General features: G+C 41.9%; 2 protein-coding genes and 1 long non-coding RNA gene across 3 annotated transcripts; all 3 read left to right on the top strand.

Annotated features, from left to right (window-relative positions):
- Window positions 1-8,383: 8,383 nt before the first annotated feature.
- Window positions 8,384-14,133, top strand: LOC103703043 (probable trehalose-phosphate phosphatase F). Its single transcript, XM_039129144.1, is given in 10 exon segments — window positions 8,384-8,480; window positions 9,453-9,679; window positions 10,445-10,585; window positions 11,740-11,811; window positions 11,928-11,960; window positions 11,962-12,054; window positions 12,194-12,251; window positions 12,351-12,453; window positions 13,239-13,316; window positions 13,992-14,133. Coding segments are annotated over 6 exon segments (585 nt in total). The 5' UTR covers window positions 8,384-8,480; window positions 9,453-9,487; the 3' UTR covers window positions 12,248-12,251; window positions 12,351-12,453; window positions 13,239-13,316; window positions 13,992-14,133.
- Window positions 14,134-19,543: 5,410 nt separating this feature from the next.
- Window positions 19,544-28,076, top strand: LOC120111610. Its single transcript, XR_005512941.1, has 2 exons — window positions 19,544-19,721; window positions 27,752-28,076. It is a non-coding gene; the product is annotated as an uncharacterized LOC120111610 (long non-coding RNA).
- A 12,439-nt stretch (window positions 28,077-40,515) lies between these two features.
- On the top strand, window positions 40,516-43,852 carry LOC103702957 (abscisic acid receptor PYL8). Its single transcript, XM_008785615.4, has 3 exons — window positions 40,516-41,020; window positions 41,566-41,781; window positions 43,051-43,852. Exons 1-3 carry the CDS (start codon window positions 40,805-40,807, stop codon window positions 43,264-43,266), a joined length of 648 nt encoding a protein of 215 aa, XP_008783837.1. The 5' UTR covers window positions 40,516-40,804; the 3' UTR covers window positions 43,267-43,852.
- The last annotated feature ends 10,641 nt before the right edge of the window (window positions 43,853-54,493 follow it).

The raw sequence follows: 54,493 nt of genomic DNA, 5'->3' as shown, positions 1-54,493 counted from the left end.
AATGCCAATAATTCGCAAATGATGCCACTTGCTTTGGAACAAGCCCAGTTCCACTGAGCAATTTAATAATTACCCACATAAGTCTCGCGGGAGAGTGATGCACTTAAAAAAACGTGGCATTTTAACATGTCTTAGCTGAACATAAAGTAGATTCAAGTTCGCGAGAAAAAAAAACCAGCCGGATGATATTTTGTTTTTAGTTTCGTATAAGTACTCAAAAAAATTTTGACAAATAATCAATATGAGACTAATACACGTCTGAATCCTCACGTACCTTTCATTTAAGCCTTGATGTTCTTATCAGACTGGAGGTCCAAATCCATTCAAATCTAAAACAACTCGGAATATTATCAAAAAAAGCTACGGATCCAAACCTATTCAAGTCTAATCACAGGCACCATGATCGATCCATAATCAGTTTTAATGAGTATGTGCTACAATGTCTTCTAGTCCAAATGGACTATGGGTTAGATCCGCTCTAATATCATTTGTAATAACTTAAGACCTCACCCAAAAAAACTAGTTGGAATGTATTTTTTGAGTTTTTTAATCTTATATAAATACTTAAAAATTTTTCAGCGAATAACTAATATAGGACTAAACATATGTTCGCACGGATTCTCATAGTTTTCCAACACGGTTTTCTCATAAAAATTTATAGAGACATGAGTTTTTTCGCGCCGGGATGATGAAAACAAGCATATGCTGTAAGCATGGGGCGGTGAGACGACCGAGGCTTGCAAACATGGAGAATAGGAGATGATACTTGAGCTTCACGGTTTTGATTGAAGTGTTGCTAAGCTCTTCAACCTTTGGCAACGTCATTCATAGAATTGTAGCTCTAGTTAGTAAGTGAATTATATGTAGTTCAGCAGGAAAATAATGAGAAATTTACGCCCCAAAAGGAAGGATTAAATTAGGATAGGAAAAGAAGGCAGTTCGATTGGCTAACCTCCTGATATGAATCATGTTCTCACTGTTCCTACATGAAGCTACCAAGAACACTGAAATCCCCCATCGAAAGAACCAAACCACATGGTGGAGTCACCAATGGAACCATCTTAAAGACCATCTGTCCCCCCCCCCCCCCCCCCCCAATATACTTTTAAGTTCCCCCTGAAGAACAATAATCAAAACATTTAAACTCACGCTGTTCATCTTGATTTACCTGTTCGGATTCTGATATTATCATCTTAGAAAAGAAAAGAAGGGGAAGAAAAAAAATAAGAGACTACAATTTGTGTCTTTTCTATATTAGCATTCAATTCTAATCTTTTGATGATGGATGCAAAAGAGATTTTGAGCCATAATAGAGTAACTTTACCGTTGCCATCAAAAACTCATCCTTTTAGTGCTAGTTAAATTAAAAAATAATAAAAATAAAAATGGACTCATCCTTCTGGTGGAACCATGTGATCTATGTCCAACTTTTATCCGGAGGCCACCTTGTACCTGCACACCTTTTGGTTATCTGCATGTATCTAGGTTTCCATCAATACAGTAACGGCCAAGTACATTCGCACAAAATGGAACCATGTAAAATTAGCCAATTTATGCAGATGGAGCAAGAAAGGGACGGGAAATATAGCTTGATAATTAAAATTGACATAGCTCACTGTAAAATAATCTGTACCATCTAATCTGTCATGCCCTGAATCCAACATTTGGGTCAGCTATGTGACACGGCTGCATCTTTCCAGGGCAAAGTTCTAAAAAATATGCAAAGACTAAAAATTTATTACAACGTCCATATCATTGAACAATAATGATTTTAATTCATAACAAATAACAAAATTGGTATAATTATAAAATTTAATCATATAACCACTGAAGAGTGATAAATCATACGGTATCTTATAAATCTTCAACAATGTTATCATGCAGCTTTTCATTCCATTCCTGTTTAACTCGATCTGGATCCAAGATTAATTATCTTTTCAACTTTGGACTAAATCTTGGTCACGTTTTTTCGCCCGTGATGGGGCAATCAATAGGTGTCACGTTTTCCGCCAGTGACGGAGTAATTGATAGTGCCACATTTTCAACCTGTAACGAGACAATCGATGATAACGAGATCAACGCAGAGTTCTTGTTCATTCAATTAAGTTCACATCCACAAATCAATTCTTTTTATCTCCAACATTGGACTAACCACGGTCATGTTTTCCATCCATGGTGGGGTAATCGATAGGTGTCATAATTCTAGCGTGCGACGGGGCAATTCATAAGTGTCATATTTTTCGCCCGTGACAAAAAAATTAATATAACATAATTAGTCTAGAGTACCATATCTATTAGTCAATTATGCAATTGTAAGTTATTCTCATATATGCATCCATCACGTGCATACATGATCAAAACATGGTTTAATATAGAAACCATCGTAAATAATTCTTGTATCTTACTTATCTTGATCATTAGCATATTTTATATATATATATATATATATATATGTATGTATGTATGTATGTATGTTGTATGTATGTATGTACAAAATATCTATAATTTGTAGGCGGGCGTATAAGGATTCTTATTTCTACATCGACAACTCATACAAAGTAGTCGCTTGTCCATACTGCAATCTACGAATCAGGGTATGCAGAACCCTACTCGACATCGATTGCCCTCCTATATAACTAAATTAATATAAAGAAATCATCCGAGATAATCGACAATCCATAACCTTTTATTGGTCCACTAAAGAGTTCACCATCACGTAGTAACCCAGGACTACCCACCAATCCCTTCCACCCAAACTTTTCAGAATCAACTAGAGAGAGAATACCAAAATAGAGAGAGAAAAGAAGAAGAAGAAAGAGAGAGAAATAAAGAAAGAGAAACTAGAGAGATAAAGAGAGAAAGCAAGAGAAAGAGAATATATGATTCTCTTCTCAAACGAGAAGAAGGAAACGAGGTTCTAGGCCCAGCCACCCCCCATGATGGCGACTCCCGGCAACAACAGCAGCGATGACCCTGGCGACAACATCAACAATGACCCTCGGTGGCGGTGGCCAATCGAACAAGAATAAGAAAAAAAAAGAAAAAAAACAAGGGAAAACCCCTTCTTGAAATTCAGCATTTAGTTAGCTTCAATCGGCCGATTATGGTAGCTAGGGACCAAAAGAGAGAGGAGAAGAAGCTCTAGAGTTTGTTACCTTAGCACCAGTGAGGTATCGATGATAGCTTGATGAAAATCCCCAATGAAAAACCAAGAGTAATCTTAACAAAAATAGACTCAAATTGGCGGCAAACTTGGATGATCAACAATGAAGCTCGAAGGAAGGGTGAGGTTTGCTTAAATAAACTTGGAGGCTAGGGTTTCCTAGCCTTCGACGGAGTCAAAGAGGAACCAGAGTCAGTCCCCTCTTTTGACTCAAACAGAGAAACTTCGTTCCTTCTTTTGTGGCCCGATCTCACATTAAAATTCATGCTGAGCATGGGCTGGTTGATGGACCAGGCCACATAATCTATAGTTGTTTAACTCAAAGTGACAAGATTTAGCAGATGAATAAAAGAGATGCAAAATCCAATCTTGGAATATTGTCCTGGATCTTCCACATAATTGAAAAACCAGTAATGATTCATCAATATATGACAAATAGTAGCAAGAAAATTAGCATATACCATTTTATTTGTCATGTCTCGAGATAATGACTACATGTTCGCATGAAGAGAGCATGGGGGTGCTAAGGAAGCTCGTCTTATCTAGGAAGTAGATAGGGAATAACCCAATGAACACAGCAGGTCCAAGATTTCAATCCGGGCAAACAATAGCACGCTCATGCCTTTTATCCTGCCTTTTATCTTGTGACTTAGCTTTAACATGTTTGTATAGGTCCTGTTTATCATTAAATCCAATATTGCGACATGACTGATATAGCTCGGATTCACTATTTCTAAAATCTCGCTTGATAGCTCAACCTGCCCACGAGATGATGATACATGTCCAGTAAAATCAACGGCCAATCAAATCTCTGAATTATCAGCATGATTGGTTACAACTCGATGTGATCTCAATGAACTTGAAAAAGAATATCGTGACCAAAAGTAGATAAGAAAAATGGCAAATCACAGCGCATCTAAAAAGGAATATCCTAACTACCATGATCAGCGAATATGAAAAGAGCTCAACTGTTCAACCGCGAATCACGCGATCTTAATCATGCAGATTCCTACACTCTTCTTTATAAATATCAAGCATAGGACCATATCTTACTTGCAGCTTTATTTGAGAGATAATCCTATTTTCAGAACATTTGGCATAATTACTGTAAATGCTGTAAATAAGAAAAGCTTATAATTAATGGACACTGAAGTCACATTCCACAAGGCATTACTCAAGCTGCTCGATCCATCAGGTTTAAGAAGCCTGCTTCAAGGATTGCAAGACATATGAAGTCCCTAGGCTTGCACTATATGAAGTCATACAATTGTTCATGAAAGTTTGTCGCATGGTCTCTTTCCATCAAGCCTTAAGCATTCTAGCGTTTCCTTCAGGGTATGATCGTAGAAGGATAGAACTGGGCCCATCGTATCAGCTCCATGGCCCATAAGTTAGAATAAACAAATCGGTGCTTTTTTGAAGAATATGATCGCTCTTAAATATGTGGCCAGATATCCTATACTACATGCTCAGAATCGTTATGATAGGATCAAGATAGAGAGCTTAGAAAAAGCAATTAGGAGAAGCAACGAAATACCCAAGTTCCCTATTAAATAAAACAGGATTACATTAAGACTGAGTTTGGAACACCACATATATTCTTGCCCATTTTCAAAATGACTGATATAAGGGTTTATATAGATACAGTATGACTCTTTTTATATCCTTACATAAATTTTTCATTACAATTCAAAAGGCATTAACTATTAAATGAATACATAGAACACTAAGAGACATCAGTTACAGTTATAAATACTAAAAGGGATACACTCATGCCATCAATATTGATAATTAATACTTCGTTAGCTTTGATTTCCTTTTGTACAGATTTCGAGTTGGTCAAAATAGATCCTTAATGGTTTTGAAACAGAAATCATTTATTCCCGACCCACCTCTTTTCTTTTCATTTTTACTGGAACACTGTCCCACGGGACGGATGCTTGAGAAGCCAAAGCCCGTTCTGCCTATGCCTCTACTGAGCAACGATGCTATTTGGAATGAACTCAGAGCGGGAGTCTGAATTTGGCGGCTGTTATGATAGCTATTTTTTTTTCTTCTGATAAATCTAAATTTGAATAAATTTAAAATTTAAATTTAAATAAATTTGAAATTCAAATTTACAGTTATTATGGAAGCTATGAATTTCTGGAATTGGGCATCCTTCTTTACTTGTACAGAAGATTCGAACTTTTCTGGTGAGTTTGTTCCAATAAGGACTTACCACGCCCGATTTGAGTTGGGCGTAGGCCCATTGCCCGTGACGCAAAGCACGGCCGTGCTTATAATGGGCATTAGTTTTATAGATCCAGCGGCCAAGACTTTATGACCCATGTCCATATGTTAGTCAAATAACATGCATGAGAATGCATGCATGCCTCCTGGTGTGGACGATCAGATCCACAGACGCTTGTGAGCTCCATCCGAGCCGTTGCAATCGGTCCATAGTGAATACGGTGCCCACCATTTGGTGTTGCCCTTGTGATTAGGGATCACGAGTCTAGAATGATTACAGCGGGAGGGTGGCGCACTTTTGAGTCATCAATTCTAGAGACGGAACTCAGGGACGCTTGGGAGGGTGTCTCCCATGCGAGACGAAATCTGGAGGCCCGGAACATCATCCTCAAAGGAGACTCAGCGGAGGTGATTGAGTAGATTCTATAAGAAGGGCTAGGGCGTTCGACCACCCCTTTCTAAAGGATATCCGGCGGCTATTGCGAGAATGTGATATCTTTCAAGTTGTGCATGTTTTTCGGAAGGCGAACAAAGCTATTGATTGGGTCATCTTCTTTATTGCTCATCATTCTGAAGAGATGGACTAGTGTGAGCCGCCAATGTATCAAAAAAAAAAAAAAAAAAAAACACGGTGCCCACTGCCCACCACTTGGTGCGTCGGGGGGCACTCGAACTAGACCTGGTGCACTCTCAAGTCGCGAGTGTGGTTCAAGAAGCCTTGATTTGTCTTGGGCTTCAATTTCTCTTGCCCTACTCGGGACCCCAAGCCCGTTATTATCTACCAGTGCGTTCAAATGGTGTCTTGCCATGTCGATCAAAGATTTTGTTAATAGATAATACGCATTGTCAGCTGTAAAATGACTTCATCACTGGATTTAAATAAAATCCAGACCTAGGTTGGATTCGGGTCAGCTACGATCTGTTCCAACCACCTCTACGCAAATTTACTAACGCTTACAGTAGCCTATACTGACTAGATCGAGTATGAGCTAGCATATTTCCTTGTACATCTAGTGGGATTTTTTTTCTTCTTCTTCTTCCTCTTTTTGAAAGAGAGATATAACTAGTGGAGTTATTGATCCCATGTTAAAGTTGAAGTCAGCTGTAATTTGAGTCAGGCATAGTGCAGGTATGGGTACATGGTTTCCAATTGCGGAGTGGGAGTGGAAAGCGGGCGATCCAACTTGTTGCCATTCTCGAGCATGTGGGTCAAAAACTTTATAATAATGGACTGATTGTACTTAATGGTACCTTGCAAGGGAAAATAAAAGATTATGAGACGGGGCCAATTAGCTTACACATATATGAAGAGGCTAAGAGCCTATATTACTTCGACACCAGTTTTAGTTACAACTCCTTTCTGTTTATAGTAGTAGTTTTTTAAGTCTTGCGAGTCTGAAACTTCATAACAATGGACTCATTGAACTTAATAAGACCTTCTAATGGAAAGTAATATAAAGGATTACGAGACGGGGTCCGATTTACTTGAACAAGCTAAGAGACACAATTTTAGTTACTACGGCATTTGTCTAATAATCTAACCAGTGCTCTTTTAGGGTTTGAGAGCTCTAAAAAAAGCCGATGTCATATCCAATCATTCAATTCATTTCTACCAGTCACGGGTGGAAGTTTCTTACCACTTTGTAAGATGAACGATCCTTGTGATCGTGATATATTTTTTTCATTGAGCATGTGAGTCAGCATAAATATACGTATATCAGTCCTTATCCCATTGATCTCAAGCTGACTTCTTTTTTTTTATTTATTTTTTGGTGATAGATCTCAAGTTGGCTTTACAGATCCCTGGTTCATAATTGCTTCTCACTTCTTCTTTTAGTTTGCGAGTATCCTCCTCATGGTTCTCTGCCACCTGCTTAGGAACATATGATTACCCATCAAGTCATCTGACAATCCGTGTATTTTGGTATTTTGTGCTGCTTCTTGGATCATATGTACCACCATGCATATAATAAGCCTAGATTCATATTATGTACTCAACCCAAGCACTGACAATCCACATTAGTAAAGGGAGCTGATCTTGGACAGAAGGCTTGAACAAAAAAACAAAAAAATCCTTTCCCTCAGGCGCAGTTGATTTAATAATACCCGAGTGAATTCGTGAGGCTAATGCACAATACTATGGATTGAAAAAGTTATACATATTAAGGGCCGCTCTGTCACCTTCTCTTCCTTAGACTATACTCATGCTAGAGTAATATGAGCGGCCTTTGTATCAAAAAAAATAAAAAAATAAAGCAATGCCGACTGAATCCAGATTCTTTCCTCTCCTCCCAAATAAGTGGTTCAAGGGGAGACAGTATTTGCATGGCAGAAAAAATCTGCATGCAAATGAGCATAGATTTTCTAGCTTGCATTACATCCACGTTGCATACCAAGGTAATTATGTTGCTAACTGTGAAAACCTCTACTGAATGAAAATTATATAACTGATAAGGACATCCTAAGCTTGTGATGCTTGCTAACGGTCACAATTACTATCAGGATATCCCTGTTCATGAAAGGACTAAGGATATCCATCCTAAGCTTGTGATGCTCAGTTGATGCTGGTAGTACAAGCCACAACAAAGAAATTGGCATTTTGCACAGTTTTAAAATCAACATTAATTAATCATGAAACGAATACGATATACAAGAAAACAGCGGGTATAATTTTTCTCAATCGACCAGCATATAATTTTTCTTCTTATCTACCGTTATCTTCATGGTAAGCTAGATAGTGTATGAAAATAGTAAAAAGTTTTCTTTTTTGAAAAAAAAAAGAAGCAAAAACCGACGCAGAAAAAGTAAGGGAAAGAGGAGTAATTTTGGTAAGAATTAAAGGCTTTCCTTAAGACTAGTTCAGCCTAGAAAATCTTGTGTTATAATAGGCAGGTTTCCCGTGAGAAGAGAGAGATTGCAGGTCCCTAAACCTTCCTTTCTTTTCTATAAATACCTCTCCGAATACGTCACCCTCCTCTTCTTTTCCTCAACCTCTCTTCCCCCACCCCCTCCTTACCTTCTCCCTTTGTCTTGGTATCCCTGAGAAGAAAAGAAGCAACGCTCTTCTTCCCCAGAACCCCCCAAGGTAAGTTCCCTTTAACTTCTCCTCTTAACGTAGGTTTTCTTATTTATGGTGCTTACGATTAAATTGCTTTGTTTATTTAATTAATTATTTTATCATGCACGCATGAGTTCATCTTGGAGATTTTTCTGGAGAAACCCAACTTTGATTTCCTTTTTCTTTTTTTCTTGGGTTTTTCTTCCCTCTCCATATATATATATATATATATATATATATATATATATATATATAAGTTTCGATTTTAATAAAATTAAAAAGGTCGACTCGTTACGAGAGGGAGGAGTGTCGGTCCGAGCACGGAAGTTCGGTCGCCATCGTTCCAACGGAAAAACTGACCTTTCCCTTCCGTTGGATTTGCCTAAGAATACATCTGGGTCCGTTGATTCCTTGAGTTGTAGACCGGGGCCCGCTTCTACCAGACTAAACCAATCGGAAGACTTTAATACGACTGACTCCGTGGGCCTTCTTAAGGATGGTGGGCCCACGATGATCTATGGGCGTGAGGTTATCATATGGCAAGGATTGCTCGATCAAACTATCTTTTCAAGTCCATGGTTCTCATCCTTCTTTTACTTTTACTTTTTTTTTTTTGTTCCCCCTCACCTGGTTAGCCTCCCAAGCTTACAAATTTGTTTTTGTTGTATTTTATATTTTCAGGAAAATCTTCTCAAACATTAGAATCAAGGATTACTGGATTTTAGAGGACTTTAGTTATGTATTTTTTTTGTCTTTGATCATTATCTCAATAAAAATTAGGTACAATTGTTTTGCCTAACTATTAATTTTACATCTTTTAGAATGAAATGATAAAATTTGGTCATGACTTGCTTAATTTTCTTGTAATTTATATTCTTTCTCACTATATATGTTAATATATTGACTTCTAATGCTGGAATCATGCTTAATTATGGATTAGTATTAAGATCCTCAGCATTTTTCTGTGGCTTACGGTTAACCATATTGAGTTTCATGCAGGAAGAGCTATTAAGTTGTTCAATTTCCACTTGGAGATGGGTCTTGAGCGCTTGCAAGTAGAGCACCAAGATATGGAGGCCATCTCTGAAGAAATAAATGATCATGAGAATGAAGCGCAGGGAGTATCAGGGAGCTTGCAAGATCCTTCTCATATCGAGCGAACACGAGGGCATGAGTCTAGAGACAGCAAAGAAAATAGCATTGAGGCTGCATATGCCGCATGGATGGCAAGCTTCAATACTTGCCTTAGTTTGTGCCTAGATCTAGTTAAAATTAAAAATAACAAAACTTTCAAATCAAAATGGATTTCAACAAAAATAAATGAAACTTTACTCAGCTTAGATGATAATTTTCTCTTCTCGAACGCTTTGGACAATTAAATCATGGCTACTCCTTCCCAGCAGGGCTTCTGTTATTTCTTTTTTGCGTAGCCTTATTGCTAGTGATGTAGCTGGTTGTGTTCATGCGAGATTAATGTGAGCAGCCGATGTACCAAAAAAAAAAAAAAATCAGGGTTGCTCATCTTGTTTTATATATATATATATATATATATATATATATATATATATATATATATATATTATATATATATATATATATATATATATTGAAGGGAATATTGCTAATAAATTATTGCTAGACTTAGATTATCACAGAGCATGAGACTGAGGTCTATATAGTATTCCCTCTATAGCTATAGTTTTGATACTGTTGTCCTAATTTATTCATCTAGTGACTCCGTTTATAAATAAATAAGGAGGAAACTCTTATATAGAGAGGGATGGAAACAAGTAGAGCTCCTTGTAAATAGCTCAGGTTCAACTCAGCAAAAATGATCTAAGCTCTAGAATTTTGAGGGGATATAATTAGAATTGAGACATTTAACTTTTCTTTTTCGACATGACCCTATGTAGTTTCAGTTGCTTGTTACTTTTTCTCTTCATATTTTATTTTTATATTTCAATTACTTTGTCTTTTTTACGGACATGCAGATGAAGCATCCTTCAGCTCTCAATAGATTTGACCAAATAATGAGCACAGTAACAAAGAAAAAAACTGTAGTTTTTCTCGATTATGACGGGACTCTGTCACCAATAGTCGATGATCCCAATCGTGCCTTCATGTCTGATTCAGTAAGTATAATATCGCATTTTATTTTTGAACTTAATTGAGTAGCGATATTATAAGCATAGTGTAACATTCCAATAAGATTTCAGAAATATTCGTTCTTTATATTTCAATTATCCCTCTTAACTTAGTTGGAGAGCATTATTTTGGTAACTGACCAACCCATGACTCCACCATATTTGATTGCATTTCTGATTCCTTCAACTACTTTGTACTAGATTGTACCAATCTAAGTATTTTTTTTAGCAACACGATCTAAGTGAAATTGAACCTGAAAACAGAATTGGTGATGACACAAGTTTAGGATTACACAATTAAATAGTGAAAGGTTACAGCATATTCCATACCAAAAAAGAAAAAAATATATTAGAGATATGTTTGCACCAATAGTTTCGAAATAAAAGTTTATACAATTGTCTCAATAGCTTCATCCAAGACACGATAGGAATCTTGAGTGAGGGGCGAAGCCTTTGGTTTCAAACACAAGTGGTTTTTTTTTAATGTTCTTGGAACTATTATATGGTTTAAGTCATGATGCACCTTGGGTCATGTTTGTAGAAGGCCAAATTACATCTTTTCACTTTCAAATTTGTCTCACCTAAGAATGGCATGATCCATCTTTAAATTTTGATAATAAAAAATATCTTAGACTTGTCCTATTAACAAACACATGGTCATTTACTTAATGTGGTTAGAATTGAGTCTTTTAGTCCCACATCAAGTTGCATTATAGATCCCACTAACAACTACACAAGAAACAAAACAAGTGCAGCATGATCTCTAACTCAGTTTTATAAGAGCAAAGTAAATTTAATTATTTATTAAGTCATATTATTAGTTAGTAATGCAACTAAAACTTTGGTCTAAAGAGTTTAACCGTTACCAAATATTTAGACCAAGTATATGTTTTCTTTCAAAAAATAGTTCATTAAAAAGTGATTGCATAAGTGAAAATGCTTAACACCACATGACTATTGTTTGTTTAACTAGATATATATTTGTTTATCTAGAGGGGCTGCTATGTGTAGTGCATAAGTGAAAATGTTTAGGACCACATGATTAATTGAATTCGTTCGCTTTTCTCCTTTTTGTTCCCAAAGAACAGAGGTTTTTATATTTTATTATACAAAAATAAGTTGTATATATGTTTGATAACCAGATGCGCTCTATACTAAATGAAGTTGCACAATATTTTCCAACTTGCATCATCAGCGGACGACGTAGAGATAAGGTATTACAAATCTAAATAATTAAATCATCATATATATATATCACTAATTTAATTATGTGATATTTATATTGTCTTAACAAAAGTTTTATCTTATAATTTGCCTTTTCATTTTATAGGTTTATCAATTTGTACGCTTGAGTAATGTCTACCTATGTGGGGAGTCATGGAATGGATATAATGGCACCAAACAAATCCTTGAATGATGTGAATATTACTTTTCATGAGAAAGCTATCGATGAAAAGGTAAAACAAATGCCATTGTTTTTAGTATACACCATAATGACTCTTTGCCAAATTACACAAAAAATTGTTAATCTCGTATATTGCTACATGAGTTATAAGATCGTACAATTTTTAACTTGAATTCACTTTTTTGTTGCAGGGAAATGAAGTAATTCTCTACCAACCAGCTCAAAAGTATTTGCCCCAAAATTGAAAAGGTGAGATAGTTAATAAAAACTTATCTTCAATTAAATTTAGTTCTTTCCTATCTATTTTACTGGTATTTTTAATATATTCAATTATTTGTATGATTACAGATATTTAAAGAGTTGGAGGAGAAAACAAAGAAAATACAGGGGTGCCATGATAGAGAATAATAAATTTTGTATCAGCGTACACTTTCGACGAGTTAATAAAGAGGTGTGTATAATTATTCTTTTATATAATTAGATTCAACATCTTTTTGTTATTATATATATGTGTTTGTGTGTACGTATGTGTCTATGGATGTATTGTCACAACTCATGACTTCACCCAAAATAGCTAGTCGAAAGGTATTATTTGGGTTCTTTGATCTTATATAACTACCCAAGATCTATCCAGCAAATAACCGATGTGGGACTAACACACGTCCGCACGTGTTCCTCACATACTCCCTCTGTTCAAGCCCTAACGTCCTCGTCAGGCTAAGGGTTAAAATCTATTCAAATCTATTCAAAACATCGCGATCAACCCGTGGTTAGCCCCAATAGATTCATGCTGCAGTGTCTCCTAGTTCACATAGGTTTTGGGCCACGTCCGCTCTTATACCATTTGTAGCAATCCAGGATCTCATCCAAAATGACTAGCCGGAAGGTATTATTTGGGTTCCTTGATCATGTATAAGTACCCAATATCTACCCAGCAAATAATCGATGTAGGACTAAATACACGCCCGCACAGGTCCTCACATGTATGTATATGTGTGTATGTTTAATGTTTAGTTTGTCTTTCACATATCCTAAGATTTTTATTAATTTGTGGTAATAAAATTTGGTTTTTAGATTTTCTATTTTTTAAGTGACTTTTAGTTTTTATTAATTATGAAAGGAGTTGTCAATGATCTGTTTTATCTACCAAACATATGACATATCTAATATTATTAATCCAACAAGATCTGTATTATAATTTTCTAGTCAAATAACAAGATTTATACAATGGTGCAGAATTGGAGTGTGCTTGAGGAGCAAGTCAAGGCAATAACCAAGAAATATCCAGACTTTCACATTACAAGAGGTAGAAAGGTGAGCAAAACTAGTCTTTGAAATCAAAATATAGATAAAGTAATTTGTTACTTTGTCTATATTTAGTATTTTCTAGTATACTTATGTCTTAAGTCATCCACTATTATAAAAATTGAAAATCTAAATTCTACTCTCCATAATTAGTGTTATATGTATTGTAGAAAGTATACAGAGCCATATAACTTTTATGATATAAAAAATTTAAAGCATTGCAGAAATCTAAGAAAAAATCTAAAAAAAAAACTTAAATACTAAACCAAACATCTCAAAGAATCATAAGTTGGTGGAAGTTAAACCTACACTTCCAACCTCCATCAAGTTATCTAGAGAATTGAATTATTGCATATGTTCAAAGTTATTGTATATTGTTGGTAAGTACTCATACAATGCAAATTCTTGGAACTTGTTAAAAGTTAGCTTATCAAAAATATGAAATATTAAATTATAAGTAAGGTAGTTGAGTAAATTCTTTTTGAATCGCTTATTTTGAGTTGGCTACATAAGCAATTTCCTGGTCAGAAGGATAGTCATAGAAAGAATTAGTCTAGGTCCATTGTATGAGGTCACTGGGGCTATTTAACAACCAAATTTTAGCAAAAACTACTTAATGAAATTAATGTGGTTCTTATCTTATAAACATGAATGATTTTCTCTAATTTATATTAATATGCTTAGGTTGTTGAGATACGCCGTGTATAGAATGGGATAAAGGCAAAGCTCTCGAATATTTAACTTGATAATCTAGGATTTGGATGTAATGGCACCGCTTTTCCATTGTATTTGGGAGATGATCCAAACCGATGAAGATGCTTTTAAAGGTATTGAAGTAAACAAACTATTTTACTAATTTATATTTTAAATTTTAAACTAAATTTATTTTTACCAAATCTTTATAATAGAAATTTTTACTTTTGATTGCTTTTTGTATGGCTAATTTTCTTTTCTTTATTTTTTTTCTTACATGATTGCAGGTATTACAAAGTAGGGGTCAAGGGTATTCCATTATAGTATCTTCCATTCCTAAAGATACCAAAAGCATCCTACTCCTTACGTGATCCATCTGATGTAATGTCCTTTCTATTAGTCTTTCGAAGATGGAAAGAACAACTCTTAGATAGGTTGGTTTCATAGATCAATGAGATTTTTTTTTTTTTTTTTAAATTTTTCCTCTTTAGTGATATCTTATTTTGATTCATATAGAAGGATTGGAACGTGCAAGATGGTGAAAATTAGATTTTTTTTTTTTAATTTCTAATGCATTTTAAGATATCCACTTGTGGTTTCCCAACATATGGAACAATTTGGAGCTTTTTTTTGCCGGATTGTAATGTTAATTTGATAAAGTCACATACCTAGTACTTGTGGCATGGCAGACTAATGCAAACTTGCCTATAAAAATTGCTTTAAAATCATGCAATTATTCCAAGCAAATCGGTCAAAAATAACAAAGAAAATGGGGCCTCTCCCTTAGCATCTCCCATTTGTCAAAAAAGATATGTAAGAATAGGCTATTGAACCCTATGTGAATCAAACATGCAACCTTGTGGTGTGGAGTTGGAAGTTCTACCGTTCCATGGTGGAACCGTGGAAGATATGCTTCATATTTTTCCTAAGGCTAAAATGGGTCGGTTTGACCTGTGGCCCAACTCAACCCGACCTGCTTAGACTCGACCCAACCCATTTTGGAGGACTCGTGGGGCTAGGTCGGGTCCTAATTTTTTTCATAAAGTCAATATGGTTTCGAAGATAATGAAGAGGCTAGCTCAGCTCAAAAGTGTCCCCAAGGCATTCCTAGATTCTTTTATGTCCGTGCATGTATCACAACAATGATTTTCCTCTAATGCAAGCACATGTTGCTATATGACTTGGACAAGGGAATAGAAATGCAATGAATTCTCCACGCAAAACTTTTTGGCAATTCAGATCCCTCCATGCAACAAACCCAATGCTGAAAGAACCCTTGCTCAAAAGCTGTCAGGCATCAAATATTTCTATTATTGGATATCTTGAATATGGTTAAATTATGAAGACCTCGCATAGAATCTGCTATGATACCAAATTACGGTCGAAGTTACTCATTTAGGTTCAACTTCGTTAGGCCCCACATAAAGAAATTGAGTAGGTTCCATGCCAAATGGTTGTCGATTTTTTAAAGAAGCAATTCGAGATAATTCCGGCCGCCATTAACATGTAAGGGTGGAGATGAACCAGGTAGGGCAAGATTCATTGACTCAATTCAGGCTTGATGCGTAGATAAAGTTTAAATCCATCACCAAATCTCTATTCAAACCAGCGAATCAAGAATTGAAAGTTTATTATTCATAAAACAAGATCTAAGATATCAACAAGGATGGGTTGCATCTGCTTTTGATTTCAAACTTAGAATCTATTTTAGTGTGACCATGATCAAACTAGTTTCATCCAATCCAAAAACTGGATTTGTATGAACAAAAAAATTTTACAACATATTTTATATAAATTTAAAATAAAAAAAATGAAGCTATAATTTTAGGCCCATGGACCACTGCACCCGTTTTTTTAATCCTTTCCTTGTTTCAACACCGTCCATTCACTAATGGAACACGATGCGATCACTTGGATGAACCTCCTTTTTTTTTTTTTTGCTAAAGCGGGGTTTTCATACAAGACGTGTACGAATACACCCAATAAAGTTAAAAATACTAACTCACGGAGAGCCAGAGGCAGCTCCCCCCCTCCCCACCCACAGGATGTATCCTGAGTGATGAGCGGAAGGCAGCCACCCAGTCGGCTTGTCCCATTGGGCTTCTCGAGAATACATGCTGGCCTGAATGGCCACCCCAACCCCACACATCATCCCCTATGTCCCCGAAGCCAAGGGGTGTTGAGCCCTCACCCCCTCAGCCCCTTCTGAATCAACTGATGACTGTGGGCTGAGTCGCCCTCCAACACAATCGAGCAGCTTGCAAAGCCTGCCTCGCATGATCGAAGACCGGCCCAGGCAGCTCGTAACTCTGCCCCGGGGGACCGACATGCTCCGAAAGCTGACAGCCCCCTGCTGCCACGACTCTGGAATCGGGTCCCGTATCACAAAGCCCGCACCCACCTCGCGCGCCTCCATCCAAAACCGATCCATCGGAATTGACCTTGAGGAAACTCGGGGGTGGGGGTTCCAGGGTGAAGAACACCATCTGAGAACGTTGCCGAAGCAGAAAGAGAACCCCAGTGTCCCGAGCTATCAGAGGTCCATCTGAGAGGATCTGATCTCCAGTGCCTGTACGCGCGCGAGCTCCACCACGAACCTCGGTGACACCCTGCGCTCACCGAGGTACCGAGCGTGTCCTTGCCAGCCAGATCTGATGTGCTGTGCAAGTCGCTCGAATAGCCTCCTGACATGTCCGAGGGCGGACCAACCACTGCTGCCATCGTCTGTAAAAACTGAGGCCTCCCATGCCAGACCTCCTGCGGGAACCCTGCCCACTTGCCATGCCGACCTCGCCCACATACACTGGAAAGCACGTGGTCGACCGACTCCTCCACACTGCATGTCCCGCACTCCGCAGAGATCTCACATCCTCGCCTACTCAGCGCTGCTCTCGTCGGGAGACGGTCTCACGCCACCTTCCATAGGAAGAGTGCAGCCCTCGGGTGGAGCCCTGACCTCCAGATCCAAGTGTAGTCCGGCCCTGGCTCATGCTCCTGCTGGATAACACCGGCGAGATCTCCCAATCGGACCCTGGATCGGCAGGAAGTGCCCCAAACCCTAACATCAGGCCCCCCCAATGCCTGGCACCGGAAGAGACCGGATCCTCTCAGCTAAATGTCCCCCAAACAGCTGACGTAACCTGGCATCATCCCATGCTGACTCTCCTCGGGCCAGAAGATTCAAAACCCGCAGTCCCTCCGCCGCCGCAGCATCAATCATGGTCGGCCAGCACCTCAGTGGGACAGTGTCCACCCATGGGTCCGCAGTCACTCAATACTCCGCCCATCGCCTACTATCCACCTGGTATTTGCCGAACTCGTCGGCACATACCTCCCAATCTCCGCCACATGAAGGAGACTCGCCGCCCATCCATGCCACCTCTGAGCCGTCACGTCCATATCTGCAGCCATCACCTGACTCCACAGCCCGTGTGGCTCTAGCAGGAACCCGAGCTGCATGCCGAGCAATGAAGGCCTCGCGACGCTCCAGCAGGGACTGCACCCCGAGACCGCCCTCACTGGTAGGCCGGCATACGTGCTCCCAGGCTACCAGATGCACCCCGCGGCCTCCGCCATGTGACCCCACAGGAAGCACCGCAACAGTCGCTCAATCCTCAGTAAGGTCGTCTTCGGAACCACAGTGTTGGCCATGAGATAAACTGGCATGGACCCCACACTGATCTGATCAAAGTCAGTCTCCCCATCATAGATAGGGAAACTGCTCTCCATCCCTCCAACCTACTCTCCACCCGCTGCACCAGGCTGGAACACTCTGCCACTCGTAATCTGCGGCCTGTGATGGGGACTCCCAGGTAGGTCAATGTCTCCTCCTGCTCAGGAATCTGCAAAATCCCACGAATCTCCTGTCTGACCCTGCTCTCCGTACTCGAGCTGAAGTGGACAGCTGACTTTTGGAAGTTGACTCTCTGGCCCGACGCCATACAGTAATCTGCTACCACCCTACGAAGGACCCGTGCATCAGAAACCCGCGCCCTGGCCAAAGAAGACAATCGTCAGCGAAGAGTAAGTGGGAAAGAGGACTAGCCCCTGGGGCGGGAACATAGGCCTCCAGCTCCCTACGGGCACCACACCCCTCTGCAAAATCAAGAGACCAAAATATTCAGCACAAAGAATAAACAAGTAAGGAGATAAAAGGGCATCCCCTGACGCAGCCCCATAGTAGACATCAAAGAAAGGAGAAGGTGTGCCATTGACCAAAATCGAAAACTTTGGCCCCCTGACACACCCCAGCAACCCAGTCGATCCACTGCCTATGGAATCCCGTACGGCCTCCAGTGTCTGCTGAAGAAATCATCCATCTGATCCTGTCATAAGCTCTCTCCATATCCAGTTAATAGCCATCAGGCTATGGTCGCTTCGATGCTCGCTGAAGGGTCCCCAATCATCTCCTGAGCCAGCAGAACATTATGGGGAAATGTTTCTGCCAGCTATAAAAAGCCCCCTGCTCCTGACTAATGATGCCAGGCAGAAGGGGCTTCATCCTCCGAACCATAATTCTGGCCACTACCTTATACAAGGTAGTGCACAAGCTAATGGGTCTGAAGTGGCAGGGCTCGGCCGCCTCCTGACGCTTCGGAATGAGCGTGATGAAGGTAGCCTTCCAATCCCCTGGCATCACCGCCTGGGAGAAGAAGCACTGAATGGCCTCAACCACCGTGTCTGAATAATACCCCAATATCGTCGAAAGAAGAACGGGGGAAACCTATCTGGTCCCGGAGCCTTGTCTGGAGCCAAAGCCCAGACTGCCTCCTGTACCTCCTGTGCCGACACCGGTCGGACCAGGGCTGCGTTCTCATCATCCTCGATCCTAACATCCATCCGCGGAGGGATGGGGTTACTGTCGTCGGACTCCTCCTCCTCCGTCCATCTAGTGCGGAAGAAATCCAACAAGATCTGACGAATGGAGGCTCACCTTCCACCCGATGTCCCGACCTATCTCGCAGCGAGTGAATCGTGCTCCGCTGCCTCCGAATAATCGTAGTCCGGTGGAAGAAACTAGTATTGCGGTCACCCTCACGCACCCACTGGACTCGAGATTTCTGACGCCAGAAGATCTCGTGCTGTCGTAGAAGGGAGTGGTGAGTCGCTAGAAGCCCCCGAAGGTCACCCATATTGCTCGTCGAAAGCGTGCCTTCCAATCTTCTTTCGACTGCAACTCGGAGATCGCGGTCTCAACCCCCTCCACTCTCCGGATGAACCTCCTTTTCTCGCAGACTTTCCCTAGCTCCAACCGCTAGAAGCCCTCACAGATGATTTGGATCGAGTAAAATTATAGACCGTCCAATCACCCCGCTTCAGTATTCAGATACATCCCATCCGTACACCACAGTGTCCCGTGTAGGGATCTTAGTTGATGCCCTGTATTAACGGATGGGATGGACACGCGTCGTCAACGCGGACGGTGGATCCTTTTGTAGCGTTCTTGTACTACACGATACGCGTCAAATCTACTCACGCGAATAATCTACGCACGGAGACCGTATACACCTTATAAAAGGGCGGCCCTCCCAATAATCTGAGCGGTAAAAGATCTCCAAGTCTCAAGGGAAGGGGTTCGAGAAAACCGACGACGAGGAGAGGAGAGCGGCGGCGGCGACCGTTGCTTGGTCCTCTGCGAGCGGCATCTCAGTTAGGAGGACCTCGCCAGCCATTGCCGCCTCGACCTTGGCCTCGGAATTCAGTTCCTCTCCTTCCACCACGGTATTCTCCCTTCCTTCATTCCTAACTCTCACTTGTATCTCTTTCTCCGTATGTCTCTCTCTCGTTTTTGGTTTCTTGTAGATTTCTGATCCCTTTTCTAAGACCTCGGCCATGAATCTTACGTTATCCTTGGGTCTTCTAAGTTTCTGATCGGTTCTATTTTTTTATTTTTTGATTTTAACCTGTTTTATTCATTCTTTTGTCATTCTTTTATTAGTTGTTGTCGTCCTTTAATTTCAATGATAATGTTGTATTTCTTTGCTCTTGAATTTTTTTGGGTGTCTCTGATTTTTCCTATCAGTTTATTTTTTCTTATCATATCTTCTATTTGGTACTCTTTTGGGATTCTTCTTTTTTCCCCTTTATTTTGATGTGAGCTTAATTTCATTGTCTGAGGTCTTTTATTGTTGAGTTGGATCTTAGGTTTTGTTTCTCGCCTCGTTGATTATTTCTTTTTCTTTTTTTTTTTTGTTTGGGGAAATTAAGCCTTGGGTTTTCTTGCGCGTAGTTGATTCATTTTGTTCTTTTATCTTTGTAGTTTCTCCATTTGGTATTCTTCTTTTATTTATTAATATGTAGATGCGGTTTTTTGTTTTGACATTTTTGATGTATTTGTTACTTGATTGAGATTTGGGTGTGCATGTTTCTTTGCCTCTAAATTTTGTGAATCTTAAGTCAGCCCTGGAGTCTTCTTTGCTTCTTCAATTGGACTGCCTTCGAGAGAGTATCATGGGGTACATGCATTAAGGTAATTGCTAAATTGGCATATAAATATTCATATTTTATTTTTCTTGAATTTGTCGATTTTTTAGTTGGTTTGAAAATATTTCAAATGTTTTCTGCCCCTCGTGGATATGCTAAAAGCCCATGACAGTATCTTGGGCCAGAAAATTCTGAAATATCACGTATTCCTCTCTTGGTTATTTTGACCCTCACAAAGATGCAATGAAGTAAAAATGAGAAGATCTTTAAGGGCATTATTTAAGCCTATTCTGCACCTTTTGGGCCATTAGATATACGCGCAACAGACTTTAAGGCCATTTTTCATTGTGAAAGTTCAATTGTTTTTTGTCATCAATTATTGTTGTGCCTTGGAAGAATGTGCCATGATATAATTAGTTGGCTTTTTTTTTTGGTACAAGTAAGGGCTTAAAGCTAACAACAAGTCAGGAATACAATAGGAAATCAGAACAAAGATTACAGAAATACAAAACCTCAGCATACATACTAGCTATATTATAGTAAGAAGAGGTAAAAATAACACATCTGGCTCCCGTTGAAACCATTAGGATGTGCCAATCATCACTGAACCTGAAGGTTGAAACAGCTTCCTTCTCTGAAATGCTACTCCTATTGCATCAGCCTGCAAAATAGCTGTAATATTCTGGCATTAGATTGATGCAGAACAACTGGCAGGGAGAAGAGGGAAGAGAAAGAAGTTAGAGAAGAGGGAGGGAAAGAGAGAACCAGCTTCTCACCTGGCTCTGCCATGGCTTTCACGCAAGAGTTTCAGAGAAAAAAGAGGCTAATTCATTCAATTAATCATTCATAATCCTAACAAGTACATGAAACCCATATATATATATAGGGTCACAAGATAACAAAAAGACTCCTACAAAAAAAAAAAACAATCCCATAAAGGTCTTCAAATGACAATATGCAAACAAGCCCAATCAACATAAAATAGAACAAAATAAAATCATCATAAAATCAATCCAAAAACTAGCTGAAATGGCTGAACCCGCTGAATTGACTGAACCCGTTGAACTGGCTGGATCCTTGTGGCGACCGGCTGACCCTGGCACTGTTGTCCGCACCAACTCTCTCCGGATGGAAAGAAGTCGATCATGACGAAAGTAATGGCTCGGTTGTAGCCCCCGGTAGTACTCGAACAAGTCCGGTCAATTCTGCTGCAGCTCCTCGCGTGGGATTCAAGTATAGTTCGAAATTTGGTCGTCCTCGCCATACGAACCAGAAAACGCCGGGATGCCTCCATCACTGGCAAAAACTATTTGTTCGGCAAAATAGAATCAATATACTCTTTTCATGCTCGATGAAGGAGAAAAGGAGACGAAGATGGCATGGAATCAGTAATAGGATAAGCAATTGGCTCAGGAGAGGGTTCAGCAAAAGGTCATCAGGGATTGCAACCAAATCTTTGATATTAAAAGTAAGGATATTACCAAAATCAAATGATGAAGTCAATGGCATAGGGCATCAAGTGCCATCCTTGTGCAACACCTGAATGGTCCAACATTAAGAGATCACACTTCCTTAATATGGATCATTATGTAAACCCTAAGTTTTCAAATTCAACGGGATGCAGGATGTGGACTACACTTAGAGTGGACGAGCTAGACTCTCTCTCTCTAAAGATTGCAATGGATATAGGTGTAGCGCGGATGCATCCTAGGGTATTAGGTTTGTTATCACGCACTTTCTCATTAATGTCTTGAATGTCATCGATGTTTGGTTCATAGACTTGTTCCTCGAAGTCATTTGTGTTATTTTCTGAGTCTTTGTTGATCAATAACTAGAGGCGTATTGGCACATTGAGAGGCAACGTGATCGAAACCTTGACATTTTATAGCACTGAATTCTAGGGTTGGCTTTGGGGGGTTCACCGAAAGATTTTCCTACCTTTAGTGTTTCGGCTTGGGATAGGAGCTGTAGAAGGGGTTTTAGGGGATAGAGGGACCCTACAAAAGGTTTGGACCCTGAGAATGGGGACTAGTGGAAGTGCCCTGATTGGCAGAGCGTCTCACAAACATGGACTTGGAGACCTGCTCATAGTTTTTGCACGAATTGTATGATGCCTGGTCTAAAGTGGACACCTTTCGGAGGACAAGTTCTTTCCTAAGTTCATCATTCAATCAATCATTTATCAATCCTAACAAGTGTATGGACCCATATATATATGATCACAAAATAATAAAAAGACTCCTACAAAGAAAACAATCACATAAATGTCCTCAAATGACAATATGCTAACAGAGTAGACAATGGAGTAATGTTCCATTCTCTGTTTGAGTCAATCAAATTCTGGACCCACATTTGTGTGCAGTCCATATCCATGTTAATAAAAGTGGGCCACTTATTAAGAGGAATAGTGTCCACCCAAGGGTCATTCAAAAGTGCAATAGATATCATTACATACATTCCACTGAAACTGATAATGGACCTTTGATCCATATGAGGTAATTTTAGTCCAGATTGAAGAGCATCTATTCGGCCTCTTGTAGTTGCGCCATGATCGTGTGAACCGGTATTTGGCACTGACCACCTGTGCCCACAGAGAGGAAGGTTAAGCACCAGATGAGCAGCCAGCTTACATAAATAAGCCTGTCTTCTAACTAGCAGGGAACATATGGCCAAGATCTCCACTCTCCCAAGGTAAACAAGTGTAAGTGCCATGAAATGAGATGTGGACCCCTTCTCTCTGATGAAGGTCCTCATAAAAAAGCTTGGAGTTCTTTCTCCATTCTATGCAACACAGCTAATGGAATATGTAGGCATGACATGCAGTATAGAAGGGAATGGATGAGAGCACTGATTGGAGCAGAGTTGCACGTTGCGGTAGAGATAAGGCCCTCCATTCCAGATCGCAATCTTTCCTAGCATTTTCTCCATTAGAAAATTAAATTCAGATGATCCCAGAGGCATACCTGAAATGGAAACTCCTAATATTTTCCAAAACTCCTTGCTTCTCGACTATCTGTGACACAGTGCGAATCCTTCTTTTTGTTGTTCTTGGGTTGAGGGACTAAATATGATATGTGATTTTTCAGTGTTAACCGCTGACCTGACATTGGGCAATATAGTTTAGGGTGACTTGAAGACATAGACTATCTCTGATGGTTGCTCTAGCTAATAATAAGCAGTCGTCCTGCAAAAAAAGTTATGTGATAATTTTGGACCTTGTCTTCCTGGCTTGAAAACTCTTAATTCTTCATATTGTACAGCAAGGTGCAGAAGCCTGGAAAAATTTCCAGTACATAGGATAAATAAGTAGGGGGATAACAGGCATCCTTGCCGAAGTCCCCTGGATGCGTGAAACCAATCTGTAGGTGTGCCATTGATCAATAAGGCAAACTGGAAATTTGTTGCACACTCTTGTACCCACTGAAATAAATTTATGATGGAAGCCAGAAGTAGCTAGGACCTTCATAAGAAAAGGCCAATGAATCCTGTCATAAGCCTTTTCCATATCAAGTTTTAATTTGCCATTAGACTTTTGGAAAGCGGAGCTCTCATCAGAGAATGCATAATTTCTTGGCCGAGTAAAATGTTATCAGGGATGCCATGGCCTTGGGATGAAGGCTCCTTGCTCTTCAAAAATTAATGAAGTGATAATAGGTCGTAGTCTATTAACAAGGATTTTGTAGCTACTTTGTATATAGTAATTACAGAGGCTAATAGGCCTATAACTCATTTTAGGCTTTTTGGGTTGCTTGTTTTAGGAATTAGCACAATACAGGTCTTCTTCCATGAAGTCGGCATTCTACCAGTGTTGAAGAAATATTTAACTGCACTGATAACCTCCTTCCTGATAATATGCCAAAATTCATGGAAAAAAATGCTTGAAACCCATCTAGACCGGGAGCTTTAATCAGGTGCCATGCTTCTAATTGCCTCTTTCCACTTCATCTTCAGCCACCACCCTGATCAATATCTCATTTTTGCTCCTGACTGACAGTATTAGCTGGATTTCCAATGTTTTTTCTTTTAGAGATTGTCCTCTTTTGAAGATATTCCCAATTCTCGTCCTCCACTTAATCAAGCTTCCTTTGTTTTGTTGAGAAGGATGGTGAGTTTGATACCGGGTGAGTGGTGGTGTCCCTTGCACTTGCCATGCTTCTCTGATCATTTGTTGAATACCTTCATAGTGGATCCATATCTTCTCAAATCAGAATGAGTGGGGCCTCCAATTAATTCTATCTGAAATTGATACTAATAGTGGGCAGTGGTCTGAAGCAAACCTGGTTAAATACCTGATGTGTGTGCACCATCTTCTAAAGCATCTAAATGCCTTTCAGTTATATAATATACATATGTGCACATGTTTTATGTGCTTCTTCACTCTGTATGGCTGAATTCTTTTTAACAAGAAGGTGAAAATGTTGAACTCTGGTCGACTTTTGCTGATGGTAGATGCTTCAAGAGATTATTTGGTCATTGAATTTGCCATTGAAAAAGCAACTCAGAAAGTACACTTTTCTTTTTTGTTTGAAGTAGTGATCAATTCTTCAGCACATAACATAGATCAACATTGATTGTCATCCTAACTCTGTAACTTAGAAACCCTTCAACTTTTTTCTTAAAATAATTGCTTTTAAAGATCACAGCTAGCAGAATGCTTCATCTCTTTCTCCCTTTCGAAGATCTTCAGCAATTATCTTGAAAATTTTTGATGTTAAGATGTTTTCTGAATTTTTTTTATTAAACAGGGGCCATCATGAGCGCCCAAGGTTATCCATTATTTTATACAATCACCTTTAATAGTATTTGTCTATGATCCTTTAGTAAGCACTTAAAACGAATGATCAGGAACAGTTGGGGCATGCAGTGAGGCTTGATTTGGCCCATCAAACCTTTGTAGCGAGTGTTGGTCTTCACTTTTCTTTTTTCTATTATTTTAAAAATATAATCATTTCTAATTCAAAAAAAAATATTATCATTTTTGTATTGCTGATATTGTGTTGTTCATGAAAAGGAAAACTTTTTTGTCTATTACAAAAAAGATAATTCTACCTTGTAAATAAATAGATAATGAAACAATATCTTTATCTGCTGCATGTTTTTTGAAACATGGATGCAGATTGGTGGACCCTGCTTACTCTAATTAATCTATTCAAACATGTTCTTGGTTTTAGTTTTCCTTTGCATGCTAGATGATGATGAGGATCTTCCAAATCAATTGGCATTCATTCAGATGATATAATACTCATATCTGCATCATATATATTAGTTTGATAGAAAAGGTAAAACATATCCATATTTTTATTTATGCCTATGCTAATGCATTATGTATGCATATGGACTCTTTGATCATTTAATAATTGTTTGGTTTACCAGTATTTTTCAAAGCATGGTATAGAAGTTCATGCTTTTCTTCCAATTCTGCTTATAGCTCAGGGCCTAGAAATGGACTCAAGGGAAATGATTGCACAGTATTAGCTCCCATTGTATAGCATTGTTGATGCCAACTTGTTCCATTTTTGTGCATATTGCAGGTAGGATAGTAATTCTTACCAAAAGGGTGGGAAAGACCCAAAGCATACATATTTACAAAAGGTTTTGATAAATCCCTGAAGTGGGTCAGATATTATTTTGATAAGATCAATTTGATCTCCACTATCTTGATGCTGGATCTTTTTTCTTTAATTAATTTTAACTTATTGCAGATTTGATTCCCCCTTTAAGAGCATTTTGGGTCTTGCCATGGAGGTTTTCCTTATGGTTACTTGGGTTTATTTTTGAAATCTGGCACCTTCGTTTGCTTTGCTGGGTGCAAGTTCCTTTTGTTCAACCATGGTATTCACCTTCCTTAAATCCCTAACCTCCTGTTCTACTTTGTGTCTCTTGATTGATTTCTGATGTCTTTTTAAAACCCTTGCAGCCTCTGAAAACTGAGAAGTCTCTAAAATTGATGAATCATGCCCATTTGAAGGATAAGTCCATTGAGATTATGCAATGCTTGAAACCCCCCCCCCCCCACAAAAAAAAAAACACCATGACTCCCACCACTTTTAGCAATTTATCTCATCTACAATTTTTTCATCTGTAGATATTTATTTTGTCAACACTTGTTCCTGTTCTTGACATTGTCATCTTTTGGAAAGAATCAATCCATACCCTAAAATATTTGGAGGTTTGGTCTCAATGCTTCAGGTGGTCACTTAAGCTCTGAATTGTATCGTCGTACCCGTTTAAGCAAGCAACGATGTGTTTCTTTGGTTACCTGGTTCACTCTTTGGTTTCTTTGGTTCTTTTGTGGCTTCGGTTCTTTCTTTTTTGTTCTGTCAACATTGGTGTGTCGCTTCTCATCTCTCCTAGCAAGAAAGTAGAACTTTTTGTTGGTTTTCTGTGTCCTATATGTTATATATGTGGGTTTTTCTGCAGGGCTGGATTGAGTGTTATGTATGATCAAGTCTTCATGTACTCTACTTTGATCACAGTTTGGTATTCTCTCTCTTATGTTTTCTTGATGTAGTCTTAATTTCATAATTTGAAATCGTTATTATATGAGTTGGATCTAGCATTATTGATCTTGCATCTTGAATGCTGTGAATATACTGTTAGCATTTTTCTCTGTCTTTCATTAGTATATTTTCTTACTTTTGTGTCTAATCTGTTTTTGATATTCTTTTGCTATATTTGTGTGGGCTTAACTTGGGTTTAGATTTCTACATCCAGTATCTGAGACAAGCAACAAGTGCTATCAAACATCTATGTGCATCCATCCTTCTCTGTACAAGGTTTAGATTTTTAAATTAGCTTGCTTTATGTTTATGTGGGAATAAATATTTTCTAAAATCTTGACCAGTTTTAAACTATGGCTGTCAATCATGTTCTGATCTGAAGCAATCAAAATAAACTTAATTTAGAAATTATTATCATTCTCTTAATTGGATTCTGATGGACTCATCGCTCTTCTTGGGTGTGATGTTCAGTTGTATAAAGAGTTTGCATCAAAACTCAATTCTATACCTATCAGGTATACCTAGAGATTCGAGTAGTAAAGCTAAGCTTGTCACTACTGGATAATTCTCAGATCCCTTTGCACGTCCAATGCTAGATACTGTGCAAATAAATTTTCTTATGGTTTCTTGTTAGTTCAACATTTATATCAATGCATAACTATCAGTTGCTAGTACTCATTTGGCTTTGCTGTCCTTGGCTTGTCGATGTTGATGGTTGGTTAAACTTTATTTTTATATTGTGGATATTATTCCATCCTTTTTGGCTATGCAATCCACAATCTAATTTTCTTGCTTAAATCTATGGATGCCAATTTTCGTGTTGAACAGTTAGCTGTCCAACCTTGGAAACAGTTTTCATTCTGGGCGTGAATGGAAGACATAAAGTATTTGGACAATCTCAATGCAGTGAAATAGTTATGCAAGCAGGGTGTAGCTCCCGTTACTTTGGCATCCCAACTTCTGATAATTGTTTTTCAGCATGTCATTTTTTCGTGGAGTGAAAATATTAGTTGGGAGAGATCCGTTCATATCTTCTTTTCCCCTCTCTGTATACATGTATTTGTAATTAACTTGACAAACTATTTTCTTGATTGTTCCAATGGATATGGACCTTGATTTAGAGTTTGATGAATTGCTAGATTTATAATCATTAAATCTCTTTCTAAAAATTTGGGTTCGGCATTATTGTATCTTGCATTGCATGATTTTAAATTATTTTGTTTTTAATAATTATTATTCTGATTGTGTTTCTTCATTGATTTCTGATCCTTTCTTTGAACCTCAGCAATTCTCTGAAGCCAAGAAGGCTGTCAGGTCAATGAGTCACACTTCTTCGAAGAGAATATCTGTTAGAATTGTATGATCCCATAGATATCCTCTTTTAGGAAAGACTGGAATATGCAATTTCCTCATCAAGGTGAGCAACTCTCGTCTTCCCGTTTCTTCTGACTTTTACCAGTTTATTTCATCTAGGATTTCTCCTTCTCTTCTTCATCTTAGTGACTTATGTTGTCAAAATTTGTTCTTGTTCTTGACATTCTGCTACTTTTGCAAGGAACCAACCAAAACCCTTAAATATTTGGATGCATGTCTCAATTTTTTAGTGGCCATTAAACTCTCGGTTTTCTCGTCTTACCTGGTTCAAGCAGGAAGCAGTTAGAGTTTCTCTTCACTCTTTGGTTTCTTTGGTTCTTTGTGGGTTTGGTTCTTTCTTTCATGTTTTCTTGACATTGGGTTGTTTCTTCTCTTCTTTACTGGCAAAAGAGTAGAAGATTTTGTTGGTTTTCTGTCTCTATATATATGATATCTGTGATTTTTGCAGTGTGAATCCAAGTGTTGTATATGGTCGAGTCTTCATGTTATATCCTGGGAATTACTTTTTCCTCTTTCGTATTCTTTTTATTTTTCTTCAAAGTATTTGGCATAGGATTACAAAGTATTTGGCATAGGATTAATTTCAATGTTGTAGGTCCCTCATTATGCAAATCAGGCATAGTGTCATCTATCTTGCCTCCTGAATGCTGTGAATCTTAAGACATAAATTACTCTTGGGTTTTCTCTGTTTCTTGTATCAGTTTTTTTTTCTGTTGTATTTTTATTTTTTTAGCATAATATGGATGCCATCTTAATTTTAGTATCTGAGATCTGCATTATGTGAGTTGCATTTGGTGTTACATTTCTTGCTTCTTGAATTTATTTGTTGAGGTCTATCTGTTTTTCTTCTCATTTTTCTCATTTCATAGTTTTTCTCTACTCTTTATTATTTATAATAGTTGATTTTAGTGTTTGATGTCTTTATTGTTTTAGTTGCATCTAGTTTTTTTGTTTGTTTCCCTGTTTGGTCGATCAGTTTATTTTTCCCCCACCTTCCATTGGTATTTTCTATGTTAATTTTCACTATATTGATGCAGGTTTAATTTTGACATTTTTGATGTATTGATTTATATAATTTTTCTTTGCCTCTTAATTTAATGGATCTTAAGTTAACCCTCTGTCTGCTTTACTTTTTCCTTCAATTTACTTATTTTTGTGTTTCCTCTTTGGTTTATTTTATTTTATTCCTGAAGTTGGCCTCAGTGTTTCATTGTTTCTTTGTCAGTTTATTTCCTTGTTTTCATGTTTCCATTAATAGTTATTCATTTATTTTGTTTTTTTTAATTTATGATCTTTATCTTGTACAAATGTCTTCATTATCTGATATCTGTTTAGTGTTATATTTCTTGTGTTTTGAACTTCAGTGAATCTTTAATGAAACTTTAGTTTTCTCTGTTTCTCTAATGAGATTATTTTCTTAATTCATGCTCTTCTTTAATATTTTTGATGTTATAGATTTGTTTTTTTTTAGCATCTTCTTTAGTTGGAAGTAGTATTTTCTTTCTAGCCACTTGAATGTGTGTCTATATTAAGTCAGTCTTGGGTTTTCTGTTTTTCTTTTTTTATTGTATTTTTATGTTTTCTTTCCTTGCTATTCTTCTATTTTACTTTTTTATATGAAAATATTGATTTGAACTGAATTTTGGTACATAAGGTCTTCTCTATTGAGTTTTATGTGTTTTATTTCTTGCCTCTTTATTCTTTGAGAGTCTCAAAGCAGCCTTTAAGTTTTTCTCTTTTTGATCAGTTTTTTTGTTTGATTTGTATGCAATCCATTTAATATCCTTTTGTTTTATAATTTTAATATTCTAATGATTTTGGCAGAGTTCTTATTGAGTTGGATCTATTGTTATACTTCTCGCCTTTCCCCCCAGTGTTAGCTTTGCATTCTCTCTCTCTCTCTCTCTCTCTCTCTCTGTGTGTGTCTCTCTCTCTCTCTTTTCAATCAATTTGTTTTCTCGTTTTCATGTTTTATATGTTTGAGGTTCTTTTCTTTTATTTTTTAGGCATGGGCTTAATTTGTATCCGAAATCTTTGTATTTGATTCATCAACTTTTGGCTTCTTGAATTCTTCTTAGTCTTAATTGGCCTTGGATTTTATCTGTTTCTTCAATGAGTTCATTTTTAGTTTTATGCACTATTTATTTTGTACTCATTTTTGTTATTTTTTCTAGTTCATTTGATGCGGGCTTGATTTTAGTACCTTAGGTCCATTGTTTTAAGAAGTGGGTTGGGCACCGGCCTATGCAGCCGCCTAAGGCGGATCAGGCCCCACATGCCTTGCTTGGGCTTGGGCAAGCCAAATAAATGGCGTGTCGCTGTGGCATGCATCTATGCTTAGGCGGCTGCTCAAATTGGTGGCTTGAGGGCCTAAAACCTAAGATGTGGGAGGGCGAAAGATATTGTTGTTTTTTTTGAGAAGGAAAAGACAGAGAAACAGAGGTATGTGAAATCTGAATTTGAAATAGAAAAAGTAAATGAAAAAGCTGATACGATGCAGCAAAAAGGATTTTTATTCACCACCAGTGCATTACATTTATAGTGCAAAAGTAAAACTGAAAAGAGAGTGGATCACAAGATTTACGGTAACAAACCATGACTTATGATGCGCTAACAATATCCTAGAGACTAGAACTCATTGACTGAAAAACAAACATCTGTTATTGACAAGAAACTAAATTTAGAAAACTAAACACGTGGATTTGCAGTTGTGAAGCATATTCTTAACACTCCTCCTTGCTTTAGGCACTGCAAATTCCAATTCTCTTCCTTAGTAACTCAAACTTGCAAACTGGAAGTGGCTTTGTGAACAAATCTGCCAGCTGATCTTCAGACTTGCAGTAAACTAAATTTACTTCTCCAGATTGCTGCACCTCCCTTAAGAAGTAAAGCTTGATGTTGAAGTGTTTCGTTTTCCCATGAAATACTGGATTTCGAGAAATTGCAATTGCTGCTTGATTATCAACAAAAATCTGAGTACTATCATTTTGCTCCATGTGTAGATCAGATAGTATTTTCTTTAGCCATAAAGCTTGGTTTGTTGCTGCACTTGCTGCAATAAACTCTGCCTCTGCAGTGGATTGTGCTACAATCTCTTGTTTCTTTGAACACCATGAGAAAACACCTGAGCCTAGGCTGAAACAGTATCCTGAAGTACTTTTCATGTCATCTACAGAACCAGCCCAATCACTATCTGAAAATCCACACATCTTGAAGTTTTGACACTTCTGAAACTTAACACCACAATCAACAGTACCCTTGATAAACCTTAATACTCTTTTTGCTGCTCTTAAATGCACTTCACTAGCACAATGCATAAATCGAGATAAGAGACTTACAACAAATAAAATATCAGGTCTTGTTGCTGTAAGATACATTAAGCAACCAATCAAGCTTCTATAATAGCCTTCATCAACTTTATCAGCACCATCTTCTTTGCTCAGCTTCTCTTTTTGACCCATTGGCGTGTTTGTTGCTTTGCACTCCTCCATCTGAAATTTCTTCAAAATTTCCTTTGCATACTTCTTCTGACAGATAAATACTTCATTTTGGCTTTGTTGGACCTCCATACCAAGAAAGTAAGTCATAAGGCCAAGGTCTGTCATCTCAAAAACCTGCATCATCTCTTGTTTAAACTCTTCAACCATTTGTACATTATCTCCTGTTACCAAAAGGTCATCAACATAAAGGGACACAATGAGAACATAACTACCCTTTTGTTTAACATAAAGAGTAGCTTCAGATAAGCTTCTTGTGAAGCCTAAGTTTAGCAAATGTTCATCTATCCTGCTGTACCAGGCTTTTGGGGCTTGCTTTAAGCCATAAAGGGCCTTTTTAAGAAAATAAACCTTATCCTCTTCACCTTGCACCACAAATCCTTCTGGCTGCTCCACATATATTTCTTCTTGCAAAACACCATTTAGAAAAGCTGATTTGACATCTAGCTGAAACACTTTCCAGCCTTTTTGTGCTGCTAAAGCTAACAACAATCTGATTGTGTCTAATCTAGCAACTGGAGCAAAAGTTTCAGAATAATCAACACCAAAATTTGAGCATACCCCTTAACAACAATCCTTGCTTTGTGTTTGTTGATGGAGTTATCAGCATTTAGCTTTGTTCGGTACACCCATTTTACTCCAATGATTTTTCTGCCTTCTGGTTTGTGGACTAATTCCCAAGTTTTATTCTTGTGAATCATTGACATCTCCTCCTCCATAGCTTTCTTCCACTTTGGATCTTTAAGAGCTTCTTCATGGCCAGCAGGTTCGCATAATGCCACATTACATCTTTGATAAATGTCTGAAAGTGGTCTTGTTCCTCTAACTGGAGGATCATCTTCCAATTCATTTTGCCACTGCTCCGTTGTCTCCTCTTCAAGAGAATTGCTTATAAATTTTTGTGAAGGTCTGCTTGTTCCTTGCGAATTTTCCCAGTTCCATTGCTCATCCTCATTGAAGTGAATATCTCTAGTAATCACCATTTTTTCTATTTGAGGGTGATATACTTTGTAGGCTTTAGAAACTGTGCTATAGCCCACAAAGATGCCTGGAATTGCTTTTTTGTCAAGTTTGTCCCTCTTGACCTGTGGAATATGGACAAAACACAAACAACCAAATACTTTAAGAAAGCTTAATGAAGGTATATACCCATACCAAGCTTCAAATGGAGTTTTGTCTTCAACGGCTACACTTGGAAGCCGATTTTGCAGAAATACTGCTGTGTTGGCTGCCTCTGCCCAGAAACTTTTTGGCAAATCCTTCTCATGTAGCATGCATCTGGCCATCTCCATGACGTATCTATTCTTTCTTTCACTAACTCCATTTTGCTGTGGAGTGTAAGGAGCAGTGCGCTGATGTTCAATGCCAGCTTCATCGCAAAACAAATTAAATTCTGCTGAGGTGTACTCCTTTCCATTATCAGACCTTAAAATCTGAATTTTGCAGCAACTTTGATTTTCCACCATCTTCTTGAACTTCCAGAATACTCCAGCCACTTCAGACTTGAACTTTAGGAAAAAAATCCAACACATTCTTGTAAAATCATCAATGAAAAGAATGTAATACCGGCTTCCTTGAAGTGATGGTGTTTTTTGAGGTCCTCCCACATCTGTATGAACTAGTTGCAGCTTCTGTGATGCTCTCCAGGATGATTTAGGAAATGGTTTCCTACTTTGTTTTCCAAATTGACAAGCATGACAATTTGGCAAGTGATCAACCAGAGTTGGTAGACCTCTTATCACTTCATCTTTCTTCATCTTTAGCATTCGTTGAAGATGACAATGCCCAAGCCTTTTGTGCCAGACTTCGGTGATGTTGATATTGGTGGAATAAGCTGTGTGCTCCTCCTCCGTTGGATCAAATGAGAAGCTTTTACCTCTCATTTTAACATGCAAGATCTCCTTTGCAGCAGCATCATAGATACGACAATACAAGTTTTCAAAGGACACCTTAAATCCTTTTTCTATTAACTGGCCAACACTCAGCAAATTTTGATCAATATCAGGTACATAAATAACATCTGAAATTGTTTTTGTACCTGAGCTGGTTGTTATTGCAATGGTTCCTCTTCCTTTTGCTGCAATATAACCACCATTTCCTATCCTGACTTTCGTCATTGCGGTAGGCTTTAACTCCTTAAAAAGAGTTCTGTCAAACGTCATATGGTTTGTACAACCACTGTCAATTAACCAACATTCTGAGGAGACCTTTGTAGAGAAACAAGTGGCCACAAACATCTGATCTTCTTCTTCTTGATCAGCTACTTGAGCATCTTCTTCCTTTTTCTGAAATTTGCTTTTGCAAATCACAGCTTCATGTCCAAGCTGATTGCATTTGCTACACTTTGCATTAGGCCTCTTCCAACACTTGAATGGAGGATGACCCATTTTACCACAATGTTTGCAAGGAGGGTAGTTTCCCTTTGAGCTTCCACCTTTGCTTTGAGTGTGGTTGCTTGAACTGTTCCCAGGACTTGAGACTTGTTTCTTCTTTTTATTGTTTCTCTGGACATGCTGGTGTTTAACTGACAAGGCTCCTTCAACAGTAGAATCTTGTCTCATAAGCCTCCGTTGCTCTTGAGCCTGCAAAGCATTCAACAGTTCTGCCAAGGTAATCTTGGACAGATCTTTAGTATTTTCCAAGGTGGTTATTGAGGCTTCATATTTTTCAGGCACTGTAACAAGAATTTTTTCTACAATTCTTGAATCATCAAATTTAGTGCCAAGAAGCCTCACCTTGTTGGCAATGCCAAGCAATCGGTCTGAGTATTCTTTGATTGTCTCAGCATCTTTCATCTTTTGCAGCTCAAATCCCCTTATTAGATTAAGCACTTGCATACCTCGTATCCGTTCATCACCTGCGTATTCCTTCTTCATATACTCCCAAATTTCTTGTGCTGATTTGAGAGTCATGATCCTCGTAAAAATTGTTGTTGAGACACCAGCAAATAACACTGCTTTGGCCTTCGATTTTCTGGTTTTCTTCTCTTTGTGGCTTTTAATCTGAGCGACCGTCGGGTTGTTCGGCAGCGGAGCGACTTCATAATCTTCTTCGACAGCTTCCCATAGATCTAAAGCCTCCAAATAAGTTTCCATTCTAACAGCCCAGAGCTGGAAGTTTTCTCCGTCGAAAACTGGAGGAGCAGCTTGAGAGAAATTTGAGAAACTTGTTTCAACTTCCATGGTTGCTCACAGGTCCCGTAAGAAATAGCAGCTCTGATACCAAATTGTTGTTTTTTTTGAGAAGGAAAAGACAGAGAAACAGAGGTATGTGAAATCTGAATTTGAAATAGAAAAAGTAAATGAAAAAGCTGATATGATGCAGCAAAAAGGATTTTTATTCACCACCAGTGCATTACATTTATAGTGCAAAAGTAAAACTGAAAAGAGAGTGGATCACAAGATTTACGGTAACAAACCATGACTTATGATGCGCTAACAATATCCTAGAGACTAGAACTCATTGACTGAAAAACAAACATCTGTTATTGACAAGAAACTAAATTTAGAAAACTAAACACGTGGATTTGCAGTTGTGAAGCATATTCTTAACAGATATGATTCCAGCACATTGTTGGAGATGGAGTCTATAGCAATCGATGAGCAGAAAGATGTTTTCTTTTTCATCATCACCTTCATCTTCTTCTTCTGCCAATGGTGGTGGTAGTGCTTAACACCGTCATTGCTGCTAGGCATCTGCTACACCAAAAAGAGAAAAAGAAAAAAAAAATGAAAAGGAGAATGAAGATTGGCAATAAACCAGTATAGTTTATCATGTCATAGTTTATCTATGAGTTTGTCATTCTTATTTTTTCATGCTTTTAATGCTATTCTTCGTTCTTATCTTATTTTTTAAAGTGTTCATGATATCATATCATGTGGTAGTTCATTATAATGTTAAATCTAATGACTTTGATGTTTTGGATGTTATCGTACTTTTAAATTTGGTTACTGATATATGAAAACATTTTGTGCGTTATTGTTATCTTCTAAATTTTCATTGAATCACCTCATATTTATAGTTTTTGTAATTTTTAATTCATGAGACCGCTTTGAACTCTAGGCGCCCGCCTAGCACCTAAGTGCTAGGCAGTCGCCCGGCCACTCGTTTCCCACCCACAGTTTTGTAAAACCTTGCTTAGGTCTTCATTAGGGATTTAGAAAAGTAGCTTTCTCATAGGAATAAGGTTTTCACATTTCATGGAAAAGAAAAATTCATGTGTGATATGGAAAAGTCTAATTCATATCAACTCGGAATTGGGTTTTTTTCTCCAAAAGTGCCCTTAAGCTTTTAGATAGAATGGGATAAGGTATTTTCCTTCATTACGGTTATAACAAGTATTTTACACAACTTTTCTAGAAAAATTGATGCCCAACCAAACATAAGCTATTCTGGTATGTGCCACTTTTTTTATGGTCAACCAAATATGCAAAATACTACTTTCCCAGATATCATATATCTAGGCATTAGCTTTCTAGAAAAAATATTTCAGTAAGAAAATTCTTTCCGCGAACCAAATGAGTCCTATATGAGTTATTGTTTTTGGACTTTTGATTTTTTTTGTAATGTAAAATTAGGCTAGTGTTTTGTTGTTTCTTGGATTGATTTATTTTCTTATTTTTGTCTTCTTTATTTTGCCCTTATTTTTCTCTTTAATGTCTTTGATGGGAGCTTAATTTTTGTATATTATATCTTTGTTATTGACTTGTTATTTCTTCATTTTTTGAATATTGAGCTAGCCTTTTGTTTTCTCAGCTTCTCTGATCGGTTTGTTTGTTTTTTTCAGATGTACTGTTGTGGTCTTATCGTATCTCATGTCTTCTTTAATTGTGTTATTCTTTCTTGCCTCTTGAACTTTTGAGCATCTCAAGTTAAGCTAGCCTTTTTACTCACCCCATTGCCTCCCATGCGACAGTGAATTCTGCTGACTTCATTTAAGATTTCATCACTGAGGTACAAGCATACTTATTTATTTCTTTTTTAATAGAACTATCTTGATTTATTTGTTCAAAACAATGGACTGAAATATGTGGAAACTGCTCAATTGAGTTGCCAAAATAATGGCTCTTTAAACCCTCCTTCGGGCTATTCTATTGGAGTTTGTTTTATCTTTATGATTTTGTAACTGGTCAATTTGGCAGCCTGCTTCTTTTATGCCCATCAAGTGCTTACATTCATTTTTATGCGTAGTTTTAATCTAGCTTTTTTTTTTTAAAGAAAAAAGATAACTATAGCTGAAAGGTTTATATGATCTGTATTTTTCATTAAAATATGTTTCTCTTGCAGGATATTGGAATATGTCCTGATAGACAATTGCTACTGTAGATTAAGTGAATAAGTGGCTATAAAGTTAATGATACAAAAGTGCAAAAACAATTTGATATTGCAAATAACAACTGACAGGGCCAGAGTTGTTGCATAATTGGTAACTCTAAGTCATTAGATCTTGAAAATGTTTATATTTCTGTTACAAAAACATGTTGGATTCCATAAAGCAGCTATAACTTTCGTACTGTGTAAACTATCTATTATTTAATCTAATTTATATGTCAAAGCAAAGAAAACAATGCAAATACATTCTTAGAAATTACAAGAGTATTAATATTTGAGTCGTATGTAAAAGAAGCTCGAGCTCTTATGTCCCTTTACACCAGTCTTAAGTTGAAAAACATTTCTTTTAAAGCTCTAAAGCCTGTGACGCTGAAGCATAATACAGAGTTTGGTAAATAAAGCCTCATAATTGATAGACTTTAGAAACTATGACGCTCAATTGCCGGTGTTTGTAAAATTCAATAAAGCTGCTGGACATGTATAGCTTACTTGGTCTTAATGTTTTCTGCTTTATTAATTTCATACTAAATGCAACTATAATTTATTTTAGTCCACTCCGCTTACTAGTTACTTAGGTTCTGTAGAATTCTCTATCTAGTTTTCCTCCAGATCAAATATAGAAAGGAATTGATACGTGAATTGACTCTGCAGCCGAGTGCTTCAGACAGGGAGCATCATTAAAAGCTTAAGAAATTAACACTTTTGAGGATATTTTGTTGATCAGCTCTTTCTGTGGCGAGTTCTACTTGGTCACGTAGGGACAATAAAGGAGAGATAAGATGGTTGGCATCCCATAAAAGAATGCTGTCAATCTGTTGGCTGTTGGGAAGTACTTCGTTTCACTTCTCAAAACAATGTTAGCATGAAAGGTTGCAGGTGCTAGGTTGCAATCTTTTGAAAATATTAAAAACCAAACACGAAGTTTCTTAATGGAGGCAGGACATGAATGACTCTTTACGTATGGGAATTTAAATCCCACTTTAATGTGGCAACTCAAATCATTGGTGGTAGCCTGCTACTACATCTATGGGTAGTTCCGTTTGTAACTTGCATTAACAAACGGAGTAATACACTCATAAAGCTTTGTTTCAATCATTGAAATAGCTGTGGATTTATATGCTTTGAGAGTCAAGTTCTTCCAATTCAGGTAATACCTTTTCTTTTTCTTTTTTGAAATAACTTCTCAAATACTGCTCTAGCCGTACGGTTTTCTTTCTGCAGCTTCTTCGGTTCATTTTTCTCCGTTGATCTATTTATTTTTATTGGTTCGTTCATTCGGCATGGATGAACTTCTTTTGTGCTTGGCCCCATGCTATGCTGGTGTTTTCTAATGTCAGACACTCGACAAACTTAGCCTCCTTTTGCACACGCTGCACTTTTTTTGGTTCGCACCCAACTTTCGGTGGTGGAATCAACAGTGGGCCGCGATTTTGGTGCAACGTGCCATGCTTATGATTTTGGTGGATTCAACATCTACTTTGAGCTTGCACTAAAATTTGGGACCGCCGCTTGTGGCTCGGTCAGGCCATAAAAGGCGACGCTAAGTTTACCGTGGGAGCATGATCCAGGCTACACCGAGTTCTGCGTCAACGTTTCCATTATGCTTAGCGCGACCTTCTAACAGAGCTTGAGCCGCCCCTAAGACCCACCGTCCAAAAAGATAAAGAAAGTGTATCCTAATCCGTTCTTTTATCCTGAAAACGTTAACCAACCGACCTAATACTGATTCACGCGGCATTAGGTGTATCGATTAAGACTCGAGCAATAGAAAATTAGTAATCTTACACAATTGGATCGCTTTCTAATGTCTATTTTATATGGAATTAGCATTTTATTTCATTCTTAGCCGTTTTGGATCAGGAACTTATCCAGTTAATCTATGAATATTAAGAAGTCACCTATCTAGTCACTTGCTCAATTGGACCTTCGATCTGCGATTGCCTGGCAGATGAGAGATAGAGATGGTACAAACAAATCGTTTTCATGTGAGACCCTAAAAGCTAGTTCCAAGCGTCGGATAACATTTTTCGGATCTAGTGCATTGCATTTACATCTATCTACTTTTAGATGGAAAAAAGTCTTTTCGACCTAACACATCTTTATCTGCTTCAACTATGTTATTTTAATGAAAAATCCTTTTATACCTGGGCTGGGTAATGGAATGGCTTTATAGTCGCATTACCCATAGAATTCTACTCACAATGGAGGAGTTTGTTATTGCGTGGAGAACCATACTACCGTTTGCTGTTGGACTCTTGATCAGCGAACATAGAAAAAGTCAATCTCAATCAATTCCTTTCACTAGCTACATTCTAGTTTAAACTAGTTGTCACGTGGTGGTGCGTGTTTATAGATATACTAAGTCTGTTGCGAGTTAAATGCCTTGGGATTTTGAGATTTACGCATGGCTCCATGGTCACCTCTTAAAATGTTCGACACACTCTAATGAGAGGGGACTTTGACCTTCTAGGGATAGAAATAGACTACCGTTCGATTCTTTCCTGTATCCCATACTTTTCGATTTATTACATGGTTTGTCTCCCTATGCGCCCGGTGAAGTCAAAGAGAAGCGCACGGAAATATATATTTATGAAATTATTAAATTTCATAAGATGTTTTCCTTCAAGAAATCACATGCATTCTCCTCTAGTCAATCATAATTGGAATCCCATCTCGTGCTTCGAAAGTTCGCACGAGAGCGGACGAACAACTGTCCATAGCAACCGTAGCCATCCGACCTCTTTCGGCGGACAACCCGAATGCATTACTTCGAGAGGGCACCGGACCCGAAGCATTCCTCTTTCTCGAAAAAAATAAAAAAGTTATAGTAGCACGTGGGATCGTGGACCAGAATTTTCTACCCATCTATGTAAAATAAATAAATAAAGCCTTCTCGGGCTATTACTTAAAACACGGTCGATTGGCACTTTAACATTGTATAATCCATGATCAGACGGTTGTGATGGAAAATAAGTTGCTCTCCTTTTTTTTTTTTTTTTTTTTAAGTGATAGCGCACATCGGCAAGAGGTAATAAAAAACAAAATTATAAAAAAAAAATTACGATCTGCCATCGCCGACATCGCGTATCCGGACACCACGTCCGAGATATACCGTACCAACCTCCACTAGGCGGTGGAGTCACCTCCCCGCGTTCGGACAGCGATCGCGGCAGATTTCACAAAGTGTAGTGGTGGACTCCGAGCAGCGACGGAGAAAAAGCCAAGTGGACTTCTGGCAGAGACGGAGAAAAGCGCACCGCGAGTGCGTGCATCCTGGACCATCGAAGGCGGCAGGTGGTGGTGATATTTCGGTAGATAACGCGGAGAAGCGAGGGCATAGCCGATGTAAATCGGGTGAGGATAACACGGGGTTCGCGAGCGGTGGGGCACCCCGCGGTTTTTATATCGTTTCGGAGGGCGGACGGTGGAGGCGAGCGCGAAGGATCAGAGAGGTTCGGAGCTGAGGCTTGGTCCATTGGGATATCTCTCTTTCTTTCTTGCGTTATTCAGAAGCGAATCGCTGGAGATAAGAAAGGAAGAGGAGAAGCTTCGTTAAGAGGGCGGATATCGAGGATAAGGAAGCGAGGACCAGACTATCCTGGGGGCGGGAATTGAGGGGAGAGAGCGGTTTCTCTTCCCCTGTGGGGGTTTGAGGGGTCTTCAAAGCTGGATCGTTGAGATGAACGACGGAGGGCGGGGGAGGGCCGGCGATCGGGCGGCGGGTGCCGGCGGCGGCGTCGGCGGTGGCGCGGTGTGGAGGCTGGCTGACGAGATGAACAGCAACGGATGCCGAGGGGTGGAGTCGGAGTATGTGCGGAGGCTCCACCGGCACGAGCCCAGGGAGAATCAGTGCAGCTCCACTCTCTTCAAGCACATCAGAGCTCCTGTTCACCTCGTAAGTCATCGATTCTTTGGGTATCCTTGGTTTCGAGAAGAAAAGCTATGATCGCTGAAGTTTTTGAATGGTTTCTTGATGGATATTTATATGTGGCGTGGATATGTTAGAATAGATCTGAAGGTGTTCGGATAAAGAAATTATTCGATTTTCTCCAAGAAAAATTATATGTTGTACTAATTAAGCTATATTTTAGGGGATTTCTGCGGTTTCTTCGATTGGTTTGGATTGGCATGGATTTTGATCTCGTTGGTAGCCCGAGTATTCTCAGGTTTCCTTTTATAGATAAAAGAAAAGAATAGTTCTCTTCTGAAATAGGTGGTGGGTAATACGACGAATTCTGATTCCAGAAATCTTTAATGGATTAAATAACAAGAATAAGAAATCATCTTGGTCAACAAGAATATATAGGATGATCTGATCGTACCTATTTTTATTTTAACAGAGTTTTGATGGCGAAGATTTTACATTTTCTTCTACTACTTCAATCAAATCATATTAATGTTCATATAGGTTCCCTCTTATTAGAAATTCATTGATTGCAGGTGTGGTCTTTGGTGAGGAGATTTGATCAGCCCCAGAAGTACAAGCCCTTTGTAAGCAGATGTGTCATGCAAGGGGATCTGGGGATTGGGAGCGTGAGGGAAGTGAATGTCAAATCTGGGCTCCCTGCCACCACCAGCACCGAAAGGTTGGAGTTTCTTGATGACAATGAGCACATACTCAGCATTAAGATTGTGGGAGGAGACCATAGACTCAAGGTCTGGTGCTCTTATCTCCTGTCTTCTGTTTTCCCTTTTCTTCTTCCTCAGTATGTCTCATGCCTGGTTCTTGATCAATCAGGTTATCATCGGTGAAGAAATTAGCCATTCGAATGGTAAATTTGGTTGTTCTATTTGTAGGCTCTTAGAATTGCAAACTGTCTTGAACGATCAGGTTTCCATATCTTCGATACCAGTTGCATAGGGTTGTCTTTGATAGATGTTTTTTTTAGTTCTGGATCAATTATGGCTATAAGAGTGACTGCTGCTTTCTGAGCGATTTGCTCGATTGACGTACATTTACTGAAGTTGCATGCCTTTATTCTTTTTTTTTTTTGCTTGATTCTTGCAGCTGTTCTTTCTTGTTTTTTTATTTATTTGGACTCTTCTAGAGGCATTTAATTTTTGTTTCTAAAAAGAAAGGTGCATTGGGTTCTACCAAAACATAGCATATTTAACTGCAGCACATTTTGATTGTTTGTGCTTGTTTATAGCGTGTCAATCAGTAGGAGAATCATTGGATCAAAGTTTGCCATACCAGTCTTTACGGTATCGTACCGGACTTATCATATGGGTACCGAATCGGTACATGATATCATATCATACCGGCACTCGATATTATTAAATCTTATTGTACTATACTATGTACTGATGCTGTAATAGAACTATATCAGTACCGAGACGGCAAATCTTGTATTGGATATTCTGAAGTTTCTCCACCGAACCTTTTCCACTCTAAAACTTTTTGCCCTACGTGTCAACTAAATGGTCAAACTATCGGCTAGCATATAGATCTCAGGCATTCAGATCTCAGGCATTCGTCATTCTTTTTCATTTCATCTTGCATATATTTTCAGATTTTCGAATGTCGCTATGTAGCACAACTTTTGTCATCCAGAATGTAACTTATTTCTTTTTAATGTAAAATATATGACAACTGTGTTGGGTTTTTTTAGTTTTCTCCTAACTAGAGCTGCATACTTCTGTATCTATAGAACTGCATAGTTGTTTTTGAATAGGAGAGTTTATTTGCTAGGGGCGGTCCTCTGATCTGGGGATCGCGCATCTACCATGCAATGCAAGTGTTTATTCTTTTGTCGTAGTTTAGAGCATCAGCAGATGCTTAGTGACATCTGATGCAAGTGTTTATTCTTTTGTATATAGGTAGTGTATTTTGTAGAGTAACATCTGATGCTTAGTAAACTTTGGTCAAGATTGAAGTCATTTTAAATCGTATGGAGACTCATTCACCACCGTGTCACTTGGCAGAACTACTCCTCCATCATTACCCTCCATCCGGAGAGCATTGATGGGAGACCAGGGACACTGGTGATAGAATCCTTCGTGGTGGATGTGCCCGATGGGAACACCAAGGACGAGACATGCTTTTTCGTGGAGGCGGTGATCAAGTGCAATCTCAAATCTTTGGCTGACGTGGCAGAGCGCTTGGCGGCGCAAGACCGGACGGAGCCCATCGATCGATGATTCCGCTGAGTCATCTGCTGGAAATTCTCCTGATAAAGCTCTCAAGCCATTCAGTACTTGGAAGCTTTTGGGAGATACTGGTAGTTTCTCCTCCTTGGATCCTTCTCTCACCCTTCTCCTCCTATCCTTCTGTGTCATTCCCATGCTCTTTCCGAATGAAGGCAATGTTTTTAATTGTCTGGGTAGAGCAGGAACCTCTATTCTCTCATAGGACTCACACATTCAGAACTTGCGCATAGGTAGTTGGGTTTCCTCGCTCGGGTTTTCCTGAACTATGGCTTTTGAGCGGTGGTGTGTGTAAATATCTATGTTTAAATTGATGTTTGTATGATGTTAGCGATGAAGGCCTATCTATCTGATGCTGCCGTGGAGATGGGAATTTAGAGGACGTTCGGCTGTCTTGTTGGGTGCTTTCGTGCGGGTTGGAGGCATTGTGTATATTTGGACATTGAGATAGAGAAATTCTGGATGGACGTAGATTTAGTAATAGATTTCATCTCAGGACGTGTAATATTCTCTCCTGTTTGACATTATATCTTAGCAGTTCAGAGTTAACATGCCTGTTTGGAAAACTCGTTTGTTCAAATCTTTTAGCTGATTTATTTTCCTTCCAAATTACGTGCCCTAAATCATGGGGCGTCAGTTTAGAGTTTTGCATGCTTTGTTTTGAAATTTCTTGATAGTCCAAATCAAATCTATTACTTCAATTTGGTCTCTGGCGTGCCCCAAATTATGGGCATGGTTGATTTAGTCCTGAAATGTGGAGGAGGGATGAAGGATATGGTAGAAGAGTCTGGTTGTCTCTAATTGGCTGTGTGGGACAGTGGGATGCTATCATAAGGTTTATTAAAGCACACGTGGGTCTATGATTTGCCGGTGGAGACGTTGGTTTGGGCCGTCCGGGGGCGATGCATCGAGACCAAATGCTTCGGCCGTCGTCATCTGGATGGTGCCCTGCTTCACGCTTCCTCTGGACGGTAAAAGAAAAATGAAAGAGACACCCCCTTAACAAGTGTGGTGCAATATCGCGAAGTTAATAGAATCAATCACTCGCTGTCGCTCATGGGTTTCTTCTTGTGATCTCCTTTTAACAAGTGTCCTCGAGTCCACTCTTCTGTGAGAGGGCCGGATTGGACTCAGGAGATATGGATGACTGACTGAGATGGCGAGGCTTTGGTTCAACGAGTCATTGCAAGTTCCTAATTCAAGTGGTTCACGAGTGGCCATGCGGCCTTTCTTAAAGCCACAGGTCAGGCGTCATGTTATTATAGAAATCATCATTGGAGCTCAACATGTTGGCTGATTCGCTTGGGCATATTCGGAGCTTGGGAAAGAGATGCCGTGCAAGAAAGCAGCCAGTGCAGTGGGGTCCACTGATCGAACTTATTTTGTCTGTATAAAGAACATCCGCACAGAATAAGTTTCCAAGTTTTTCGGCTGAGTGATGATTGGCATTGATATTCCAGGGTATGACCCTGCCTTATATTCCCAAGTTGGACATTGGATGTTGCTTTTCCTGTCCATATCTGTGGTCTGTGCCTTTGCGATTGGCTAATGTTGCAGCGCCGATACTTACTACCGCAAAAAGCTTTCTCCGAGCCTCCGAGGAGAGGTTTGTGGTGTAAAGCATCGATCCTCTCATGTTGCATGGCCAGCCAGTTGTATAGTAAAATTAATTGGGGGAATATGGTCTTCCCCCAGCAGCATAATTACCCCTAAGGAGTCGTCCAACCGCCGACCTTGGACAGCCGAAGTCGGCGTCCGACCTTGGAACGTCCGACCTCAGAACCTCCGACCCGGAAAACTCCCGACTCCCGAGGTCCGGCCGAGGGCCATATCCTGCCATTGCCCTCTTTATTGCACACGGCCCCTGCAAACCCCCGGTTCACTCAACAATTAATGCGGATCTCCGGCTTACTCCACAATTAATGCACATGGCTCCTGTTATCTACGGACCCGCAGCTCTCCACGGCAAGTCAGCCCGGCAGAGTCCCATCAACCATGATAAGTCTCTGATCTCGGCCTTACCTCCGACATCGATGCCATGATTCGCCCGATCGTGTGTCAACTCGGGTCGTACGACGACCTCACCTCCGACATCAATGCAATGATTCGCCCGATCGTACGCCGATCCGAGCAACATGCCGAGCCGTACAATGACCTCGCCCCATCACATCACAGGTAAACTGACCCCCCCTTATAAAAGGGAGCCCTCGCTTCTTAGAGGGGGGTTGGAGACTCTGCACACTAAAAACACTGTTCTTCTTCTTCTCCTCTCTTACAATTTGCCCCCCTTCTGACTTAAGCATCGGAGGGCCGGCGCCGGAAGATCCGGCCACCGGCTTTTCTGCAGGCACCCGGACGGAGGACGCCGCCCGCCGACGGACCGCCGCTCCCCTGTGGACACCTGCCGCTCCCTCTCTTCGACCGACGATCGCCCCCGGGTCCAATTTCCAGCAATAGTTGGCGCTAGAGGAAGGGACCGAGTAGCGATCATGAAGTTAAGAAGCAAGGGAGCCTCCAACATCTCCCGGCGTCCCCCACAGAGTCATGGACATTCCGTCTAGAATTCACCTACTCCGGCTGACCCAGTTCCTCAGGTCCAGCCGGAGCAATTCAATGCTCTGGTACAGCAAGTCCAGGCCCTGGCCGCCGCCGTTCAAGGCCTGCGGCGCGAGGAGGCCTTACCCACGCTCCCCCCGCAGGCCCAGGTCCTGCCGGAATTTCCTCCCAACGGCCCGGTTCTCCCAGGCCATAATTTGCATGGCTCCTCCAGAGCCAACAACGAAGAGCGGACTTCCTCCCAGAGAGAGCTACCGGGGGAAGATCCCAACAGAAGACCCCAACCCTCTGAGGCTGAGTCAGCCCCAGACCACCGTGAGCCAGAGCAGACCGCGGTGACAATCCCACGGGTTGGGGAGCTCGACAGGAAAGTTGAGCACTTGGAGCGCCAAATCGCAGCGCTCCACAGTAGGAAGGCAAGGCAGGAGGGAGACTTCGAGTTCACCACCAAATCCCCCTTTTCCTGCCAGATCGAGGATGAGCCGGTCCCCGCGAGGTTCAAAATGCCTCAGGTGGAGCCCTACAGCGGAATTACCGACTCCCTCGACCATTTGGAGAGCTACCGAGCCCTCATGGCTCTGCAAGGATCCTTGGAAGCCGTACTTTGTAAGGCCTTCCCAGCAACCCTTCGAGGGACCGCTCGGCTTTGGTTCTCTGGACTAAAGCCGAACACGGTATCCTCCTTTGAGCAACTCGGCAGGCAGTTCGCCACCAATTTTGCCGCCAGCCGACGCCAACGACGGACGTCAGACTCCCTCCTGGACATCAAGCAGAAGGAGGGGGAATCCCTCAAGGAGTATCTAGACCGTTTTACTGCCGCCACGTGGGAAGTTCGCGAGCTAGACCAGTCAATAGCCATGTCGGCCCTGAAGACTGGAGTTCGCTCCTATCGATTCCTCTTCTCCATTGAGAAGAGCTTCCCGGCCGACTTCACCGAAATGCTAGCCCGAGCCCGGAAGTATGCCAAGGCCGAGGAGGCGGTCGCCTCCAGGCGGGGAGCGGTCGAGCCCGCCTCAAGGAAGCAGAAGAAACGCCGCGAGGAGCGCGGCCGACAAAGGAGCCGATCCCCCCGTCGAGAGAAGAACCTCCCCCGACTGAGGAGCCCGCCTCGGCAGCAGGGATGACCTCAGCAGAGGACCCCACCTCGACCAAGGTCTCCACCACGGCCTCGGACGTACCCAGGGAGGTACGAGAACTACACACCTGTCAATGCCCCCCGGGCCGAGATCTTGATGGAAATCGAGGGTCGGGATTTCTTCCGACCCCCGCCTCCTATGCGGGATACGGAAGTTTCCCGCAATCCCAGGAAGTACTGCCGCTTCCACCGAGACCGTGGGCACGACACGGAGGATTGCTCCGGGACGAGATAGAGGCGCTCATCCGCCTGGGAGTACTCAACCGGTTCGTGAGGAACCGACGTGAGGAAAGGAGGCCGACGGAAAATGCCACACTGCCCGAAAACCCGGACGACAACAGGCCTATCGCCGGCACCATCAATATGATCGGGGGAGCCTCGGTAGGAGGAGCCGCCCAGGGAGCCCCCCCGAAGTGCCTGCGTACTGATGAAGTCATCTCGTTCTCGGACGAGGATTTGGAAGGGGTTGAGATCCCCCACGATGACGCTGTGGTCATCTCTATGATTGTAAATAGGTTTGATGTAAAACGTGTCCTAGTTGACAATGGAAGTTCAGCCAACGTTTTGTACTATCATGCCTACCAAAAAATGGGGTTGCCAGAAGGACATCTCCGGAAAATCAATACCTCACTGGTTGGGTTCACCGGGGACTCGGTCCCAGTTGAAGGCGAGGCCAGCTTCCTTGTCACAGTTGGCCTCGCTCTCCGGGAGAGCACTGTGAGGACGGACTTCCTTGTGGTCCGCCTGCCCTCAGTCTACAACGCCATCCTTGGGCGGCCAGGGCTAAACGCCCTTCGAGCCGTGGTCTCAATCCGTCATCTGCTCATGCGGTTCCCCGCCGGCCAAGGAGTAGGCGAGGTCCGTGGAGACCAGTTGGTTGCCAAGTAATGCTACATGGCGGCCTACCGAGTAAGGCAACCGACCGAGGCGCCGATTCAGCCAACGGGCCCCTCATTACCTATAGAAACTCTGGATGCGAGGGACACCCTTTGGAAGAAGCAAGTAGAGCCTGGTGAGCTTCTTGTTCAAGTTCCACTATGAGAAAATTTTTCCGAGCTAACTGTGCAGGTCGGCTCCGGCCTTGACGCCCGCGAGAGGAATCACCTCATCAGCTTCCTGCGGGACAATGCCGATATCTTCGCCTGGTCGCCCGCGGACGTACCGGGAATTGACCCTGAGGTCATGGTCCATCGACTTCAGGTGAAGCCGACCAGCAGACCTGTAAAGCAGAAGAAAAGAGGCTCCGCCCGGAAATGGCAACGAGCTGCGGCCGAGGAGGTGGATAAACTTCTTGGAGCCGGCTTCATCCGGGAGGTCTCTTACCCAGACTGGCTCGCCATCGTAGTCCTTGTGAAGAAGGCCAACGGAAAATGGCGCATGTGCGTGGACTACACCGACCTGAACAAGGCTTGCCCAAAAGACAGTTTTCCCCTCCCAAGCATCGACCAGCTCGTCGATTCCACCTCAGGACACCAACTGCTGACTTTATGGACGCCTTTTCAGGGTACAATCAAATTCGAATGGCGCCAGAAGACGAGGAGAAGACGGCCTTCATCATCGACAAGGGCACCTATTGCTACAAGGTGATGCCCTTCGGTTTGAAGAACGCTGGAGCCACCTATCAGAGGCTGGTCAGCCAAATTTTTAAAGACCAGATCGGCCGAAATATGGAAGTTTACGTGGACGACATGCTGGTGAAGAGTCGAGCGGCGGAGCACCATGTAGCTGACCTCAACGAAACGTTCTCCAAGCTCAGGAGATACCGAATGAAGCTCAACCCAGCGAAGTGCGCATTCGGAGTCACCTCGGACAAGTTCCTGGGTTTCATAGTGACCCAGCGCGGAATTGAAGCCAACCCCGAGAAAATCCGAGCGCTGCAAGAAATGACGCCCCCGAGGACAGTCAAGGAGGTGCAGCGGCTTACTGGGCGGGTCGCCGCCTTGGGGAGATTTGTCTTCCGATCGGCTGAGCGCTGCCTCCCATTCTTCAAGATCCTCAAGCGGCCAAAGGACTTCCGGTGGTCAGAAGAATGCCAGCAGGCCTTTGAAGAGCTCAGAAGCCTTCTGGCCTCTCCCCCGCTGCTCACCAAGCCTCAGAGGGACGAAGTCCTTTACTTGTACCTGGCTGTCTCCCCAGTTGCAGTGAGCTCAGTCCTTGTCCGAGAAGAGGACAAGCTCCAAAAGCCGGTCTACTACATCAGCCGGGTCCTCAGGGATGCTGAGACCCGATATTCCAAACTTGAGAAGACGATCTTTGCTCTTATCATTTCAGCTCGTAGACTCAGGCCCTACTTCCAAGCCCACACAATAACCATACTGACCGACCAGCCTATGAAGCAAATACTGCAAAGGTCGGATCGTGCGGGGAGGATCGCCAAATGGGCGGTCGAGCTCGGGGAATTTGACCTTGAATATCGGCCCAGGCCGGCTATTAAAGCTCAAATACTCGCCGACTTCATCGTAGAGTGCACCCTGCCGGACGACCCCGAGCTACCATCCGTATCCATAGAGGAAACCCCAAGGCTACTATGGGTCCTACACTCGGACGGATCGTCAACTTCGGGGGGTAGCGGGGCTGGACTCATCATCACTAGCCCAGAAGGAGTGGTGGCCGAGCAAGCCTTACGCCTCGAGTTCCCGGCCTCAAACAACGAGGCCGAGTATGAGGCTCTCATCGTCGGGCTCAAGTTAGCAAAGGAGCTGAAAGTAGAAGACCTGAAGACCTTCAGTGATTCCCAGCTGGTAGTAAGCCAGATCCAGGGAGACTTTGAAGCAAAAGAGCCATCCATGCAGAAATATCTCCAAAAAGTGCGGGAACTCGTGTCTACCCTGAGCTCTTTCAGTATCCAACATATTCCCAGAGCGGAGAATCTCAGGGCAGACCAGTTGTCCAAGCTAGCGACCTCCCGCATGAGCGAGCTTCCCACGGGGACAACGCTCGAGTATCTCCGGACTCCCAGCACTGATGAACCAGAGCCCACCATGTGCATCGACTTTGAACCGAGCTGGATCGACGGGTTCGTCTGCTATCTCCAGGATGGAACCCTTCCCCAGGATGAGACAGAGGCTCGCCGGATCAAGCGCCAAGCTCTCCGGTATGTCTTATATGAAAACAGACTCTATCGTCGATCATTTACTTCTCCTCTTCTCAGATGTCTCCGCCCCTCTGAGGCGGACTATGCCCTCCGAGAGGTCCATGAAGGAATCTGCGGCAATCACCTGGGAGGTCGGGCATTAGCCCATAAGATTCTGCGACAAGGATATTACTGGCCCACGCTCCAGAAAGATGCGACGGATTTCGTTCGGAAGTGTGACCGGTGTCAACGGAATGCTAACATCCAACGCCGACCTTCGGCCCTGCTGACTTCAATCATCGCCCCCTGGCCGTTTGCCCAATGGGGGATTGATATTCTGGGGCCCTTTCCTCTGGCCACCGGACAGAGAAAATTTCTGGTCGTCTCCATCGACTACTTCACCAAGTGGGTCGAAGCTGAACCTGTGGCTCGGATCACCGAGCAAAAGATGCGGGACTTTGTTTGGAAATTCATAATTTGCAGATTCGGACTTCCCCGTATCCTTATATCCGACAATGGCCGACAGTTCGACAATGTCCACTTCAGAAAATTTTGCTCTGAGCTCGGCATCAACCACCGCTTCACCTCGGTCGCCCATCCCCAGACAAACAGGGAAACTGAGGTAACTAATCGAACCATTTTGCAGGGACTCAAGGCTAGGCTTGATCGGTCCAAAGGACAGTGGGTCGAGGACTTGTACAACATCCTCTGGGCGTACCGGACTACGTTCCGACTGCCCACGGGAGAGACCCCCTTCAACCTAGCATACGGCACTGAAGCTGTCATCCCGCTAGAAATCGGCCTCCCATCTTCAAGGGTGGAGTATTACGACCCCGACACCAACTCTTCCCGGCTTAGAAACAACCTGGACCTCGTTGAAGAGACACGAGAGGTCGCCCGGGTCCGTATGGCAAGATACCAACAGAAAACGGCCCAATACTACAACTCCAGAGTTAAGCCCAAGCTCTTCAAAGTAGGGGATCTTGTCCTCAGGAGAGCCGAAGCTTCTCAACCGACCGAGCAGGAAAAGCTCGCCCCAAAGTGGGAAGGGCCGTATCAAATCGCCCGAGTACAACGACCCGGAGCATATAAGTTGAAATCCCTAGAGGGAACTCCAATTCCGCGAAGCTGGAACTCCGAGAATCTACGAATGTACTACCAGTGAAACCCCTAGGGGTTCAAGACGATCAGGAATATGAACTCAATCTCCTTTCTACAAATAGTTCGCCCATTTCAATGATTATGATTATTTCTTCTAATGTTGGGTCATCTGTGATCCCCAGATTCCTCGACTAAGATCGGGATGCCCCGGGGTTCGACCGTAGAGTCCCAAACTCCCTCGACCCCGGGACGTATCGCAGGTCGGTAGAGCGTTCCCAGACCCACCGACCTGACGCAAGATTCCTCGACTAAGGTCGGGATGCCCCGAGGGTCGACCGTAGAGTCCCAAACTCCCTCGATCTCGGAAAGCATCGCAGGTCGATAGAGCGTACCCAGACCCGTCGACCTGACGAACGATTCCTCGACTAAGGTCGGGATGCCCCGGGGTTCGACCGTAGAGCCCCAAACTCCCTCGACCCCGGGACGTATCGCAGGTCGGTAGAGCGTTTCCAGACCCACCGACCTGATGCAAGATTCCTCGACTAAGGTCGGGATGCCCCGAGGGTCGACCGTAGAGTCCCAAACTCCCTCGACCTCGGGAAGCGTCGCAGGTCGATAGAGCGTACCCAGACCCGTCGACCTGACGAACGATTCCTCGACTAAGGTCGGGATGCCCCGGGGTTCGACCGTAGAGCCCCAAACTCCCTCGACCCCAGGACGTATCGCAGGTCGGTAGAGCGTTCCCAGACCCACCGACCTGACGCAAGATTCCTCGACTAAGGTCGGGATGCCCCGAGGGTCGACCGTAGAGTCCCAAACTCCCTCGACCTCGGAAAGCGTCGCAGGTCGATAGAGCGTACCCAGACCCGTCGACCTGACGAACGATTCCTCGACTAAGGTCGGGATGCCCCGGGGTTCGACCGTAGAGTCCCAAACTCCCTCGACCCCGGGACGTATCGCAGGTCGGTAGAGCATTCCCAGACCCACCGACCTGACGCGAGATTCCTCGACTAAGGTCGGGACGCCCCGGGGTTCGACCGTAGAGTCCCAAACTTCCTCGACCTCGGAAAGAGTCGCGGGTCAATAAAGCATTCCCGGATCCTCTAGACCTCGGCGGGCGTCATCGGGTCCGTAAGAATGACTCCGAAAGTCGACAAGGAAAGGGAACAACCCACTCCGCGATGTGGAGCACGACTCTAGAAGTGCAAAAGGTACATCCTACTCGACACCGCCTTGTCATATTTTATCTACGCATCGCTAACGAAATCTCGGTCAAAGTCGAGACCTTACTCTGGCCAAAGCCGGATTACTCCTACAAGTCAGTTTAAGACTAATCTCCCACCGACCTTATGCATACTCCGTCTGTTGAACTTTCACGACTTATGTATGTCTTCGCAAACTAGGGCCCAGCTCGGCCCCCATATGCGATCTCCAATGTTGAGCTACGGAGACAACCTCGACCGCGGACGTACCGATTGAGTTCGGAAGGGCCGGGGTATCTTTTAAAATTTCCGACCCCGCTCACCGGAACCTCGGCAAAGTCCGAGGACGAAAATTATGAAGACCCTGGCGACAACTCGATTATTAGCTCATGCTCCCCCATGTGGGATAGCACCAACCCTTTCTATGGTCCTACCATCTGGGAACCGAGTTCGGAAGATCAATTAAACTCCCCAGATAGTGGCCAGCGCAAATCTAGCACGGCCCCGCTTGGAGGACCAAGGCCCAAGTTCGGTGTCTCACAAACCTAAGAGCCAAATATGGCAACTTTTGCGACCTTAAAGTCCGAGCTGTAGGACTTAGAAAAATTTCCTAAAAACCTAAGTTCGGAGCTCCTTCCGGTTAGCGCGATCGAAACTAGCGGAAGCGAAGGTATATCCGATGAAGAGTCACGCCTCTGTTGAGCAGCTCGAAAGCTAAGGTATGAAGCGGACAGCTGGTGGGACGATGGGTTAAAATCCCAGCCTCGTTTACAACAAAAGAAGAAAGAAAGACAAAGTGACAAAAGGAATTTTTCATTAGCAAAATGCCGAAAGGCTAAGTACAAAATTGGAGGTCGGCCATTTAACAAATTTGAAGGCCGACCTCATTTACAATAAAGAGATGATAAAAGCCTAGGTCCTAAGAGGCGGCAGCAGCGCACGCGTCACCCTCGGGATCGTCCACGGCGATGACCTGGGGGCCTTCGGCGGGTACGGACTCGGGGTCTGCGGCGGGGGCCTCGGCTGGCGCTGCAGGAACGTTCTCGCTGGTTTCGCCAGGGAGGGCCTCCGCCACCGCCGGCTCGGCTGCCTCAGCTTCGGCCTCAACGAGATCTTCTTCGGACATAAGGGCGGCAGGGACGTCGTCAGAGTCGGAGCTGTACCCCAGCCTCATCCTCGGACGGATCGTCGAAATGTCAAACTGGGGGCAGATCCGAGCCATCTGCTTTCGGAAGTTATCAAAGCTCCGGAGAAACCCGTCCACAGTCTCCTCCTCTAGCATGTCGCGGAACTCCTCCGACTCCTTGAAGAGCTCCACGGCATTCTTGGCTCGCTCGAGTGCCCTCTTCTCCCGGGCCTCAAGCTGCTCGATCTTGAGGCGGAAGACCCCGACCTTGTACTTGAGGCCCGCGATCTCGGACTGGGCCTCCCCCAGTCGCGCCTCCGAGGCGCAGCTGGCGGCCCTTTCCTCCTCAAGCACCTCGACCATAGCTAGGCGCCCGGCCTCAGTGGCCTCCCTCTGCGCCTCGGCCTCGGCCAGTGCCGCCTCCAACTCGGCAATTCTTTTCTTAGCCGGCTCCAATTGCCGGCTAAAACGCCGAGTCTCTTCTTGACACCCTTGGGCAATGAATACCAGGGTGTCGACCTCGTGAATGTGCTGCAAGAGGGAACCGATGAAGCAATTATGAGTCGAAAAACGTACAGCGTGTTCGCCAGTAGCCTAAGGAAAGTTGGAAAAGTAGCTTACCCGAACGGTATTGCGGTAGGTACCGTCGACGATCTCTTCCAGCGGCAAGTTTCGGAACTCGGCCCGGTCCGCTGGAAGCATCGCACGCCGAAACACGGCTCGTGCGACATCGGCGTCGTGTAAAGCCGAGCTCCCCTCGAGGAGAGGGGACCCCGGCTCGGCCGATTCCTCCCTTGGCCCCCTTGAAGAGCTCGGCCCTCCCGAACTGGGGACCTCGGGGCCTCTTCTCGGCTCAGGTCCCGATCGTTGCAGGTGGATCATGGTCGGCCCCCGCTGGGCGACGGGGGCAGGACAAGGCGGAGCCGCCGAGCCCGCATCACCGGCGGCCGACGTCCGCCCCTGGTCGGCTGCGGAGGCCCCCGCCTCTGGGCCTCTTGCCCCGGCCGATGAAGAAGCACCGGCCGATC

The sequence above is a fragment of the Phoenix dactylifera genome, chromosome 8 (assembly GCF_009389715.1).
Source record: "Phoenix dactylifera cultivar Barhee BC4 chromosome 8, palm_55x_up_171113_PBpolish2nd_filt_p, whole genome shotgun sequence".
Taxonomy (NCBI): domain Eukaryota; kingdom Viridiplantae; phylum Streptophyta; class Magnoliopsida; order Arecales; family Arecaceae; genus Phoenix; species Phoenix dactylifera.
The sequence above is the reverse complement of the archived record's forward strand: the minus strand, read 5'-3'. Positions and strand labels throughout refer to the sequence as shown.

Excerpts from the sequence above, each read along its gene's own strand:
- LOC103702957 (XM_008785615.4), top strand. The coding sequence starts at position 40,805 with ATGAACGACGGAGGGCGGGGGAGGGCCGGCGATCGGGCGGCGGGTGCC. Across the intron at positions 41,021-41,565 it reads TCAGAGCTCCTGTTCACCTC|GTGTGGTCTTTGGTGAGGAG; the intron begins GTAAGTCATCGA and ends CATTGATTGCAG. Across the intron at positions 41,782-43,050 it reads GAGGAGACCATAGACTCAAG|AACTACTCCTCCATCATTAC; the intron begins GTCTGGTGCTCT and ends GTCACTTGGCAG.